Source organism: Ambystoma mexicanum, chromosome 12, assembly GCF_040938575.1.
Source record: "Ambystoma mexicanum isolate Mex_15411 chromosome 12, UKY_AmexF1_1, whole genome shotgun sequence".
In the NCBI taxonomy this organism is placed as follows: Eukaryota; Metazoa; Chordata; class Amphibia; order Caudata; family Ambystomatidae; genus Ambystoma; species Ambystoma mexicanum.
In genome coordinates this window covers 1,159,231,781-1,159,303,869 of record NC_090936.1, presented here as the reverse complement: position 1 = coordinate 1,159,303,869, position 72,089 = coordinate 1,159,231,781, and the positions used below count along the sequence as shown (strand labels likewise).

Below are 72,089 nucleotides of genomic sequence, written 5' to 3'. Positions count from 1 at the left end.
AAACAAAAGGCCAGGCAGAACATTCTAAACTGCCTTTCATTAAGAATTGTCCTTGGAGTAGTAGGTTCTGTTGTTTTTTGTGTCTTGGGTTTAGAACTGGAGTTATAGGAGAACCTTAAAATCTGTGTGCTACTCAAGAAGAAAGAGACTTGATTTAAAGCAGGAAGATTTGTGATCTTTTCTACAATCTAAAGTTAAGTGATGTACTGTTGAAAAAATTATATTTTCAGCCTAAAATAGATTTCAACAGCTTCTTTAAATAGTATTAGTTTAATATTCTCTTTCAAACTAATTACCTTATCTGATATGGCAGTTTCATTTTAGTTCTTTTGACTAGCGTGTGGTCTCTGAGGCAGAACAGTGTTTCTTTAAATATGCGCGTGCATTCGTTTTGAATGAAAAGAAGCAGTCTTCTAGAGTGGCTATGTTTTCTCTATGTTGTTTATTTGGTGTTACCTGACTAACGTTCCTTTCCTTCAGGAAGTCACATCCTGTTACGTCGCGCCTCTTGTAGAGCAGCAGGAGCACTGCGTTGTGTTGGGAGCTTCCGGCAGAACGAAGCTGCTTCAAATTCAATTCAGGTGACGTGATTCAGGAAGAGGTGAGCCGCGCAGCATCTGTTAGCGTGCCGGCTGCTTTATGTCAATTTCCTTGACTATCACGGCAGTTGCAGGTTTCCTGTAGCGAGATGACTGTTGATTAAATTCCATTCCTCTGACTAGCGTGGAGACATTTGGACTATATTTTTGTTATTCCTGATTAATTATATCTGAACTTTGGTTCCAACATAAGCCTTACTAAGCTGTAGGAACTAACTAGATTTAAAAAGGCAATTTAAATAGGATGTATTAAAACTTTGGTGACATGAAAAGAATGTGATAGTGCATCACAGAAAGAACCCTCAGTTTGGCAAGCAAACGACTTTGGCAAATCTATTCTTACCCATTGTACTCCTGAAATACCCTCTGTATATCTGCCATTCACTAGAATACCTGATTAGGAAGATCAACTCGCCCTTTCATAGGCCCCGACTTACAAAACATTTTTGTTCCCACTGGCGAAGAAGGCAATGTAAATCTGACCAAAACAAACAAAACCTTTAAAACACTTCCAAACAGCTCTCTGCCGAAAATCAGACAGCGATGAACTGTAGAACTCAATATCACACTCATGCCCGATCACGCCCAGGAGCGCAGTGTGGAGGAGACAGAACTGGGGCAATGTCTGTTCATCGGTCGGCTCTTTTTTTACCCGAATGCGCCGTGTGCCAGGAGCCTTCTCCTCGGGCCCCGTTGACAATTGCTGTAGTTTGGGCCATCCCCTCCTCGTGCAGTGTTAAGTTCAGTAGCCAAACCCCTTCTTCCACCGTGAAAACCGTGTGCACAGCGTCCCTCATTTTAAACTGGAGGCCAAAGGGGTATGTCCATTTGTACAGGATGTCCTGGCATTGTAACTCCTCAGTGATAGTCTTCAACAGTCTTCATTTAGCCAGAGTGGGCTGGGAGACATCCTGAAAGATTTGAATTGTGGAGTCTCGAAAATGAATTCAGTTTGCTCTTCTTGCCTCCCCCAAGATTGCTTTCTTGACCTTGTAATCGTGGAACTTCACCACAATGTCCCTGGGGTGGACAATTCTTGTCCTCTCTCCTTGGGCAGTTTCTATGCACTCTTTCTATGTTGATAGCCTCAGTGCACAACATGAGTTGTAAAAGGAGTTGTCGGACACCGTCCTCCATGTCATCCCCCTTGTGGCGGAACTTTATCCTAAGATTGTCCCATCTCGCTCTGTTCTCCAGGTCATCACATTTTGCCCTCAGGACCTCGCAGCTGTCCTGGAGGGTACATACCTTTCCCTGCACCTCCCTCAGTTCCATCTCAACGGTGGTCAGGGAGCACCCATTTGTGGTCCACCCTGTCTCAGAGAGCCACTATCTCCTTCCTAATTTCGGTAGTAGAATCCCACATCTCGTTGCAGTGTTTGGCTATCGCCAAATGTAGTCCTTAATATCCGCCAAAGTGAGTTGAGAAACTGGGTGAGGAAGTTGGGCATGAGAAGTGGTGCACAAGATGGAGATTGTGACCCCGTCATTATATATTCTGCCATAGCTTCAGAGTGTGGAGCCTGCTTTGCAGGTGGTTCCAAAAATGCCTGGATGCCGGAGCCTTTTGACTTTTTGGAAGACTTGGACATATTGCTTCAGCCGCCAATTTAGGTATTTTCACCTGGATGGGGCTATCAAGCAGTCTGCCGACCATCTGCTGCTGGCATCCCCAACTCATTCTGTGTGATATGGTGGACTTCGTGTACACAGGACTTTGAGAGTGATTTATGCAGTTGAGGTCTGCTTTCTCGCGTTTTGCGATGTGCGTGGGTTGCCTGTGTGGAATCCAAGTGTGGCTTGTGTGCCTCTACACTGGGTTAGCCAGGCAGATCCACACGGCGGGTGGGGCCCCTGCCACGTCACCACCCACTGAGGCAGCAGTCCCGGGGCCCAGACCTCAACAGCGGCAGCGCCGACAGTTGTGCTATGCCCTTTCTCCACCGGCCCCGTGAGCTAGGCCGGAGCTATACCCTCCACTGACCGCTCAGCCATGCAGCCAATTGTCAAAGTGTGGGGGCTGGTGGATGCTCCTGGTTGTTGCGGGGGTCTACTGCACTGCCCCGGGCTAGTCCACCTGTTGTAGCGCTGCTCCATCTGTCCCGCCTTAAGGCTGGTTGCAGTCTGTGTTGGTCGCCAACCCGGGCCGCCAACTTAATGACTCTCCTTAGCCCGCTTATCTTGCCACTATAGGTCCCTCTGCTCCCCCAGGGCGCCTCTGCGACTGCCGCTTCTCATGTCGGTGTAGGCATCAAATGGATGATGCTTCAGGTCACTGCCATAGATGTAGGTCAGGCTGATGGTTGGAGCGGGTGGGAGACAGGTTTCTTACCGCTCCGCTATCTTGGCCACGCCCTCTTCTCTCTAAGATCTTAAATGGCCTGTACCACTTTGAAAACATCTTATTTGGAGCTGTTGGAAGGAGTACTAAGACAGATTGACCTACGGAGAAGGACCTGACCACAGCGTGTTTATTATAGATTGCCTTTTGATGTTCTTGGGCTTAGCCTAACTGGTGTTATACAATTTCTCTTATTGCTGCTATAAGGGCTCTCAATTTTTGGGCGGTCTGGGAAATTGGTAAGATGGGTTCAGAACCAGATGCAGCATGGAAGCGGCAACAATACACATGGTCGACAACGCCCTCAACATCCCTGATGACAGCCAGCCCTGCTTCCTGGTTCTACTAGACCTCTCTGCCGCTTTCGACACGGTAGACCACCAGGTGCTCAAGTACAACCTACATCGGCGCATGGGGATCAGCAACCTTGCCCTACGCTGGTTCAAATCCTACCTCGCCAACCACCAGCAGTTTGTTCAGATGGACTCCTCTAGATCGCCAATGCTAGCCATCACATGTGGAGTTCTGAAGGGTTCCATCCTCTCCCCAATGATCTTCAATCTATATGTGGAGCTGCTGGGAGCCCTCCTACCCACACACAACATCCACATCAACCAATACGCTGATGACACACAGCTATACCTCAAGATCGACTTCATCAAGGACATCCACAGGCTCAAAAGCTGCCTCTCGCTGATCTAATCTTGGATGGCCAGTGCATTCATGAAGCTCAACACCTCCAAGACCAAATTCCTACTCCTCACCAACATCACTGAACACCCAGATATACAACCAGGCTATTGTCAGGATTAGTCAGGCGAGTACAAAGGCAGCGAATATGGCAAGGGAAATGTGCACTAAATCACACAGTGAATAGCTTCGAATTAAACTACGTGCACACAGGAACAACGACTCATGTATGCTAGAACCCAGGAGTGCAAATAGAGTGTGACAACAAAACCAATATATGAAAAGGGATGTGGGGTTAGCACCTGACCGCGAGGAAAGTCGGCAAGCGCCTTACCCCCAATTGCTGTTACAGGTACTGACAGCGCTAAACCCACGTGGAGGGCAAGCAATGACAGGATCTGTGAACTAACACTCTTGATGGTATTAAATAAGGGAACGAAAGAACTGTACTCACGAGGACGAGATAAACCTCTTGAATGTCAGCTAGCCCACGAATCCTGTTGAAGAAACTGGGACCCAGAAAGGCTAGAACAGCAATGGGAGGAAAACTAAATACCTAAGTTGGAATAGTGATTACAAATTAGTGAGGAAAACATAAGCATTCACACAGGAGCTAGCAACAACCGCACACCACACCTAAATATCAAATGGGAAATAAATGCAGTTGTGCAATGGAAAACATGGAATGGATCCCATTGGAAAATAAGGATCAGGAGCAGGGAAAAACGAAATAACCAATGCAAACTTCCCCCTACCCCTCCAAGGGAAAGACAGGATGCTAATCTAAGAGGAAGGCTAAGGCATACGGGTTTACAGCAGCAAAGGACAGAGTCAAAGAAATATAGAACACAGACAAACTGGGCTGCATCTAACAGGGAAAAACACTGAGAAATGCTGCCTGCAAACAGAGGAAGACAAAAAGGGAATCAAGGGAGCAGAATCAATTAGCACATGAATCCGAAATTCAGGGCGGAGGAACAAGAAAACAGGAACTAGGTACTAGGTACAAAGGCAAGGAACAAGGAACAAGGCACTAGTCACAACAGGAACACTGCAAACGATGACCAGCCCTGGACTGAAGTAAGACTGAGGCTTTTAAAGCTGCTTAACGAGCACACGCCTCAGGTGTGCTGATTGCTGCACCTGCAGCCACAGCTGTTACCTATCCTCCACCCAACCTTGTCCTGCAAGGGTGGAGGTGGAGCAGTGGGCCAGGCATTCTGGGAAGCATAGTCATTTGGTTAAAGAAGCATGCTGGCTGCCAAAAACCTGGAATGGATCCGGAAGGGAAGTAGCTTGGAAAATAGGGATTTAGCGCTCCCAATTCATCACAGCACTGTAGCATAAGGTTCGGAGGAAAGGTCCAGTAGGGAATAAACCCCAAATCATGCCCCCAAGTGGTGGGAACGGGAGCGAAGGGAGCGAGTCGTGACAGTATACCCCCTCCTACGGCCGTCTTCGGGTGCCCGCCACCCGCACGAGACATCTTCTTTCCATGATGGGAGTGCTTTTTCTTTGGAGGTGGCACTGATGGAAATGGTGGCCTGTGGGCAAAGGCAGATGGACTTCCATGATAGGAGCGCTTTGTCTTTGGAGGTGGTACTGATGGAAACGGTGGCTTCTGGTGAGGAAGAGACTCATGGTTCGAAGAAAGGCATGAAGGACTTGCAGGACCTGAAGCAGAGTTGGAAGGTCCAGGAAGCTCAGTCACTGGGAGTGGACCCTTATAAGACTTTGAGGAGGGAGGCAGGCTGGTGCAACATGCCTTAGACAATGGTAGAAGCCCTGTTAGCCTTTCTGCCGAGAGTGGACATGCGGGAGGTGAGGAAATTGCTGGCTTCAGGAAAGGTTTATGTTCAGCCATTAGAGAAGGTGGCGGCTGAGGTAGAGGTTCAGATTTTCTTCTGTCATCCATCTGGGAAAAGGCTTGTGGTTGAAAGTGACTAAGGTTTGATTGCACATGTTCTACGCCTTGGAGACCTGAAAGTCCAATGGGTTGTACAAGGCTGGTACTCCTGGTGACAGTCGTGTAACCACCTTGTTGCACGTGGGATACAACTACAGGGACATTTGGCATACTGATAGGAGTGATAGACGCAGTACTTGGTATTTCAGGCACACTCGCAGAAGGAGCAATAACAGACACATTTTGAACTGCAGCAGTCATTCCCTTCCTTTGGCTACTAGCACCCAACTGGTGCTTCTTGGCGGAATTCTGTTGCACAAGTCCTGTAGGTAATACGCCGGTCTGCACCACCCCCTGTGCACACCCAGGTGAGTGGTTCTGACTCACCACTTGGTCCAGCTTGATGACTCTGAAGCGGGAGCTGGCAAAAGTCTCAAACTCTGATGCTGCATTTTTAGGAGGCTCTGATGCTAAAGTGAAGCAGTTGGGAGAATCGTCTTGTGGAAAAGGCAGGCATTCTGGTGCTCCTCCTGAAGCAAAAGAAAGGCAAGCTAGACGTTCATCGACAGTAAATGGTTGGGATTCAGGAGGAATCGCTGGAGCAGAAGTAAATACAGCAGGATCTGATGGTGTAGACAGGTATACCTCTGATATTGGCAGCGAGGCTAAGCAGGATACAGGCGTCTCATGAACTGAAGGCAAATACTCAGCATACTCCGGGACTGAAGACATGCACTTTTGATGGACTACCGGAGGCTCTAAAGCTGAAGGATGATCTGCAGGATGAGTCACTGTAGCTGAAGACAGGCAGGCCAGGGGAAACCTTGAGGCTGAAGGCATGCAAGCTGAAGCAATCTCGGTTGCTGGATACAAACATGTCCAGGTCTTTGGGACTGGCTCTTGAGTAAATGGCAGACATGGCAGCGGTTCATTGGTTGAAGACACGTGTGCCAAAGATGACTGCAGGGCTGTGGTTTGGATCATAGAAGAGTCAATGGTTGTAGGAGGACAGACAGAAGTCTCAGAAGTTGACAGACACATTGGTGGCTCAGGAATGGAGGGCACCTTTAGGGCAGTAGACTCCTTGGCACCAGTAACCAAAGACTGAGCTGTACCCTTGCAGTCCCTTTCTTTAGTGGGTGACACAGAGTCTCTTTCTTTGTAGAAGTCAAAATCAACCAGTGGAATCACCATAGTAAAGTCTCTGTTAATCAGGATTTCGTCAATTGTCCATTCCTCTGTTTTAGCTTCTGAAAGAGGCAGATTAACAATCAACAGTTCAGGAATCGCCTGCAGGTTTTTTGGTTCTGTATACTGTGGAATGAGTCCATCAGAACATGAAATCTGTACTGTCTCTGACTGTTCGTATTGATCAAAATTGGCAGAAGGAAGAGTGAACCCAGAGGTAACATCGTTTTCCACATCAGCTTTAACATCTACTTCAGTCTCAGCAGCTGTATCAAGAGCAGGGCCTAAGCCTACTGTAGTGACTGAATCTGTGTATGCCACCATTGTGGATTGTGTTTGGAAATCAGAAGCTTGTATGTGTGCTAGCTCAGAATTATGACAAACTGCTACACAGGAAATTTTAGGTAAAGGAGTGGCTTGTAAATCTTCAGCTAACTGCAATCCCTGACAAACAGCAGAACAATTGTTAGAAACTGTGCCCAGATTAAGCGCTGTGCTAGACGAAAGACCTTCACTCCCAATAGATCTAACATATTGACAAATATCATGGTTTACCAAAGTCTCTGCACTCAGGGGCTGAACAGTGTTCACTTCCTCAACATCAACAGATAAAGTCTGAGGTGTATTCAGTAAAGAGTGCAAGGTTTTATTCTCCTCTTGTAAAGAAATGAATTCTTGTCTTAACTCCTCAAGCTTAGCTCTTAGCATGCCCTGCATTAACTGTACATCACTATCAGTAGGCACAGGGGGAAGCATAGTGGCATCAGGGCTGGATCCTGCACTAGCAATCTGGATGTGCACCGATTGTACATTGTCCTCTACTGCTCGCAGGTTCTGTGATTTATAGTTTCTCTTACCAACTTGGTCTGTGTTTCCCTTAAGCAAACTATTGACATTAGACCTCTTGGCATTAGGGACTACAGTATGTACCTGTGCAAAGGAGTATGCTTTAGACTGAGGGTAGAAAACAGAAGTTATGCAAGGAACCCCTCCATTCTTTATGTTTGTACCATGAAACTGTTCTATCTGAGGTGAAGCACAACTGGAATCATGGGGTTCAACAACAGAGGTACTCTTGTATAATAAGTCTAAGAGTGTGTTGTTTTCTGCGGCTAAGGCTTGCGCTGACATAGAATCGGGATCAAAACAAAAGATAGAACTAGGATCAGGCAATGTAGGATGTGCCATCCTATGGGAAAAATACTTTGCACGTAAATGCCCATTCGTGACAAGGAGTTCATTTAAGTCAGGACTAGTGATTTGATTGTCACAGGTAAATGTAGGGGAAGCTTTCTGTACAAACTTGTTAGAGGCCTTGCTGCCTTTCTTTCTTAAACTTGCCATATTCAATGGGAATTTTGGGCTGGTCATTCTGTCAGGATTAGTCAGGCGAGTACAAAGGCAGCGAATATGGCAAGGGAAATGTGCACTAAATCACACAGTGAATAGCTTCGAATTAAACTACGTGCACACAGGAACAACGACTCATGTATGCTAGAACCCAGGAGTGCAAATAGAGTGTGACAACAAAACCAATATATGAAAAGGGATGTGGGGTAAGCACCTGACCGCGAGGAAAGTCGGCAAGCGCCTTACCCCCAATTGCTGTTACAGGTACTGACAGCGCTAAACCCACGTGGAGGGCAAGCAATGACAGGATCTGTGAACTAACACTCTTGATGGTATTAAATAAGGGAACGAAAGAACTGTACTCACGAGGATGAGATAAACCTCTTGAATGTCAGCTAGCCCACGAATCCTGTTGAAGAAACTGGGACCCAGAAAGGCTAGAACAGCAATGGGAGGAAAACTAAATACCTAAGTTGGAATAGTGATTACAAATTAGTGAGGAAAACATAAGCATTCACACAGGAGCTAGCTACAACCGCACACCACACCTAAATATCAAATGGGAAATAAATGCAGTTGTGCAATGGAAAACATGGAATGGATCCCAATGGAAAATAAGGATCAGGAGCAGGGAAAAACGAAATAACCAATGCAAACTTCCCCCTACCCCTCCAAGGGAAAGACAGGATGCTAATCTAAGAGGAAGGCTAAGGCATACGGGTTTACAGCAGCAAAGGACAGAGTCAAAGAAATATAGAACACAGACAAACTGGGCTGCATCTAACAGGGGAAAACACTGAGAAATGCTGCCTGCAAACAGAGGAAGAGAAAAAGGGAATCAAGGGAGCAGAATCAATTAGCACATGAATCCGAAATTCAGGGCGGAGGAACAAGAAAACAGGAACTAGGTACTAGGTACAAAGGCAAGGAACAAGGAACAAGGCACTAGTCACAACAGGAACACTGCAAACGATGACCAGCCCTGGACTGAAGTAAGACTGAGGCTTTTAAAGCTGCTTAACGAGCACACGCCTCAGGTGTGCTGATTGCTGCACCTGCAGCCACAGCTGTTACCTATGGAGGTGGAGGGTGGAGGTGGAGCAGTGGACCAGGCATTCTGGGAAGCATAGTCATTTGGTTAAAGAAGCATGCTGGCTGCCAAAAACCTGGAATGGATCCGGAAGGGAAGTAGCTTGGAAAATAGGGATTTAGCGCTCCCAATTCATCACAGCACTGTAGCATAAGGTTCGGAGGAAAGGTCCAGTAGGGAATAAACCCCAAATCATGCCCCCAAGTGGTGGGAACGGGAGCGAAGGGAGCGAGTCGTGACAGCTATGAACCATGAACCCTGAGGGCGTCACACCCGAGCTCACCTCCTGTGCCAACTCCCTTGGGTTCCACATCGACAAACACTTCTCCTTCAAGATACACATAGCTAAGAAAATTCATACCGCTTGGTATGAGCTCTCCCTCATGCGGAAAGTCAAGCCCTTCCTCCCTCTGGACAGCTTTAGATCTAGGAGTGCAGTAAGGTAGCGGCTGCTGTTCCCTGGCCACATGGGGGAGAGGTCACCTCTGGGAAAGTAGTAATGACACCATCAGATTCATCACATCTGCCAACACGACTCTGGTAGAACACCTTCAAGAAGGAATGAGAAGCCCACTAGCACTTAGTAGAAGCTTAGAAGAGTGCTAGGCACAATGCAGATAAGATAAGGAAACCTAGACCCCTTATGTCTCTTGTGACCTGGTCTGGTTATCTACAAAACATACTCGCATCCCTGCCTGTTCCCACATGAAAACCCTTACATAGGTCCCCCACTCATAGAAAGAATCATACATCCTGTAGCCATGAGATTGCGATTACCTAAGACCTATAAAATACATCCAGTTTTTCATGTCTCTCTTCTTAAATCAGTGAAATATTCTAAGCGGTTTCTGTCCCGAGTAGTGTCGGTAGGACCAGAGAAAGAGTATGAGATATCCTGCATTCTTCACTCACGGCACTATTGGAACAGAATTGAGTATTTAGTGGTTTGGAAAGGATACTGTCCTGAAGACAGGTCCTGGTTCCCAGCCAGAGATCTCCATGCTCCCAGGCTCCTCCGATTGTGTAAACTTGTAGCAGGAAATGAGGAGAAGAAAAGTAATGCGGCAACATTCGCGGGCAGTTCATTTGGATACCAAATTGCGTACCCTTTTCAAACGATTTGCCTTCTACAACCCCTCATAGTGATACCATTGTTAGGATGAATCCCAGATATCTCATGTTCTGGGCAACCATAAACTTAGAATCTCCCAATTTCCAAATGTAATTAGTGACCCGAGGGTTGCCTCTTAAACACAGTATGATTGTTTTTTGAGGATTCGTTTTCAACCAAGTGTTCTTGCTATAAACAGAGAAAGCCGCCAATAAATGCTGTAAACCAACTTGAGTCCTGTCCAATAGGAGGTCGTCGTCAGCATAGCTAAGTCAGTGTACTTTCTCTCCAGCAATCTTTGGAGGAACAAAAGCAGTGGCCTCTAAATGTTCTCACATATCAGACAGGTAGAGGATGAATAGGCGTGGGGCTAAAGCGCACCGCTGACTTAGACCTCTGGCATATGGAATAGGCTTAGATAGGGAACCATTCCAGTCCAGACGCACTCGAAGCTCTGAACCAGAATGAAGATGCACAAGAATAGCTAAAAGGTTTGCAGGGAAGTTTCATTGCTTAAGTTTTCGCCAAAGCCTTGATCTGTCCACCGTATCAAAGGCTTGTGCGAGATCAACACAAGCAACCAATAGAGGATGTGCTCCTTTATTAGCAGATCTTCCAATAAAAGCATTGATTTAATAACCATTCCGCGCCCTTCCCATTCCCCTCCTGAACCCTGTCTGAAACCTTGACTGACGGTTTGTTTTAGCTATCCAGGCCTACATGTCTTTCAAAATGTATGCAGAAAAATCTTACTGTCAGCGTCCAGGAGGGCAATTGGATGGTAGCTTATTGGAGAAGTATGGTCACCCTTTTTGAAAACCGGTATAATAATAGAGGTGTGCCAAGTTGCAGGAACTGCACGGTTAGTTAGGATGCTGTTAAAAAGTAAAGCCATTTTCAATACTCTATTGCACAGCCCGTTAGGGCCTGGTACTCGTGAATTGTAGCAATTCCGGATAATTGCACAAATACTTTCTTGTGCCATCGAAACAGACCATGTAGATTCATATGTGATTTCCACACTTAAGGGTTTATTGCCTTCATAGGAAAGGGCGCAATCCATTGAGACTCAGAGACTGGATTACTAAGCGCCTCTACCTGGAAATTATTATTACCTTGTACCAACACCCAGGACTTGTAGTTTTACTAAATCTCACATGGGAAAGAAAAAACTACAAGTCCCAGAATCCAAAGGGGGGAAAAACGGGACTGGATGACCTTCTCACGTATAACTACAGGAAACTTGACATCTTTGGACTTGTCCTGGATTTATAATAGGGCAATCCATCACTATACGTCCCAGAATGCTAAATCATAGCTGATAAATAGCTGCATGTCATTCGTGGCACCTAGAGCCAACCTTAACTTTTAACTGCTTGAACTTGCAGCCTATACTTACAAGGGGAAAAACAAAAAACAAAACTGCAAGTTCCAGCATGCAATGGAAAAAACTGAACCTTTAAAAAGTTAAAATCAACATACATCCCAACATCGGAAGATTCTAGTGTTATGGGACTGCCTCGTGGGCACACAGGCCAGCCGGATCCAGGCTGCGGACACGTAACATACAGTTATAGTGCTGTGGTCACACAGCGGGAGACAGTTGCCGGGGGCACCCAGGCTTTCCAATGGAGCCAAGAGCACATGGCTGGACAGTGGCCTGGGGGCACCCAGGTCACACACACATACACACTGATCTGGGATCACCCAGATCAGTGGGGGCTGCAGTACCCCCCTGATCACACAGCGTCAACCTGCATGCCAGGGTTGCAGTACCGTGATCACTCGGTTTCAGTCTGCAGGCCCAGTAAATGAGATACGAGACAGAAGTGGCATTCATGGAGCCTGCCGTTGTTCAAACACACGTGCCAACTGAGGCGCCTTTTATTGGGAGGCTGTCATGACAGATTCATGACACACACTCTTAAAGGCAGTGGTGGAAATGGAAAAAAATTGGTGGGGGATCCCACAAGGTCCGGGGTGGAGGCGGAGTTTGGGGTGGGGCGGTGCCCGAGGAGGCAGGGTTTAGGGGGGCGTAGCTGGCAGTTGATCTCCAATCAAAGGAAATGTCCAAAATAATAGTTTAAACAGGGTATTTTTTTTCCATGCTGCTTCTTTTCCAAATTATATATCAATTCCACTTTAAACCACTTCCACAGCTTTGACCAGTGTTGCTGAGTAAATATTCTTTAAAATGCACAATTTGCATTCCATTATATTAAAAAAAACTCCCCTTTGGGTACTATTCAAACACAGTGTTTTCTGTTCGCCATAAGCAACGTTTTCTTTTACTTGAACCACACCCGGCACAGCTCCTGCAGCTCCCCTCTGAAAGCAGTTGGGTGGTAGTTTCAATGTTAATAGAGGTATTTATTTATTTACGCAATGTTTGTCGGATACCTGTATATTTATTTATTTATGCAATGTTTGCCGGATACAGGTATCCGACAAACATTGCATAAATAAATAAATGATCCGGGTCGTAGCTGAGGACTGTAACTTCCTGTTGTGACCCCCCCCCTTGCATGGGGTCACCAGAGGAAGTTTGTTTGCTTTTCCTGCAGCTGTGACCTGTATCAAAATAGTACACGCACACCTGCTGAGCAGCAAAGCTGCCTACAATGCAAGCCAACTACCCACACCCCACTGCACCTGCCCTCCCATCAGAATGCAGGCACGAAACCATTCAGTGTCTAATGACCCTCCATTAGCAGTTTTGTGAGCTACATTCTGATTGGAGGTGTTGGTCATGGGCAATGTGCTGCACCGCCACCCGCCCCCCACACAACATAAGGTCGCGGGCGCTTCCTTTTTTTTTGTTTTCTTTCCTCCAGCGCAGTGCATGGGTTTGGGGGGTTGACTCTGGCCGGATCCCAAGATCCGGCTATACATCTGGTGCAGGATCTCGGAATAACCAGCGCGGCTTAATGGGGACAACACCACAGCTAGTACAGAGTCCTAGTTGTAACTTGGCATTCTGGGAGTTGTAGTCCTACATTTCCCCATTATAAATGCAAGGCAACACGTCCCAGATTGATGAAAAGTTAAAACCAGGACTGGATCATCGTTTCCTGAGTAGAATTGGTAATGATGGCATATGTGAAATCTGAACTGGACCACCGTCTCCCGAATGGATGATATTGGCATGTATGGCCATGTCAAATAAAGCTGGGTGGTCTGTTATAAAAGAGCACCGGTCTTCCGAGGATTATTGTTAACCTCTTGTCATCCGGCCTGATTCCAAGATGTCTGCTGCTCGGGACACAGCTCGTCACCCTTGCGCAGTTCTGCGTTTGCAGACGTCTCTCGCTCGGCGACATGACGGCGGATCACGTGACACTGGTTCCCGGAGCGTGACGCGTATCCGTACACGGAAGTGACAGGGTCGAGGACAGTATTGTTTGCGTGTTGCTTTCCCGGTGTGGAAGTTCGAGGCTCTTTTACAGTTGAGAATCATGGGGGCAGCGGAGGGCATGGGCGAGCAGTACCCGCGCTCCTCGATCGAGGATGACTTCAACTACGGAACCAACGTGGCCACCGCCAGCGTCCACATCCGCATGGGTGAGGAGGGCTAGGAGAGGGGAGAGGGGAAAGTGGGGCGAAAGCACATAGTTGCCAGTGTCTCAGGGGGTCACTTGTGACACGTAGGGGCAGTTCTGGCCTTTTAGCCACCAACACTCGCATTATAATAAGTACTGTCCTTGCTTATTAAAATGTGAGTATTCTTGGCTGTATGGCTCTATGAAACATATGTCCTTGGCCTCTACAGGGTTGATCTGTCCATTAGAACTACAATGACTCCCACTGTGGAAACGAAATCGACACCGTTTGACTGTTGAGCTTCTGCGCAGGGCGCAGCAAGATGTTTTGGGGGGGCCGGGTGACAGTCCTGGAAGTGTGGCAGTGTTTTTTTCGATGGTGATGAATGTTTGGTGATGGTGGCGATTCAGTGGAAATCTGTTGGCGTTAATTGCTCTTTGTTTTAACCGTTTTACCAACAACAGATGCAAAGGGCATACTGATTTTTTTTCTTCATACTAACGTTATAGAAAGTCAAGATTATATTGAAGACACGGACACAAAGGATTATGCTTTCTCTCTTTACTTAGAACTCCAGTAGCATTGAAAACGATTATAAACCATATAAAAATGACACATTAAAAACTACATTCCCCTTTTTGTGTAGTCCATTTTTGATATGTCAACTAAACCACGTGACATGACATTTTCCCTTGTTTGTCTCCAACTTTAACTTCTGTGCCCCAACCAGTAGACCCTGCATGAATCCTCGGCCTTCTCCTCCCCTGTTCCTGTATTCTTCACCTCCATTCCTGTAGAGTAACCAAACAATAAACTGAGGCTAGCTGCAATAGGGTGGGTAATCGTTTTGCCACCACAAAGCTTCACAAGTTAAGTAACTCTTATGTCATATGCATAACATGTCACCAATTCTCTAACATATATGCATCACGTCACAAATTCTATATATCAAATCTGCATTACATGACTGTCCCAAATAATGATTGCTCGGGTGGGATAATCTTTTGCCTCTGTGTCTTTAATAGAATCTTCACTTTCTATAACGTTAGCATGGAAAATCAGTATTCTATGTTGAGGCTAGGATTATGCTTGTTCAAAGCTTGCTTACCACCAACGCAGACATCACCACTATTGGTCTAAAATAACATTGTTTCCCTAGACCAGTCTGCTGCATTTAAGATGTCTTCCAACCTATCCCCTGCGTTATGTGCCTTAGACGCCATAGCTCCTCTAATGGAATTCTCCCTGTAAGGTCCAATGTCAATGCCTGCCTGCAGCATACACCATCTGTCTAGGGTTGCCCCTGCTACGGCCTTGAATGGTTTCCTTGGTGAGATAAACAATTGTTGCTCTGCTCCTGTAGATCTAAGAGTATCCGTCATCTCTTTGTACTTTTTCAGGCACCGGACTGGACACAATTTAGGTTGATCCTGAAAAGCTGAGTAGGAAACTGTTCTGATACCTGTCTTCTCTTGTTAATGTGAAACGTGACCCCTGAAGGGCTAAAGGATTTCCTGTCTATTTCAAGTGCTCTTACATCTGACACTCTTTTGCAAGATATGATGCAGGGTAGTGTACTGAGCTTTGCCGATTGTTGCTTTTCTTGTCATGTACTCCATTCTCTACCTTATGGCTGGCAGATATGGCTGATTACATGTGTTTACTGTTCTGTATGCTTTGCCTTGTGGTGCCAAAGCCGCTAGGAAATTCACTATCTCCGGTACATCTGCTCTAGTGGGATGTATGTGCCATTCCACACACCAGCTACTCCACCTTGTCGAGGCCTTGCTGGTACCTGGTGCCCACGCTGCTTCGATGAATTTCTCAGCGTCTCCTGAAGTCCTGGCGTCTGCCAGGCTGCCCGGAAATTGTGCACGCAATCCGTCTCAATTCCCCTTCCTGGTTCAGTGGGTGACTCTTCCCCCACTGGATTCTGAATCAATTCCCTGAAATGGGGCAGCACTAGACGTTTGTCGATTGACAATTCGAGAAGGTCTGGGAACCACCCCTGACTCTTCCAGTCTGGCGGTATTAAAATGTATTGTCGCCTGCTGTCTCCTGACCTGTGCTACCGCTTCGGAATCGTTGCAAATGGGGGGGAAACACGTGTCCCTTGTCCGGTGCCCACTCTTGTAGAAATGCGTCCATTGCCTCCGCTGCTAGATCTGGCCTTCAGCTGAAGAATCGCTTCAGCTGAGTGTTCAGCCTGGAGGCAAACAGATTTGTCTTGCATGTTCCTCGCATTTCCATTAAGGACACAAATACTCTGTCTAGTTGCCAATCGCTGGTATCTCACAGGTGTCTGGAATTCCAGTATGCCACTTCGTTCTGCAGACCCGGGAGCTCTTCTGTAATGCTGATCTTGTTCTCAAGGTACATGTGTCAGAAATCTTTTGCCAGCTTCGCTAGCATCCTGGACTTCATCCTGCCTAGCCTGTTTATGTATCGTACTACAGAGACGTTGTCCACCTTTAGTAGTACGCAACAGTTCACCTTGTCCTGGGTCCAGCATATCACTGCCAAAGACCGCGCCATCAACTCCAGACAATGATGTAGAACTCCAGTTCCTTCCCTGACCACCTGCCTTCTATTGTCATCTCTCTGCAACGAGCCGCCCAGCCCCAACGGCTGGCATCTGACTCTATGATGAGGTCTGGGGATGAGCCAAATATCGCTCTCCCGTTCCTGGCCTCCATGTGTCTGAACCACCACCACCATAGTTCTGTCCTCACCTCTGAAGATATCAGTACTCTCTGTTCGTTTGATAACCCTTTTCTCAGGTGTTGGCTCTTCAGTTGTTGAAGAGCTCTGTAGTGTAGTGGCCCTGGGATGATCGCTTGAATGGATTAGAAAGCCCAGCTCCTGAAATGGGTGGATTGTCGTCCCTGACTGTTCTACCAGTCTCCTCTTGTCTTGTCCCATCAGACAAATTTGTCTAGGTATACTATCAGTCTGATGCCTTTCTCTCTGTGGTGACTCACTACCGTCTGCATTAACTTTGTAAAGCCCCATGGCGCTGATGCCAGACCTAATGGGAGGCATGTGAATTCCCACTTGTGGCCTCCCCACCAGAATTGTAGGAGCCTCTGATGTTCTTTCGCTATTGGGATCTTCAAGTAGGCATCTTTGAGGTCTATCCTGACTAGCCAATCCTCCCTCTGCAAAACGTCTCAAGAGATGGATACCCTCCATCTTTAAATGCCTTTATACTATGAATGCGTTCAAATTTCTCAAGTTTCACTGGTCTCTGCTTCCTTTTGCCCTTGACCAAGAACCCATTGCTCGCAAACCCGTTCGAGTTGGACACTAGAGCAATGGCACCCTTCTTTTCTAGTTCTACTATGTCCTTGCTTAATAACTTTTCGTCTTCTTCGCTGAACCTTATGGGCTTTGGGTATCCTGTTTGTACTGGTTCCTGCCAGAATTGTAGGTGGAAACCCTGTACTGTTTGTTCGACCCATGAATCTCCTGATAATTCTCTCTACTGTTCTACGAACTGTGCTGTTCTAACCCCCTACCCCCCAAACCCCTATCGCTGGGGTCCCTATTTCTACTGGCTGATTGTGTAAGGCTGTACCCAGTCTCTCCTGTGGTTGCCTGTTGGCCTCTGCTATTACCTCTCCAGCCTCTGCCTCTACCCCTTCCTCTTGACTGAAAGAAGGGGTTGGGTCTGCGCTCTTCTTGATTTCTCCAGTCATTTCTGGTATTGTAGTTGGGCCTGTACGAGGAGAACCAGCTGGCTGAGTGGCCCCTTCCTCTGCCGGCCCTACCAAAAAACTTATGTCCAAAGACTTTTTAATGCCTGTGCCTGGTCTATTGCGGCATAGATATTTTCAAATTTCGCCATCTCCTTAATAAACAGTTTTCCTTTACTCCTGGATGTAGATTCTGCTGTAGCAAGTTAGCTCATTTTGGTGTCTATTTTGACGAGGATGGGCCTCCATCGTTCCGTTGTCAGGACGTTGTTAGCATTGCCTAACAGGCAAATTGCCCTGTGCGTACATCCAGCTAGTATTTACGGGTCTGGCGGTTTTGCCTCTTCTGCCATCTGCCAGACTTGTGTTATCGGGCATAGGGCACCACGGAGCTTATCCTGGCAAGATCTCCAGGATCTGTCTTTCCCCTTCTTGATGTCCCTTCCATAGTGACCCATGAAGGATGGCATCTTCTCATCAATCTCTGGCACTTGTGTCCTAAGACATTCCACCCTTATTTTGCTCCTGGCCTCTTTAGACAGGGTGTTATGAATTCTCTTCTGTATATAATTGGCAATCTCGGCGGGGAGCTCCTACTCTGCCGACCTGGGATGGATGCGAGAATTGGGTCGAATACCTTGCCCAGCTCTTCCTCCTCCCTCTTTTCCTTTTCTTGGCAGCCTTACGCTTGTCGGGAGGGGTCGGGATGATATGTTGCGCTCTACTGAGCTGTCCTCAGTCGTTTCGTCCAACTCGTCCTCTGAATAGGACTCAACATCTGTGTATCCCTTGCCTCTCCTCACCCATGACCTCACTCTTTTCTCACCAATGCTCCTCTTGCATGTTGTGCCTGGGGGTGGGGAGGGTCGGCTGCTGCGGACCCTTCAGGCTCTTTCTTCCCCCTTGCCCTCTTGTTAGCTCTATAGGGCTTTCTCCACTCAGGGCCTCCATCCCTTGGTCGAAAGTAATAAGGTACTCCACGATGCTCCTACCGTGGGATAGTCCCCCCCCCCCCCCCCACCCCCCTGTCCTCCAAACCTGCTCCCAGTACACGTTGTACTGCCTTGCCTTTGTTGGACGCTGTCCACTGCCTGCTAGTATGGGATTCTTCGCTGGAGCTGTGTATTTTTCTTCTGATGGGTTTTTGCATGGTTCTTTGGCCTGTACCTGTCTCAAATCTGCAGTTTGTGTGGGTCTGGGTTACTTTACTGCATCAGTTTATCCTGGGTCTGTGCCTGTAATCTAGCACTTATCAGCATGACAGCTGCTGCCTGCTTTGCCTGTCGGTTAATCCCACCTTACCCGATTTATTTTCAGTCTGACTCACCGTGTCAGCATATGGTAGGCTCATGCCCTGTTGCGCGATCTCAAATTATATTTGATAGCCTCTGTGAAATCGGACAAATGATTATGCTTCCTTGCCCCCTTCAACGGTCCGAAATGTGATCACTGAGCGCTGGAACCTTAATTGGTCCCGCCGCGCTCAGGATCGCTTCCATGACTGTAGTGCCCCCTCTCACCACCCAGGGACATTGCGCTCGGTAGAACTGTAGCCCTGTTGTGATCCTTGCTCGCAGAGTTATAAATGCTTTCCTATGCATGCGGATATGCTCTGCCAAGCCCCTACATGCCACCCTTGTGCTGTTAAACCTAGTTTCAGCTATCTAAGCAGTTTCTCTGTTATTTAATACCATCAATCTCGTAAATAAATGTGAACGCTTAACTGGCTCCCCGAGCAGCAAAGAAAGAGAAAGGACAGAGGAATGTAGAGGAAGATAAGGGACAAAGTGCGACGAGATTGGTTAAAAAAGTGTCACGTGGTTTAGTTGACGTATCAAAAATGGACTTCACACAAAAAGATTATCTGGGGAATGTAGTTTTTAATGTGTAATTTTTATATGGTTTGTAATTGTTTTCAATGCTGCCCGAGTTCTAAGTAAAGGGAGAAAGCATAATCCTTCGCCTCTGATCTTGACATAGAATTGGGAAATAAAAGGTACATTTAATAATCAAATTAGCAATTGCAAAGCGACTGCAAGGTAGCGGAGATAACATACTATATCTTAACTCATCACACGCACTATAAATAAACACACAGCCCTCAACCCCTAGAGAAATGCACGTTTTTGCTGTGTTTTCGCTATGCCCCGCCCTGGTCTTGAAATGCTATGTGCTTCTTCGTTGGACATTTACCCTTTGTTAATTCATGCGCACCATGTCATGCTTTAGGCTGCAGGACTGGGTCTGTGCCCGTAATCTAGCACTTATCAGTATATTTACCGTAATGCCATGTTTTTCTGTGATTTGGGTCTGAAATCTAAATGCATGGTAGCTTGAGCCTGTGCTTTTCTTTTCTGCATTTGGTATCGAACCATTAGATATCCTGGCAGTAGCACCATTGGGGAAACAATATTTTTTTTTTCTCCCACTGTCCACCATGTTATTCACCTATTGTATTTAACTATAGCAGTCCTAGAATATGTTGAAATTGCTGATTTGTAGGAGATGTCACAAATGATTCCGCTGTCTAATTGTAGCTGGTTAGGTCATGGTTATGTGATGTAATTACATCGTTTAAATAAAAACACAGGAGTGGCATTAATTTTCCGAAAGGGCACCATAGCTCCCAGTAGAACTGGAAATGTGATCTGATTTCGCAGACTCTGACATAAGATTTGTGTGCTTTCCTGTATTAGCCTTGGGATTTATTCAGTGTATCCCTCCCCAATGCGCTTTCTTTCTTGTCTAGCACAATGCTTTCTGCCCGGCCCCAGTATGCTGTCGTTACCTCTGATCCCCAATGCGGTGTTGCACATTTTTTCTCCCCAATGCCTTCTCGCTCCCCACGCTTTGTTCTAACACAGTTGCTTAGCATGCTCTTTATTTCCGGCTTTATTTTAAATTCACAGTGCCTAAACGATACTCTACCCAGATCACGTAAACAGTGCGCCTTTATGTAATCAGTGGGTTTTACTTTCGCTATAATGGTGAAACGAGAAGACATTTTCTGCTTTACACTCTGGCCAGTGTACAAGCAAGGAACGTAAATTCAGTAAATTAAAAACATGAATTGCCCTCTTTGGAAGGGGCCCTGTGTTGCCTTTCAGTCTGCTAATGGGGCCCTTCAAAACATTTTCCTGTACTTCTAAACACGTTTTGCTTATTTGCAAATAGAAACGATGTGCATTTTTTCAGCCCTGCTTCATCTAGTTTCAAAACTGAGATATTTGTTAAGACATTCTAACAAGCCCTTTTAGCTACCAACAATGGCACTTTGTTTTTTCCTTCTTTCAAGATCACCAGAAGCAAATAAAAAATGATCTTTCAGTCTCTTGACTTCACATGTTGTGCAACAAAAGGATTTAAAAGAATGTTCATTTGGAAAGCCTCTGTGTGTAATCCACTGTGCAAACTGGTCTAATGCTGTAAACAGTCACTTAAGGGAACCCCCCCAACCCCCAAAGTACCCTCTTACATTGCATATATGGCTGCCACAGGCATACCCATTAGGATATCAACACCAACGAACCACAACTAAGCGTTCCTCTTTAACCTTAGTACACTCTCCCACAACAGTAGCTAACCTGATCCATAGACGGATCTTTGGCCTATGGATAATAGTTCCTCTGACTCCCATAGAAAGATTCGCACTCGGGAACTGTATGCCCCCGACCTGCACCAATCAACACCACAGGTTGCGCGTCTGCCCTTTTCACTGTCACACTAATAACTACCTCCTGTGTTTTTTTTTTTTTTAAAAATGTTATATATAATTTTCTTACAAGGTCCTGCACAGTGAGGCCACTTTCGAAGGGAGATATAAAAGAGCACTTGCATTACGTTAAGTTCAGGAGTGTATCTCCCATGTTCCTGTAGGAATGTTTCCTTTTAGTATTTTGGTGCATTCCCCGAACTTGGTTGTTGGTTGGCGAAATTATAGGAAGAGGAGGTGACGGACCTAAATCTGCAGTTTCTTCTGAACGTTCCTTGTATGGGCAACGTAATTTTCTTTTCCTCTTAAGCCTGCCAGTAAAATCTTCACTGGCGACTTTTCTTGTTCGTCTGGTTGATATGACTGCCATGTTGACAGATGTGGTAGGGTTTTGTTTGTCATGTGGGAGTGGGTACTTGTCTTGGGTATAGGGGCTGTAGGAGTATAGGGGCTGTATACGTAACAGTATGTGCCTTCCAATATTCTTGCTTTGGGTTTCAGTTTATTTAACTGCCGGTCTTTCTAATGGTGGTTATTGCTAGATTTTTTTTTTCTGCCAAATATAACTTGCTTTATTATAAATTGCATAGTATACATGCATGTTCGTATAGGGCCTGATTGCTCCTTTACCATTTAGAGAAATCTGAAAACTGCTTGCTTCCTGGATATGAATAGTTAATGCACCGTGTAAAGGAACACTCTGATAAGCTCTGAGTTGGTTGCCCTTAAGTTAATGTGTATCTTGTGCTGCTGTCTGCCTGCAAAGTGATTGTTGCCTGAAGTCATTTGGCAGAGAACTTCCACTGCAGAGCCAGACTAAGAACTAGCAGCAATCCGCCGAACAATATTGGAGGGTGGTAGACTACTTGGCCACAGCTTTAATCCATAAAAACGTGACTTGATGCCTAATGGTTGGTGGCGCTTTGCAAGCTGGTTGGCAAGCTTGAGGTCACGTTTTTTATGGGTTGTACTTTGACCTTGTTTCAGAAGGTCGGATGCGCATTTGTGGTTTGGTTTTAGTGTGTGGATATTACTTTGTCCAAGGAACAGTCTACATCTTCTGTTCGCATTGAGTGTCAAGTTGTATTTATTCATGCAAAACTGCTGCTTTATCTGATACCATATATTGAGAGATCACTATAGTTATAAATTACTGTTACTCGTCAAACCACAAATGCCCCTTGCCCCGCTGTTGCTCATGCTTAGCCAAGCGGCGTGCAACCTGATTATTGTAGACTGATTGTGTATTGCCCGAAAATAATCGAGTACCTTTGTATATTTACACCTTGTCTTCATACCAATGGCTAGTTGTACACATCGCAATCCAGCACACAAATTCACAATTTTCTGTGCGAAATTAGGTGGATTTTTATGGTTTGGCATGGATACTGGTATTCACTAGGGGTGTTCCTGCACAAAATTAATTGGGTATTTGCTTGCTTTTGTTCTCATTGTCCAGGTGTAGTCCAAACTACACAAACGCATACCTTTTGCACACAACAAACATCCCAGACACTGGACCTACCCTATGGACATAACAAACCAGTGAATACAACCATAAAAACACCAGCTAAACTACACACAAAACATACACCAATATAACTTTCTCCTGCATACAACAAACCACAACACTGGACCCTCCCCTTACGGATACAACAAGCCAGTGCGCACGATTATATCACCAGCCAAATTGCACCTGATGCACACACCCAACATAAACGCCAGTACAAAACCGAGGCACTGAATCTTACCATTACGGATACAAGAAGTCAGATTGCACGGTATAAGTCAACATAACATCTTAAGTCTATTCACAAGTTCCTATCGAAATTAACACGGGTTAATCTGGTGCACCAAATTAACACGGATTAAACCCTACCAGTCTTTACTTGTGATGGATGGTATGCACAAGATGTGGCTTGTCTCGTTAGTACAAACGTGCCCATAAACCTAGTTGGGTAAGATTTCTGCGGCCGAGCCTGGACCTCTCTTCCCATGATCAAAGATGCAATGTCTCTATTTGAGGTATAATTCATGTTCTTGCTCCAGTTAACGCAAACGTTGTCAAGATCTGAAAAGATCTTTCAGATCCCTCCAAGAGATCCCTGACGCACCAGTTGGCCTGGAGGGGTTAGGGGCGGGGGGTCAAACGTAGCTCTTTGTAGCAGTGCGTTTGTCAAGCTAGCCTGGCTCTTGTAGGCTAGAAAATAACAGGGTCTATTAAGGCTTATAAAGCCAGGGTAGCAACTGCCTTCCCAAACAATAAGGGCGTACTGATACACAAAAGACGGTTCACTGGTGAAAAATATTCGTCTGCTAGCAGGTCAAGGCAAGACTAGAGGGGTGGTTGTGGTAATTAGGAGGTGGTCCTAATCATTGGACACACGATGGAAAGCTGATCTGGCCCTCTGGTGGGCTACAAGCAGGAGCTAAATGGCTTCTGGCAATGTCTGACCCTTGCAGTGCCCAAATTCCGATAGCCTCCCAGTGAAAGAGCCTTCTATTTTTAGGATGCAGTGGAACCATTTGACAGTGCTCTGCCATACAGATAAGGGGTGTTCCAGCCACATTAACTCCCCTGAAAACGGGCATAAGCTCCCAACCAAAAACATGGCGTTAAAATACTTCCAACAAAACATAGGGAAAAGGCACACTGGAATCTACCCCTCCTTACACCCACAGCTCCATGGATCTGTTTTATAAGCATTGTAGTTACAAAGGAATGTATGGAATACCTGGGGCCTGAAAGGGTGTCTCCACCCTGCTTTCAGATATGATCTAGGTGGGCAAGTTGTCATCTGTCTTGGAATCATAAAGGCCCAAAGGAAAAATGTCTTCTTGTAGATCCATCTCTGGGGCCACTTTGCTATAAAAATGATGCCAGCGAGAGAACATTTTTAAGTAAGAAGGAATTAAATTGACATGGTATGTCAAGCAGTATGTCTTTTGGGCTGTGAACAAATACCTTTATTTTATTGATAGATTCCCATGATGGCTAGAAAAACACTGTTCGTCTAGCTTATGTTTTGTTTCATGTCCAGTAAGCGATTCTGATGTGAAGGCTTTGTACACGTGAATTGGAATCGCTTCTTTTCTGATAGTAAGGTGGATAGACCATGATCAAATTGGTGTTGTACCCAACATTTCCCTGAGCATATGAGGTTCAGCTTAAATACTTCAAGGCGATGAGTAATCTTTGGCCTTTTGCTGCCTGGGCCCAGGAAATGTTTCATACATTTAGGAAAGTCATGATTTGGCTTCCTGGGACAAAACATTCTTATCAGTTTTAGGGAGCCACACAAGGCAGGTCATTCTGATTCCCTAGCTAGCTGGGCGGTAAAGCGGATTATGCTAATGGATTATTGAACAAGCTATCCTAGACCCTCAAGTCTTCATCGCTTGCCCCACCACAGGATGGCTGCTAAGGTCGTCAGTTTGGAAGCCAGATTGAAGGATGATCTGAAGACATCAGACTAAGAGTAATAGTAGAACAACTTCAAAAATCGCTAGGAACTGCTAATCTCCTCATGCTTCTGTCCTTTATTCCATCCCTGAACAAAAAACGGACATGGAAAAATATCCCTCTGTTATTTTGGTGTCCAATCGCAGCCCCACCTCTTCTCCTATTAAGTCCCTTCCTGTTTTTTGCCTCAAACACAAACTTTATTCCTTTTATAGTTTTCTCTGAAATCATCTCAACTTGGCAACAACCGCATATTGAACCAACTTCTGCATCTGTCCTCTGGTACGAAGCTTTCTTTCCATCTGCAGCACAAAGGAGCCCCAAATGAAAAGATTGGTTAGGAACCCCCGTTAACAAGTTCCATGCAACTGCACTTACTAATGGTTTAAGCGAGCGACTTACTCTTTGCTTGCTAGGCTGTGCATCCTACTACTAAGCTGCTATTCTCCTTTTCTGTTTCTCTCTCGAGGGGCCTTTTCTGATTGAATTCAAAAGATTTACTAGCTCAGTTTGATCAATTGCAAGAGTGTGGTCATTTTCTGCCTCCATCACTAATAGAATCTTGATATTCCTATGGAACATCTGCATTCTGTATTAAAACTGGATGCTCGTATTATTCTAGTTTCAATCTAATTCATCATCAATGAAGGCACTGAGCTGATCCATTTGAAATAAGCTTTTAAACTCTTCTCTTGATCCGTCTGCTGCCTTCGTATCGTCCTTGAATCTGTCTCCGAAACTGAAGACCTCAGTGGCCATCACGCCTGTGGTGAGGTAAGTAATGAAGAGTCGGGTCTATAACAGCTTGTTCCATAGTCCACTTTACCGCCCAGCTAGCTAGGGTAGCTGAATTACCTGCCTTGTGTTGCCCACTAATTTTAATAAGACTGCTTGTCCTTAGCTTCCAAATCTAGACTTTACTAAATGGTATTGTGGAACATCTTTATTATTCATGATTAACTGATGTTCATCCTTGTGTTTGTCCACAATTAAAATAAATAACTGGTAATGGCCTTATTCCTGGTTTGTAATAATATGGATGATTAATTGCTCATTATTTATTGTGTGAGTTTAGGGCATAAGGTAGCCTCATATCTGGTCTGTCGGCCATCAGCTGGTGGTTGGGGTGTCTCCTAGAGATTGTAATGCATCAATACATGTGCAGGCATAGAGAATTCTATTTGAAGAAGATGAACGTTTTAGGTTATGTTCTTTTGCATTCGTATAGTGCCTCCTGCATAGTTATGGCGTAAAAACGCTTTGCCTGTCGGAGGCAAAGGAAGAGAATAATAGAACGTGCAGTAGTGGTAAGGAGGAGCAAAGTCGGATAGTTGGTTGGGATGAGGTCTGAGACCTGGAATCACTAGCTATGGGCAATAATAATCATAGACTACGTGATACGTGATCTGCCTTATTTGAAGCATAATATAAAGTCAAGAGATAGGAAAGTGTAAAAAGGATGCTAGAAAATGATTATTAATAGCAGTAGATCAAGGCCCCCTGATAGTCTACACACTTGAATGAGAGCAAAACCATGGTTGTTTACCCCCTCCCCCCCGCCCTCCTCGTATCTTGCGACTGATCATTTTTGTGGATTTTGCCTGTGCCTACCTGTGTTATGAACAGCATGCTCACTGTGGATGTTGGATCTTATTTCTGGCAGTAGACAATTGAACGTTTGTTGGACAGTGCAGTCTGCTGGGAGTTTACACTCATGTGAAAGAGACAGGACTTTTATTGGTCCGCCTGGAAGACTGCTTAATAAGCCAATCCAAAATGCCTGCCTCCATCGTGACCCACACTTGCATTTACTGTGTTTTTACTAGTTGGCAAGCGGCATCGTCCTGTCTTTGAATGAGTGTGTAGATCTCTCCAATGAAACCACCTCATGCAGTGTTTTTCTGGTCATTCGTTAGTAGTCACTGCATTGAGATGGAGGAATGCAAATGTGTCCGTTACGTAAAGTTAAATATCAACTGAAGATTTCCAGTCTTTTGTTTTTTTATTTATTTTTTGTTTTTTTTAATGTATTTTTAAGAATGGATGCGCATATCCAAATTGGTCTCAGTTTGCATTGCATCGCATCTAGGTGTCTTGGCGCTGCTTTTATTTGGGACCAGAATGCTTTATTGTAGGTATCTCGAATGAACAATAAAAATAAGTTGTCCTCTTAGGTTGAGCTTGTCATTTTGGCTCAGGGAACACACTTAACAACATATCAGGAATTTTGAGAGGTGTTTTCAGGAGCCGAGTGTATGTATCCACATCATATTGCATGTTCTCCCTCCCTAACGCCCCAAAACACCAGTTTAGGGACTCTTTTATTTTATTTATTTTTCCATTTGTAAAGCGCCTCAGCCTGGGGGCATCAGGGCACTGTTGCACATCCAGTTACATGCAAGCAATAGAGCACACAAACATATGACGGAGTGTTACCAGGACCAAGGATCACCGCCCTCCCTACTGCCAGGCGTACTTAGCTGGCTTAAGTTCAAATCTTGGCCCAGGTTCTGCTCGACAGACTGCATCTTAGGTGAATAGCCATGTTTTTAGGGCTTTGCAGAACGGCCAGTAAGAGGTTTTCTGCTTAGTGCAGGTGGGAGGGTGTTGCAGTTGATCGTTGCCACAGTCGGGATGCTAGAGCCTTCTCCTCTGGCTCTTTTTTTGCTCTAGGTAGGGTAAGACGGTGAGCGTGAATGGTTCCAACTGCTCTGTTGGGTTTGGCTTTCACAATCTTTTGCGACCGGTATTGAGGCGCAGTGTTAGAGAGACATCTGTGTGTGATTGATAGGATTTTAAAGATGATCCGTTCACGAATTGGGAGCCAGTGCACTTTTTTCTTCACAGCAGAAACCTGGTCTCTCTTCGGGATGTTGAGCGCGGCACATAGGGCATTGTTCTGGAAGTTCTGTAATTCGTTTGTTCTGTTTGGACGTTCCTGCAAAAAGGGCATTGCAATAATCCAGTCTTGCCCCATTGATTGCTAGGACAATGGTTCGCCAGCTATATAGTGTCAGGAAGCGTTGATAAGCTTGGCTGTATATGCTGCTGACGAGGCGATTGTATTCACTTGTTTGGTAAGGGAGACTGAGTTATCTAGATGCACACCCAGTGTTTTTACTGATGCTGAGATAGGGATCTGGATCCCGTCAATGGTGAAGGAAGTGAATTGGGGGGGGTCAAGATTTTTTTAGTAGGGCTGGAGATCCCACCAGTAGGATCTCTGTCTTATCATTTAACCACAAGTAGTTTTCTGCCATCCAAGCTTGGATGGTGCTGTAGATGTTAACGGTTAGGGAGTCTTCCTCATAACTACCTGAAGGTGGGGGGTGGGAGGATTTGGGTGTCATCAGCATAGTTAGTGTAGGATATGCCAATGTCATCCAGGAGGTCGAGGAGGGGATTGGTGAAAATGTTGTAGAGGGAAGGGGTAGATGCAAGAGCCTTGTGGGACACCGCAAGGAGTAGGTATGGGCGGTGCGCTGGCTAGATCAGAGAACCCGCTCGTGGATCTTCCCTCCAGGAAGGATGTTACCCACAATGTCACTTTGAGCAAAAAGTTGGCCGTGTCTGTGAGGCGGTGGCATAGGGATTTGTGATTCACCAGGTCAAAGGCGACCAAGAGGCCTAGTAGAAGGAGGAGCGCAGGTTTTCCATCATCTTTGAAGACATCTAGCTGACTTTTTAAGTTGAGGAACGCTGAATCCGTGCCAAGACCCGGCCTGAAACCCGATTGGCGCAGCCCAAGGATGTGGTTGACTTGTCCAAGGTGTTTAAATCCACCAGCACATACTTCTTCCTGCACAAAAAATGGTTGTCCTCCTATAACCATATTCTCATTTGGTTTAGCCAAAGCTATTTATTCAGGGTAGAGAAGAATATACAAAGCTATGCAAGCCCCATTGGGCCTCACCATGTCTCCTCCATGTCAGTCTCTACATCACACTGCATAGAGACCTAGTTGCTAAATGCAACGCGCATGCAGGGAGGAACTAATTTCAAATTGCGAAACTACCAGCTGAGCATAAACAGTTTTCCCCTGCATGCACCACTATGCACACAAGGCTGAACGTCACAGCTGTATCATAATTTAAGAATACATTCATAAACCAACCCTGCCACCAAGCCATTGATGGTTGCTTTCTTCCAATTCCTTTTTTGAAACACGGAAACCTGAATACCTGGTGCTCTATGCCAACCTAGATAGAATTGCACGACTAAATCTAAATCTTAACATTAATTTCCTTGCAGCATCTACCAACATCATGAACTTCCAACTACTGCTCAGAAAAAGAATCCCTCACCCGACAGTACAGGCACATCTCCAGATGTCCCTGTGGCTACACCCTCCTTCCTGGTTTTCCCGAATTGAGGCTTGCAAAATGCTTGCTCTTGTGAAATTGAAAAACAAAATGCTAGTTGCTTCATACTGAGGGATCTACTACACAGGCTTCAAAACATCTCTGTATCATAGACTAATGTCTTCTGTTCATTCTCCGACAAACTGTGCTTAAACCCACAATACAGTAAAGTGCTTCCAATTGCAACTAAAAAAGTGTGTGCCTGGTCCTTCTAGGATATCATCGCAGTGCATGTCAGAAGCATTGCTCCGATCCTGTTTTTGCCATTGATGGAAAACCTTCCCATTCAATTGCTTTTTTTAATACTTGTGATAACTCTGATCCTGACTAACACCAGCGATGGAAAGAGCTGCACAACTACTCCTTGCTCACTATGAATTACTTTAATGAATATTAAATATCTTGCATCTAGATAGAATGTGTTAAGATGGCCAAAAAAAGGAAAAAAAACTGCTAACCCAATTTTAAAACCTCAACTTTCCGCATACACTTCTGATACAGAAACTCGCACAACCACTTCTCTCCACAGCAATCCGCCCGTACTTCACCACATTGCAACAACAGAATAAACCCATAACCCAGCCCAACAGCACATGGGAATTTGCACCGACTCGAAAACCACACTTAAGCTCAGCGAACGGTGCCAATCGAACTGAAGCTGCCAACAGGACATCACAACTCTCACTTCTATTCCTACTAACCCCCACCACCCTCTCCCCCCCCTAAAACCCCCCCCCCTTTTGTTTTTTCAACACAGTCCTTTTCAGATCCGCCAGAGCACTTGGGGACCACTCCGGTGGTGACCGTGCACGATACAAAAAATCTTTAACATGAAAAAATCTGTACTGTAGAAAATTGTAAAGCTTTCTTCCAAGCTAGAAACATGAGGTTAAAGGACATCCTCTCATTTTTATGATATGTACTTTAGAGTCTGTTCTCGTGTTTTGGTGACCTACAACTATCTCTTGGTGCACTTTTTAGAATTTGAAAGTACATCGCACATATATCTTTTTCAACCTGAGATTTGTTTTCTGAACGTGTGCCCTGTTCATAGTCTAGAATTGTGATGCAGAAATGATTCTCATGCAGATGTATATATTCTCTGAAAATGAAATGTTCTGTTTCCTTTCCCACAGATTTTCTCCGGAAAGTCTACAGCATCCTAACAGTTCAGGTTCTTCTTACCACTGTGACTGCTGCTGTTTTTCTTTACTTTGAATCTATTCGGACATTTGTACATGACAGGTAGGCTATAACCATAAGGGTGTAAGCAATCTTCCTCTGTGAACTGTTTTCTAGTTTGTTTTGCTCTAAAACGCAAACCTATTTTGTTTCAATGGTCAGTGTCGCGCGTAGGAAGAAAGGCCCTGCCTGTGAATGTCTGTAGCATTTCTAGCAGATTTTGCTATATGTTGGTGACTAGCAGCAAATATTCCCCAGCATGTGCTAAGTGTCCTTGATTGAGTTGTGTTGGCTATTTTTACACACCTGCAGAAGTGTGTTGTTTCTAGTTGTCTCACTTACACTTTGCATGTAGCTTTCCAGTACCGGGCTAATTTGGTGGGGTTTTGGGGGAGTTAGGGGAGGAGAGGTATGCGCTGCTTCTTGGTGCTTTTTTAAAACATTTCTTTGAAAAAATGTAACTTTTTTGTCTACCTGCCAAAATACATTGTTTGAAATAGCCACACTGTGTCAAATTGGGCTTTAATCTTTGTGTTGCAGTAGTTGCACTGCAGGACTCTTGGTACAAAATTAATTCAGATTTGTCCAGTTGCACAATTGCATCACATGCTGTAAAAATCGAATGGCGTTCTAGTTTGTTGGGGGCGGTCGCCTTGTGACTCGCCAATGAATAACTTACAAAAGTACTTGATAAAGGAGTGTACACAGGCAAAATGTAACGCAGGTTTATTCAGAGCCCCGACACAGCTCGGACAGCAATAATCAAACAGATCGCAGAACAGAACTGTGTGAAAAGGTGCTGTCAAAGAAACGCCCCCTCCCCCCCCCAAAGCTCAAAATTTTATAACAACCGAGCTAATTAACATTAGTAACTTTGCAACATGAAAAATGATTGGTGCTTTCACGTTATGTTCTGTAATTGGGTCCAGAAACCTTCCCACACCGCCCTTAATTATAATTTGTGACTTCACAATACAACTGCCACTAGTGACAGTTCATTGAAACATTTGAGGTGACCAGCAGAGCTTTATTCATCTGTCCCATTCGTCTCATCTAAGTTCTCATGAGAAACCCTTTCTTCCATGGCACTGTCAAGAGCCTCGAACCACGGACATACTGCTATGCAAATGTTTCATATTAAGAACTCTTTGACCTTCTTCCCAGGTGTTTCTTTTTAATTTTTTTTTACTCCATCTAAAATTCTTGTTTTACAAAATGATTTTGTATTCTAAAATGGTTATGCTCTCCTTGCCTGTCGGTGGGTCCCATGAGTTCCAATCTGAGACCTCGGGAAAAAATAACTATTGTTTGCTCCTTACCATACTAGCCTGGGATCGTGGGACCGGCGATGAGTTACCGGCCACTACAGATTTATTGCAGATTAATAAAAAGCAACGCACGTTTTCTGCAAAGTCATGCTATAAGGCCTGCATGCTATAAGGCCTATTTTACAGCATTTCAGCCTACCCCTAAATTTGGTTATACTTGCCTGTACCCCTGCATTTCATTTATATGTAAGTTACTTTTATTTTGGGCTTGACCTGTATAACGATTAAAAGGAGCCCCCCCTCCCTTTTTATAGTGCTACTCTCGCAATTGGTAAGTGTGTACTTTTTTCACTTTGTTGAACTTGCATTTTTATTATATTAGCTTGCAAGTATGTCAAACCTTATTTTATTTTTAATCTGCCCTGTCGATGACATTTATATTTCTTTTGTAAAGGCATCTTTAAGACAGTAAATATCCTTTTATTGGCCTAAACATTTGCAGGGCAATGAAACGTGTTGTGCCTTAAACCTGTTGCTTGATTTTATTTTTGGATGCCAATTAACTTTCACAATACTGTTTTACAATTTGACATTAGTAGCACACACTTAATTGTACTTCAGACAATACTTTTTCCACAGGTTGTCTTGGTTCCTATAACGCTTGGGGTCTCAGTGTTCCTGAGAATTTGCTGGCGGAAACACCTTTCTGACATGTGAACCATCGTACCTTAACTTATAGTTTTCCCCCTTGAAGTGTTATTTGCACCTCTGAGCTGATAGACATTGGCTTTCCTGTCTAAATGGGTTTGTGTGCTGTAGAATTTTAAGATTCTTGATATGCTTCAGCCATTTGTTAAGGTGGGAAAGTCCTTTAAATCAGAGTTTCTTCTCTTCTAACGCAACGTTCATCCCAATTTTAATGACAAAATGCAAGCAGTTGTTGGTGGTTCAAATGACGGTTTATGATCTCCATTTTAGTCCAGAATGCATGACTGCATTCGGACAGTCCCTTTCTCCCACACACCCCTGCACCCACCAAGGCATTCTGTATCTGCATGGTCCCTCCCCCTCTCCTGTTTGGGTCGCATAGCAAATTGCCCCACAGGCATTCTATCCTGCCTGCTCCCTTCATTGAAATGTGCAGGGGTGGGATGGAGGGGCGGAGGAGCCTGCATGCATGACCATCGCCTCATACTTCTGGTGATTCCGGTAACAGCACATCTTTTGTTTATAGGTGCTTATAGTTTCAACTTGGCCTATAATCTCTGAGCCGGCAACAATCTTAAATGTTAAACTGGGGACCTTCCTGTAATTTGTAAGGACATTATGGAATTACTGTGAAAAAAACACAGAGCATCAGGGGCACAGAGGGGGGGTCAGAGGTGCGTGTCCTAAGTCCTGAGTGGGAGGCATTGTTTAAATTTTACCAGGCTCTTTTTCATTAGAGAGTTACTGGTTAATGGAAAACTTGTTTCTTCACTTCTTTTATTTATAACTTTGAACCTCTTTTCTTTCTTGCAGCCCTGCTCTGCTGTTGATTTCTGCCATAGGATCATTTGGTACGATAATTGCACTGACCGTGTACAGGCATCAGCATCCAGTGAATTTGTACCTTCTTTTAGCATTTGTAAGTACTCAAAAAGAAGTGTTTACTCTGTATTAAAAAGCTAGTTTCTCCCATTAATGGCTGCATTGTTAATGATGTGCTTCTCCAGCATGGGGTCTGGCATGGATTCACATGCTCATTAATATTCCCATTATCAGGCAGGGGATCATCTGTAAAATAAAAAACACTTTCACTTGAAAACTATTTCTCCTTTAAATCAATCGCTGTTCTCTGGCTCATACTGCCCCCATCCAATGACAGTCCTCTCACTAAGCCCCTCCTCTGGCAAACATCTTCAGATCTTTTTATCTCACGCTTCAGTAGTGGGAGTCAGCAAGTTTGTTCTCTGAACTATTTGTATGTTCGTCTTTTTGACGGAAAAAGTTATATTTTTGTTTAAAAGAAGCCTGTGTGCTCTTTCCTTAATCTGCCGACAGCACGGACCTGTTTCCGGTGAAGTTCTGCGCCCCTCAAGGCCGAAGATCCATCGAAGATTCTACACGGCCTCTTGGGCCTACTTCGTGCCCTCTGACCCTGACGGAGGAGGAGGGAAGGTCCCTCTTCAGGCCCTACACCAAATGTGGGCTATGGAGGCCCCGAACCAGCCTTCCTAGGTCGTCTCCCAGACCATGGAGGTATTGTCCACGTACGACTAAGATCAAGAGTCCTTGCATGCGGTCCACAAGGACGTTGGGTTGAAGAGGAAGACTATGGCGCAGGGCCTAGTTTTCCTGTTTTACCTTCTCAGCCGAGGGACATTTCCTTGGATATTCTGTCGACTCGACACACCCTGGTGTCAGAGATCCAGATGAAGATGCCTCCGGTTCCGGTACCTGTGGTCCCTGATCAGCCTCCAGCGAAGAGGAAGCATCATCAGATGCCCCCATTTCAGCCTCCTCCACAACGCTGGGTCCCTTCTCCCCCAGCAGACCCAGTCATGGGTACATGGACGGATATGTCCATGACGACGGATGATGACGAAGACATTGTCACAGCGGGTAGTGAATCTCCACATTTGGATGCCCCACATGTGTATCCACCGGACGAGGTGAGATCCTTCCACTCCATGCTCGTGCCCGAGGAAACCAAGAAAGATGGCTTCTTGTATCAAAGGAGCAAGGCCAAGAGGAAGACTATCATGGCGGTGCCTTTCCTGGACGATGTTTGGGAGGAGGGCCTGGCCCTCATGAAGAACCCTTGCATGACTCCAGCCAAACCGGATAGGCTGGAGAAGAAATATAGGGCACCGGACTCTGCACCCAAGTTCTGAGGTCGCAGCCATCGCCGGACTCTGTGTCAGCAGCTGCGAGGAAAAGGTTGGTTAACCCGTCCTCGACTTTGGTCCCTCTGGACTGCGAGGGGGTGGGTCGGGGGGTGGGGAGGATGGACACCATGGGGAAGAAGGTCATTTGCACTGCGGCATCAATTATCAAGACGCCCAACGCACTGGCGAACCTGGCCAGGCACAACTGAGAATTGTGGTACAAGCTGGGACTGATCCTGGAGTTCCTCCCCGTCGATAAGATTGTCATTGCTGTCTTCCAGAAGGGGAAGTGGCGTCGGATCACTCCATCACAGTGGCTTTGGAATGTAACCGACACAGGGTTCCGGCAAATGGGGAAGTTTGTCTGCCTTCAGCGGCAATGTTGGATGAAAGCCACGAATTTCCATTAGGAGGTCAAAGCAAAGGTGCTGGACATGCCCTTTAATGGAGAGAATCTGTTTGGGAAGGCTGTCGACGAGTCCCTCCAGACCATCAACGCGGATACGGAGACGGCACGTTCCCTGGGCACTCTCCAGAGGCACTGCTCATAATCTCTTTCTGCTCCTCCAGAGGAAAATTGAGCAGGTCTTCAAAAGGATTCTCCTCATCGTACCGACAGCCTTTCAGGTCCTCAAACTCAAGAAGCCTACAGAGGCTGTTCCCAGGCCTACAGTGGCAGAGGACAGCGTCACCCGGAGGGCAGGACACCGGCGCTGAAGCAAGCCTGAACCGACCGGGTCGTCTGTCCCCCACTCATCCACCCTGGTGGGAGGCCGGCTGACGAGGTTCGTCAGCAAGTGGACAAAGATCACCACCAACAGATGGGTGCTGAACGCCTGAGGACACACCCTGGAGATCTAACACAGGTGTCCGCGGATCCCTCCAGTTACCCGTCTGCACATCCCTCAGCTTCTGGATGAGGTACGGCCCATGCTGAAAAAAGGGGCGATATAGCTGGTTCTCCAACGACTGCAGGGCTCAGTCTATTCCAGATACTTTCTAGTCAGAAAGAAGACTGGGGGATGTAGGCCCATTCTAGACCTGCGATGTCTGAACAAATACCTAAACTGCCAAAGGTTCAGGATGGTCACGTTGCAACACATGCTCGGCCAACTGGAAAAATTGAGACTTCTTGACGTTGTTGGACCTGGAGGACGCCTATTTCCACGTCCCCATTCACAAGAAACGCCAGATGTTTCTACGTTTCGTAGTGCAGGGACAGCACTACAGTTCGAAGCAATACCCTTCGGCTTGAAGTCGGTCCACAGAGTGTTCACGAAATGCCTGGTACCAGTGGCAGCCCATCTGTGTCTTCAGGGCATACATGTATATCTGTACCTGGACGACTGGCTGATTTGTGCCCACTCACGGGAGCTGGCCGTCAGGGGGGGGGGGGGGGAGATGGGGGAGTTTGGGGGTTGGGGGGGACACAGAGATGACCGTCCGGCTACTGATGGATCTGGGATTCTCTTGTCAACTATACAAAGTCCTGCTTAATGTCATCGCAGGAAGTGCTGTTCCTAGGCGCCAGACTCCATACAATGTCTTGCATGGCGTCGAGGTGCAACGGCTGTTGTCGCCGAAGACGGCCACAGTGCAGGCCATCAGTTGTTACTGGGCATGATGTCGTCCTGCATCTACTTCGTCCGTCTCTGCAGGTTGCGACCCCTGGATACAGTTGTACAGAAGCTTCACAGACAAGATCTCTCTCAACGAAGAGTCCGTTGGGCGATGGGATGGTGGGTTTTCCGCTCCAACATTGGCCAAGGCACAGGGTTTCAAAATTCCCCCCCATCCCCCACATACCAGGAGACTGTCACCACTGACGTCTCCCTGGAGGCTTGTGGAGCACACAGGACGCCTGCACGCCGAGGCCTGTGGCTGCTGGAGGAGAAGGATCTTCTTATCAACATCCGGGAGCTATGGGCTGTGTTCTGGGCCCTGAAAGTCATTCCTCCCGTATCTGAAAGGAACGCGGACAACACCACCCCCATGTTTTACATCAGGAAGCAGGGGGGTACTCTATTCCCGACGCTCTACCAAGGAATTGCAGGACTTGTGGCGCTGGGCCGTCAGACATGGGATGTTTCTCATCTCGCTCCACCTGGCGGGAGTCGAGAACACCATTGCAGACTCCCTCAGCAGGGAAATGAGCTCCTGCCACGAGTGGGCGCTTTGCCAATATCAGGTGGACCCCCTATTCGTCAAATGGGGCCGACGCCAGATCGAGCTGTTTGCGACGGCGGCAATCTCCAAATGCCAGAAGTTTGCCATGCAGATTCCTCCAGCTGAGAAGCCTCATGGACACATTCTCCTTCCTGTGGGAAGGGCTGTTTCTGTATGAGTTTTCTCCGTTCCCTCTCCTGCTACGAGTCATCAACACACTCTGTGTCAATGCAAGATGATACTCATCGCCCCAGTGTGGCTGAGGCACATTTGGTATCCGGACCTTCTCAGCCTGTCATCTTTTCCTCCAGTCAAGCTGCCAGTGGTTCTGGATTTTCTCACCAGAGAAGAGGGCGCAATACTTCATCCCGACCCAGGATCGCTGAACCTGAGGACTTTGCTCCTGCAGCCCTAGAGTTTGGATTGTATGAGTTACCAGCAGACAGCAGGGAGTTCCTCGCCAAGGCCAAGATATTGTCGACCTTGAAGGGCTATGGTCACAAGTGGAAGCGTTTCGCTATGTGGTGCCGGTCACAGAAGATTACCCTTCTGAGGGTCACAGCGCCACAGATCCTTCCATACTTGTTAGCCTTTGCCAAGGCCGGACTGGTGCATTTCTCCATCAAGGTACATCCGGCGGCTATCTCCCGCTATAGCGGGTCACCAGGAAGATCTTGACTTTGGTCCAACCGACTCGTAAAGGAGTTTCTCAAAGGACTTTTCAGATCTTTCCTGCCGGTGAAGGCTCCTGACGTGGTGAGAACTCAATGTGATTCTGACGAGGCTCGTGTGGGGGTCTGGGCCTTGGAGCCTTTGCATCAGGCCCCACTCAGGTTTCTCTTGTGGAAAGCAACTTTCCTTGTGGCCATCACCTCTGCTAGAAGGGTAGGTGAGCTCCTGGCCCTTCTTGCAAGCAACCATACCTGTCTTTCCACAAATTGAGGGTGGTGCTGTGTACGCACCCCTCTTTCATGCCGAAGATTCAGTCGGAATTCCACCTCAACACGCCTTTTGTGTTGCCTGTATGTTTCCCGAAACCTTTGTTGCCAAAAAGGGCCTTGCACTCGCTGGATGTTGCTCATGCCCTGAAGTTCTAAGTGACACGCAAGAAAGTTTTTGGAAGACTTCACAACTGTTTGTCAACTTTGGTCTTGTGAACCATTGGAAGGCCTTGTCCAAGGCTTCCATTTCAAGGTGGCTTTCCGGCTGCATCACGCACTGTCATTGTTTGGTGAATTGACCGCAGTCCGGCTGTCCAAGAGCCCACTCCAGCAGAGCGATCGCTGCGATGACTGCGTTCCTGTCTGGTGTGCCCCTGCTGGACATCTGCAGGGCTGCTACGTGGAGGTCCACGCACATCGTCGCGAAGGATTCCAGGGAGGAGTGCAGAGTCGGCCAAGCAGTGCTACGAAACCTCTTCTGGTGAGGCCTTTTTGTTCCTCTTCAATTTTGGCTTTCCTCTAGGATATACTGACTGGGCGAGATGAACAGTTAGTTCTGATTAAAATAATCAATTTAATTTACTGTCTGTCCAAAACTGGCAAACACTGCTTATCCCTGGTTGACAGAATATGACCCTACTCTAGCAAAGGTTTCCCAAATAACAGTTTTCTTTTCCAATGTGTTCCTATTCCTGGGTGTTGGTGGTTATTTTGATGCCAAAACACGTTCTTCTGCACCAAAAACTGGGATTTACAAAATTGCCTTTAGCCAATTGGGACCAAGCATATCCCATCTCTGTAGCAAGTTTGTTTGCAAAATAACTCCATGCAGTCCAATCAGAATAACCGAATAAGAGAACATGTGTGTTCTAGTCTACCATTCGAAGTAGATTGGTCTGAATTCTTACAAACGTGATTTGAGAAAATGTATTTGTGCATACAGTTTAAAATGTACGATTTTTAATAGCAGCACAAAAATGATTTTTGCACCAGCTCATGATCGTTCATTAACACTGTGGAGCTACTGGGCAGCTTGAGTGTTGTGAGAACAATAAAATGCCATTTTGGTCCCTTCCGCCAGTCCCCGTGCTGATGACGTTTCTGTAAATGAGATGTGCTTTGCAGTTTCAGGAATTTTAAGCATAAGATGTACATGTGGACATTTGTGTAATTGCTGCAATGCCTGAATAAGCTTCTCCATTTTATTTTGCAGACCGTGCTAGAGGCCGTAACCGTTGGAATCGCAGGTGACTTATTTTCCTTAAGCCACTGCTTAACATGGCTTGCTTACTTAACTGTCTCGCAGTTTCACTCTCTTGCAATCCATGCCTTTTCCCCAAAGTTGGACTTTGAAAAAGGTCCTTAGAAATGTCGTTTTTGGCCTTCCTGAAACCCTTCCCTCTGTGATAGTATATTTGATATAGTGTGTGTGTGTGTGTGTTCTAAAACTATGGCACCACAGGAAGGGTTTGGGGGTTTATATTTGTATACATGTATTATTGGCTGCATGCTCTGGAAATACCTGTGTGAAGCGCTGCCTCTGTGGGCTCCAGAAATACCTCCAGGAAAGCTCGTTTCAGGATGGTGGTGGTGTCTACAAAGAAACCGGGATTTACAAAAACCAAGCTGGGCTTCAACTCTTCAGCTGTGAGATCCCTGCTGTTCAAAGGGGATGGTCTCAAATCATGTCGGCTCTTTAAGGAAGTATGTCTGACTCGGTGAGTAACACGAGTGCCATGAATTTCTAAGCCTGGAACACATCCGGATGAATACCTCAGGAGCTGCTTAGCTGATTCCTTAAAGAGAAGGAAGGGCTACGTCACAAGATCAAAAGCAACTTTTTACACCTTACCTTTGTTACTGTAATCCGCATGGAATGCCTGTTTAGGTCTGGTAATTTGTGCTATTAATCGCAATAAAATCTTTTAATCCCAAAATGATTTTCAGTGGATGTTAAGTGCTGCTGGAATTATTTTTGGGCCAGGTTTAAAAATGGCATTTGTTGTGTACATGTAACACAATGTGTGTCAACTAAGCTGCTAAGCGGCCATACCTAAATGTTTTTATCGCATTTAACATTCACTGTGGTTACCACTTTGCAGAAATGGGTGCTACAGTTGAGCGGTTAAGGCAATAACTTGCCACTGCCTAGTCTGTGAGTTCCGGCTATCTGTTCAGAGATCTGAAAATCGTTCCTTCAGACTTGTGGGAGGCAAATTAGTTTATTGGCTTACATTAATTTGGTGAGTTTTCAATGTAGGACTACGAATTATGGACTTTCAACCTGTGATCCACCAGCCTAGATGTCAAGGACCACAGAATGAAAATCATGGATGACCACCAGGTGTCGCTGATGGCACTGAACCGGTCTGCCTCTTTTCTGAGGTTTCCAGGGTAAAAGGCTGTAAAAGCATGATGGTTTGGCTCACAGCAATCAGTTTACCAGAATGGAGAGGTTGGAGACTGCTCCTACCCATGCTACGTGGAGTTCAAGGGTCCTGTGTTCGCCATAGTTTTTATTTGTGATGCTGATCCATTATGTGTTGGTTGCAGCACATGCCCCGTTTCATAACTGGCGTCTATTGCTACCAGAGTCTAAACCACCTATCTCGGTGCCCTCTGGATGACCTAGGTATGCTCCACAGCTCGATGACTGTGAGTAGGCCAATAAATCAAACTCTGCGCCAAGTAGCACATTTTGTTTGAAATCTGCACCGCATCCTCTCTGTGGTAGCGGAAATAACAGCTTCAATGCTTTTTTTTTTTACCTCATTGGACGGCATCTGAGAGATCTACCAAGAGGCCTTCGGCACACCCAGCAAGGGAGCCACTTCTGAGCACGCCCACTTGGCTTGGAGAAGCTCAACATAGCAGAAGGCATGCAATACAAAGCTTTCAGCATGCACTAATGGACTAACTTCATGACTTTGGAGCAGCATTTGGTTGAGCTGCAAAGGTGTGATATCATTTGCATTTTGTATATTTTCTCTTTCAAATTAGGCCCATCGATCTTTTAGCCAAGCAACATTTGTTTTTATTGAGAGTGCTTCGAATCACATGGCCCGCAACCTTTCAAAAGGGTTGTGAGGCAGAAGCATGGAAAATATTGGAGGCTAAAGCTGAAAGGGAAAGACTTGTTTGTACAATGCGCCGACTGTGTGGCGGCCATGATGGAAAAGGAGGGTAAAACCATTCACTTATTCTATTTAACAAATCTTTATTTCGAAAAAGGAAAATATTAAGAGCCAGTTTACCAATACAACCACTTTCCTTTCTTTGAAAAAGGTGGGCTTTGGGGTGGTTTAAAAACATAAACATTACATAGTTTCACATTTAAGAATTGGAAAAGTTCAGACCGCATTGAATGCGTCGGTTGCTATCGGGGAGGTCAATGGCACAATCGTAAGGGAATGTGAAGCTACTGCATCCTAGTTGAACAGGATGGAATGCACACGCCAGCATCGGTCAGTCGTCCGAGTCCAAATTATCTGGAGGAGAAGAGAGCAAAAAACAAAGGTTTGGGAGTGGGGACCCTCCTGTCTGCCACCATTGCTACCAGGGGTCACTTTTTTTTTTTTTAACTAAATTCCTTCAAAGGCATTTGGCAATCCTCCCATTTGTGATTTCTTTTCAGCCGGGGTTGTGTATGCAAGCTCTAGAGGGCTGCTATTGTAACTAGGTTAACCTTCAAGCAAGTTGCCGACCTTCCTTCAACGCTCTTCTTTGGTTTCTTTTGCAGTGACTTTCTATGAAGTAGCAGTCGTTCTCCAGGCTTTTATCCTTACCAGTGCTGTGTTTCTTGGCCTCACCGTATATACCCTCCAGTCCAAGCGAGACTTCAGCAAGCTAGGAGCCGGGTAGGTTGCATCAACATCCACCACTTATGCACAGTTCGCTTTGTTTTTAATGTGTTTTCTTCTCTTTCTAAATGGATACCTTGAGACTTGTTTTTTTTTAATTTTTTTTTTTTAAAATGGATCAATTTCATTTTACTAGGATGACATTGTTTGAGTTCAAATTAACTATAAAATCCCTATTTCACTATTTTTGCGAAATATTAGCAAACTATTTCAGAGGATTGTATAATTTGATCCTGGGAGGTAGATGCGAAAGGGTGCTTCTGTTTTTTTGGATATGTGTTCTTTAAAGAGTTCAATCCAGTTTGGTAGCTATTTTAGTTGTACAAGATTATGGATCTGTAAGGGAACCGAAATGCGCACTGCAAATCCTGTCTCATCATGATGTATTGAGGGCTGTGCCTTCCTTTTAAGGTTCATCTCAAAGACCAATATTAATTACAGATTGGTTGCCAGTTACAAACCTAATTTGAATTCTAGAGTAGAATTTAAGTAGACATTGTAGGAAGTACGGAGTCGTGATGCTACGCAGAACATTGACATAGCACACATTGGAACATCGCATGCAGGATATTTCCAAAAACTCGCCAGAAATCTATAGAAAAACTGTGTATTCCAGATTCCAATGCAGCATTGGCGCTAGGATCTGGAAACTAATGTTTGCAGCTGTAGCAATTATTTCTATAATAAGACTGGTCACAGCAATACTGTATTTACCATCATAGTGTGCCTGTTTGTTTGTGCTCTTCCATTCCTAGCTACTGCAATCTTCTGATTCTCACTATTTTCCAGCCGTGTGCGTCTTCGCCACACATGTACTGGCAGCTTTTCCCCTCTTGAGCCACACTTGGTTCTCCTTTCTTACTGTAACCCCCTCTTCTGCTTGTACTGCCTTCTGCTGCCTGATGTAGGCCCTTAATGCAGTTTACCTACTTGTTCCCGCACCTTTTAACTGTTCTACATACATTTTACGTCTTACCTTTTCCCTTCCTGCACTCCCCTTCCTCCCAGTCTCCTTTTTTTATGTTTCAGCACTTGCACGTTCTAAATAGTCTCACGACCTAATCAGAATGTTTGTCTTCCTCTCTTCTCCCCACTTCCCGAACTTCCCCTCCACTCTGCTCTCATACCAAAGCACTTGCATGTTTCAAGACCTTTTTAAGAACGTTTGATTTGTTTTATGCCTCTTTTCCCATCCCTTGTCTTGATGCGCCTTGAAACACATTTGCTGTATAGTGTGCATTACAAATAACCAATAAATAAAAAATGCTAGAACTTTTAGTATTGCGTTGAAGGCAGTCAAAATGTATACATGTTTGATCTTGCCTTTCAACTTATTATACATGATTCCTGCAAGCCACTGAACCACTTGCCCTCTTCTTGTCTCTCAAGCCTTTTATACCCCCTACTTTTAGTACCGACCTCTGTTCAGCCCTTTGCATCAGGTGTGTTTATAGAATTACTTCTACTGTTTTAGCTTAGAAACTTAACTCCAAGGGGCTAAAGTTGTCCTATTACTTCCGTGTCTTGGGCTGTAGATTCATGGGTCTGTGTGTTTCTGCTGACCTACAAATGAACAAGATGAGGCCTCACTCCCCCATTTCTTTTCCTCAGCCCAACCCCTGTTTTTTCACCTTTTCCTCCCACGCACTCCTCAACACTGTTCCCTGATGCCCCCCCTTGCTTTCATTTTTTGTGAAGGTTAATACTTTGCACTTTCATGCACTTTTGCCTTGAATTGAATTTTATTAGGTCATCATGACAAATGTAACACCCTGCAATTCACATGATGTATACATCCAAAAATGGGATGTTACAACACTAAAATGAAGACGCAGCCATATCTGCAAACCGTAGGCATCTGAAGCTTCTCTGACTTGGCCAGTAAAAGTTGGCTGAGCTGGTCGTGCAAACCACTTTCACCTGCCTGCTTAGCCAAACAATAGATTGATCACATAGTGGGAAAGCGGTCGTACTACCTACAGAAAAGTCTTCCAATCTGCCATATTACACCTGTATAAAGAAATATGCATCCTCCATTCTGGGCACATTATCATAGTCTGTTACTTGCCAGGAGTAGTCTTAAATTAGAGCTGTTTGGTGCCTTTTGTACCGTTACCTTTTTACATGTAGGACTTGGTAATCTTTTAAAAGGGATTTGTGGCTAGACTATTCTATTTTTCTTGCTTAATGTTTACTTTAATATCTTTTAGAAAGGCAACCCTAATAAGAGCTCTCTTTACAGACTTTTTGCTGCCTTGTGGATTTTGATCATCGCCAGTTTCTTGAGGGTAAGGTTTACTTTGGTCATTGTAAAGCTCTCACTGGAATAATTGCCTGCTAAATGTTCCTTGAATCTGATGTTTATTGATCCGTGTTTATTGATCCGGTAGAAAACCATGTTTTGTTAATCATTTAAGATGCACAGCAAAAACTGTTATCCGGCACCATTTCTGTATTTTGTGTATATTTGTGCATAGTGAGAGGGACTGATACAGTGGTATATATGGATGAGGCATTACTATGTGTGTGTGTGCACCTAACAATGGTGCAAGTGTAGCAGTGCGTAGGAATCTTTCTGCATCTTTCCTCCATTGACTTCAATAGGGCATCCATTTCTTAGTGAATTTACGACTCCATTGGAATTTTGGAGCCAGGTGAGGAGATACATACACTGTTCTGCTAATTTCATTTGATGGGCACTGGGTAGCCCTTCAGTCTTTTACTGCAGGACGTGCTTCTCCCATTTCTTTTTAACTTTAGTATTTTCTACTTGGGCTATGTGGCCCCAATCCACATTCCAGATTTTGTATGTCTGTTGCTGGGCAGAGTTGGGGTACCTAGCTTTCTGAGTGGCCAGCCTCTACCTGTTCGAAAGTTGCAGATACTTAACAGTGAATTTGGGATATAAAAAGGGGTATTGGAACCCCATAGGAACCAAGTCTGGAGACCCCACAAACAGTACTGCAGCTGTGGACCAGGATTGGCCAGGAAATCCACTTTCGACCACCATCTTGCAACAAAGGGCGACCCTCACAGAGGGCCTTAGATTGGTAGGTTCAAACCGTCTGCCCCCCTCTTCCTGCTACACTGTCTTGCCCCTTCTAGCTCTAGAAAGCATTGGTGGAATCATCCAATTTGTCTGCGCTATCTGGAGAGAGGACACTGCTTGAACAACGTAGAGCCTGGAGGCTTAATACCTAGCAGTCGTTGGTCGTAAGCCTTGAACCTTTGCTGCCTGCTGCTCCATCAGGAAGTGTCTTGTCTGGGAGACTGTCTTTTACTGCTTTGTGAATCTGTGTCTTTCCCTGTCCTGGGTCACCATAAAAAGTGAACGTGCCTGAAGTGTCCTGCAGGCCCTCCACTCTTGTGGGAGTCCATGTAGTTATCCTTCCTCATCGCCTGGCCGGCCCAGCTCTAAATCTTGGGAGAACAGAACTGCTGCTAGCCAAACCTCAACCTGACACTGAAAGCGACATCTGCGCCTTTTACCCCTGGACCTCCTGCAATTGGACCAAGGAAAGGCATGAGTAGTTGTCTGAATGGCTCCTACAATACCTGGGGGTGTTTAACTTCAGATTGGTGCATGGTGAACAAGATTGCATACCAATAAGGTGCACCCTGATTTAGTGGGCGTAAGATCCTTTTACCTTGCAGCGCTCCAACCTGAGCTTAGACGGTGAGTCCTAGTCGAGGGTTTACTCCTAGGGAACTGCCACACCTTTATACTTCTTTGAAAACTTGCCCATTGGCTTTGTCTTTGGGGACTCTGAAACCCCCATAATCCCTTCACATGTACTTGCCTGTAATCTGGTTCCAGTGGAAAACTGGTATTTTGAACTACTTTGTTAGTGAAGGAACTTTGAAACTTTAGGGTAATAACCTTTTTTAAAATAAATGTATGAATTGTTTAACAATTTTCCCTTCCTTCTGCTTTAACAGTATGGCGTTTTGATTTAACTGCACAGTGTTAATACTAAATATCGGGGCATAATCCCTTTGGGTTACCTAACTGTGTCGTGTGTGTCCCATTATTACCTAGTTTTGGAACTTAACTTTTTAATGCAGGTGTTAAAAAATGGTGTCTTTTTTTTTTTTTTATACATCTGTGTGGACATCCTAGTACTTGTCAACATGATCTCGGTGGAAATACACTAAACAGCGAACACAACATTGGTGTTCTTAACAAAACACCCTACAGATTACCTAGTATGTGTATCGCTACATGAGAAACCATTGAGTTTTTGTTGTATCCTGGCTTCCGAGATGTATGGTGTGCATGGTGTCAGAGTAAGAATTTTGGTCTGTCACTGGAATGTTTGTGGATTATTGACAATTCAGCCCAGGCAATTGGAGTCATTTAGCCTGGGAGTTGGGTGCCTGTTGGTCTGGCACACAAGTCTGGCTCCTGTTCTTATCAGCCTTTGATGTAACTTTGGGATGCCTGTCAAAGAACTTACACTATATTCATGTTAGACTGGATTTCTACGCTCTAGCCTGGCGGACAGATGTGTAGGTCATCTTAGTTAGTGAACAGGGCACAACTGTGGGAGCCGTAGTCAAACCAGTCATGGTAGCATGGAGAGTGGTCAAGGCTAAGTCTCAGGAAGGGTGAGACTGCTAAAGGGTCCACAAGGTAAGTAATCAAGGCTAAGGCTTAAACAGGTAGTTATAAAAGAAAATACTATATTTATTTGTGGCCAAGCAAACACTATACAAATAGACAAGTAATACTATCACACAACACTAATCAAATACATATATACAGCCCCCTGTTGCTAGTGCAATGACATCGCAATACCCCCACTCCACAATACTAAAAGTTAAAGGTAGTGGTTATAATTTGCAATGGCAGTCCACAATAATTACTTCTAAGTCCAACCCTAGATTGACTGGGGCCTTGTGCCCAAAATTCAGTTTTCATAATTTTGGGAGCTGGGAACAAGTGAGGAGGAGGAGGGTCTTGTGGATGGGAAATTCCACAAGTGAAAGGCAGGCGGCCACAGAATCATCCAACGGCGAGCAAGCAGCACAGCAAACAGTCCTTTGCAGTGCTTTGCGCTGCTGCAAGAACCGAGTGCCAGGGGTCGAGAAACCCGGAGTTGAGCGCCAACGTCGAGTCTCCTAAGGATCCTCCAGAAGCAGGACGACAGAACTTGTGTCCCCTCACGAGAGTGCAGGGCCCAAGGAGTAGGAAGCCCAACTGGTATCAGATCCGGGATGGTGCTGTTTGCTAAGCCGCTGAACTGAAAAGAGCCTGTAGCTGCCGATGACCTCCCAAAACCTGCAGCAGGAGCCCTCCAAATGTCCTCCATCTTGTCCCCAAGACTGAGGCTCAGTAACACAGGGTCTGTACTGCTGTAGCAAGAAGGAATCCAGCTGGGCAACTCTTCTTCAAACCAGAGGTACGGTCTAGACTTGGGGTACTTACCTCAGTGTTTTAGCTTTTCTCAGTTGGGAATTGCAGTGGCTTTCCTTTTTTAAAGTTGATTCAAACTCTCTTTTCACAGGGTTCACAGCTTGTGACCCTACAAGTGATTTTCTAACTCTCTATCTTTGTGCAAGTCTTTGATTCTAAGAAGTGCCTCCGCTCCATAGACCGTTTCAAATTGACTTTGGCTGTCCTGGCTCCCTGCATACTCTTCTAGCCCATTGTTTGTCCCTCATAGGTGGGAACTTGTTTTAGACTGTTACTGCTAGGAAAGGCTTGTCTTGATTTCATTGAAAGAGTTAGTTGTCCTCACATATACTGAAAACATGTTTAACCTTTTCCTTCCTTAAACCTTTCATTTCTGCAACCTCAATTGCCATTACTGTTCTTGTGATTGAAGTCCCTTCAGGATGTAGGAATTGTTTAAGAAGCCTATCCAAAGATTATCCACTAACTTGCTCTGATTCCGAAAAGTAATTTTAAAGTGTATTTACATGGTTACATGAATTGCATTTTTAAAGAACGCTTATTTAAAAATTGATGTTAACCGAAACCTTGAGTGTAAGTGTTACTTGGCTACTTGTATTTATGGATTTCATTTGTACGGCTCTACGGCTCACGTTTACACCTCTTGTGATAGGCCCGGCTGCTCAGTCACACTACCAACTTGTGTAGTACAGACCTATACCAAGCAGATAAGTGTTGTGTAGTCTCACACAGTGTGACTGCACCAATTCTTCACTGACACTCACCACTCCTGTTCTGCCTGTACATTAAAGAGATCATTATAGAACTGCTGATGAGATGTCAAGTCGTTAGGTTTGATTCCCCTGAAATTTGGCTGTGATGTGTAACCGGCATTGTTTTTTGCTGACAATACTGTTTTGTTAGCTACATCTCCTATGGGGTTTAGGCTCTCTTTAGAGTGTTTTTATCAACCAATGCAGAGCACTAGGGCTGAATTTAAATAAAAGCAAGACAAAGGTTCTGGTTTTCAGTCCAAGGCGATCCAGGTCCAATCTCTGAAAGTTGATGTCTTATATCGTGAACAGGTCTGCTACAACGACTACCTCCGCGTCCAATTCACCGACACTGGGACATGGCTTGCACAGTTGGACAAAGCGCAGGTTATTTTGGGGGGAAAAAGTGGTGGGAAGCAGAGTTTTTCTCTGACCATGGTGAAAGGGCTGTTCCAAGCACCCCCACGCCCCCTCCCCTGAGATTAGCATCTATAGAGCGCAGTCGACTTGCACGCTGAGCTATGGGGGCATGTCAACTGTCAGAAACTGGGGGCCATTGAGACTCGGGGCCTCATTACAAGTTTGGTGTAAGCCTGCCTGTAATATAGGCAGGCTCCCTCAACTTATGAAAAAATCCAGCCCCTGCAAGTGGGCAATTACCGGGTCATGCCGAGTTTTGCGGACCCGGTAATTGCTCATTCGTGGATACCAGTAATAAGGGACTCCCCATCCCCATTCGGCCCCATATGGCTAAATGGGAATGGGGAGGTTGGTAGCACCGGTACCGTTAATAACAGTACCGGTGCTACCATCCTGTTCTGCTCGCGGGTGCCGGTACGGCCACCAGGTCAGACCTGGTGGCTGCAAGGGCACCCACGAGCAGAACTTGTAGTATGGCGGTACGGTAGCAACAGTGCCGGTAGCGATACCGGCGCCATTGTTGCCTTACCGCCATGCTTGTAATGAGGCCATCAGATTTTAAAAATGCTCTTGAGGCTTCCGCAACGATCCCCTTTGCAGATGAAATGTGGCCTTGAGCCCATAGTCTTACGAGAGGGTTGGAAACTTTTTTTTTTTCCACTGGATTCGGTTATGGGTGGTGCCGGAGCTTGTAAAGTTTCCTAAAGCCTACCTTAATTTACTAAATTACCCTGGGGGCTCTGTATTCGCCTGTGTGATTTATCTAAAGAGGCAGTTGGAGGCAAAGGTTTTGGCAGCATGTCGGCGAGTCTCGCAAATTCACCACCCAGCATTAAGGAAAAGGTGAAATCTGCTGTTAAACCTGTATGAGACCTGTACCTCATTAAAAATTGCCTAAAGTTAAAAAACGGGGCTTGATTATTTACACCTGAAAGTGGCACAAGGTACAGGTATTTGGACTTGATTTAGCCAGCTTAGTCATGTTGTACTACTTTTTTATTTTTTTATTTTTTTCTAAATGGAGTTTAGAACATGCACTTGTGAAATGTACCTCTCAGTGGAAACAGGGAGTTCAGAATGATACCGGCTTTGTGGTGCACATAGCAAGTGTGTGTGACCCATTTCTTGTTTTTTGCGATGCTTACAAAGATGTGAGTGTACTTACTGCCACTCAAAAAAAGCTGGTGTTACCCACGTTTGGGGATGTTGCAAAATGTATTCTTCGCGCCTAGTTACATAGGAATGTTTCAATTACGCATTTGCAGGTTGATTTGCTTGGGGATTTTTTCCTATTCTATTTTCTTTTAAATCTTCATGTGTTGGTCTTTATGATATAAATTGGATACTCTACAATGTACATTTTTTGTGTGCTGATGGCATAATGACGAATGACGGCTGCATGTTGAGGGGGCTTCACCCTATATTTGGCAAGGCCATTAAACTAATATAGGTGTCTCCGCTTTAGCTGTTGGCTCCCAAATTACCTGCAGGACTGAAGTATAAAAGGTGACGAGAGTTAAAGCTGGGGGTGGGAGTTTGGAGGTAAGGTTGCAGTATGGAGTAGAGGCAGGAGAAGGGCAAGGAAAGCATTGGAGAAGGGGCAGAGGGCCATGACCAGGAGAGCAGCTGAGAGGAGGAGACCGGTGTTGGAAGAGGTATTAAGACTGTGGTGTAGGGGGCAGTGAGGTACAGTTATCAACATTGGCCAAGCCCACAAGGCCAACGTATCTGTGCTGGGAGAGTGGGGAGCTTTGTTGACCTGTGCCCAAAGACTGCAAGTGGCAAAGTTTAATCCAAGCAAATGAGTAGTGGACAGCTGAATTAGTTGCAGGCTAGCTGGGAGTTATACTCTGAATACCAGTGATAAAAGCATTCAGAAAAGGGAACCGGAAACTAGTCTGACAAGTGACTAATGCTGCTAAGGTTTTTGGGAGCCATAATCTGATGATTGAGGCGAGAGAGCCATGACCTGCCAGAGAGGGTAGAGACTGACCGACGCTCAGATGGAGACACAGAGAACCAAGTCTTGCGACCCCCCTCCCCCTGGGGGCTCTGCCTCGGTGGCCTCGCAAGACAGGCCTGATGTCAAAGGGACCGGAGTCTGCAGCCAGTGTAACATCCAAAAGCATAGTCCTTGGCTGGGGTGTTCAACTATCAGAAAGCTGTGTGGCCACAGATGCCCCCCTCCACCCCTGGGCCAATGTGCAATTGCAACCCGCGGAGATTACCCCAGGATGCCTGCAACCCAGAGAAACTCGGAGGCTTTTTGTAATCTTTGGCTTTTGACCTGAACCCTGACCACACAAACTTGTAAAGTAGGATTTAGGACTGTGGTCCTATGCAGAAGCTAGCTTTCTTCCCTGCGAGCGTTCCTCTAGATTGCTTTGGTTGTCACAGAATCCATGATGGAGAATTGATACCAGAAGAAAGAAGCTGCACCACACTGCCGAGTACACTTTGTAATGTTGGGGGCGGGCGGGGGGGGGGTGTGTATATATATATATGTATATGTGTATATATATATATATATATATATGTGTATATGTTCCAGGCTATGGCTTTACTACACAATTTAAAAAGCCTGTTTGGAAAACCTTTACCCTGTCATGTTGTTGTTACTAGCACGTCGGTGGGGCTTGCTGCACTAGTGCATACTAGTGCATGTTTCATATAAGTAACTGGACAATTACTAGCCCTTTCATAACTATTACATGTGAGAATTGTGGTATCTTATGCCTTAAGTGTGATTTTAAAATTCTAGCAATATTGGGGGGGTGGCGGCATCCCCTCCCCACTCCCCTTTCTTCCACCTCCTAGGATGCCCAGTTATGTGTGGTAAAAGCAGTGAAATAAATTCCTGTTTTTAAAGAATATTCAGTTCCTTATGCAAAAAAGCACTTCAAACACGTTCTAGGACTGGGTTATTTTACTAATCCAACTCTAGTCCTAGAGTTTGTCAGGAACAGTGCAGGATGATGGTCGGAGAGCACATAGAAATTTGGTTTCCAAAATTAACCCACCAATTTCACTGGATATCGGAGTAAGCTCTGAAGCCCTTCAAGGTATACTTGTGATGGTTCCTTTTCTTTTACCTTTGTAACGTTACATCCATGTGGAATGTCTGTATTACTGTGATACTGTGTGCATTCACTGAATGATCAGCGTGTGTGACGGCAGTTTATATTTTGCCTGCATTGCTTACTTGCATATTCTGTGGTCTAAAGCTTGTCTCAAAGCAGTAAGAACTGCGATTAGGTTAACATAGCAGCATTTGACATTTAGTTGCCTTTAAGTATTCTAGCGAGAGTGCTGTGGATTTAGTCCACGTGACACGCGTTACTATTCAGTAGTTCTTTGGAACTACCTTAGCCAGCTTCCCCGGTCCTCTAAATTCCGCCGGCAGTGCATCTGTGCTGGCGCGTTTGCAGAGGCCGGTTATCGTCTTTTTGCGTCCGGCTTGCTCCCGGCTGCTCTGTTCTCTCCCTCGCAGCAGGTAGGCACACTGCCCTGGCAGTTTACCTTTAAGTGTGCCCATTCTTCATTTGCTGTTGTTACAATGTGTCTTATGCCAAAAGGGGTCCTAATAGATATTTGGCTGCCGCCCTCTCAAATCCTACGAGGCCTCTGCCACTTAAAAATGGCCTGCCCGACCACCCATTGGTGGTGTCTCTTCTCAATACACGCTCCCTCATGTCTCACACACAGTCCAGCTATGATCTGCTGGCTATCGCTGTGTCTTGGCTCAATTACGCCATTTGAAACGAGGCTACTTTGGCGGTCCCCCTGTTTATTTGCTCCGGCAGGCTGACTGTAAAGATGCCAAGGGTGGGGGGTGTTGCCTTACATTTTTAAGAATACACTTCAATCTCACCTATCGCCTCGTATTTCTCAGGTTGAGTGCGAATTGTTGGTGGTCAAATTAAAAATTCATGACAATACCCCTCACACTATCATTGTTGTTTATCGCCCACCTAAAACACCCCAATTTTTTGAAGAACTGCTGATGCACTTACTCACGGCTGTGGCGGTAATGCACCAGTTGTTTTGCTGGGTGACTTTAACCTCTGGGCCAGTGTGCCAACTGATAAAGCCGCCCAGTCATTATTAGCTGCACGTTCTACTATTGGCTAACCCCAACAAGTTATGGAGCCCACACATTGGGGCGGGGGGGGCATATTCTTGATTGGATATTACTACAACAGGTGTCAGCTTCCACTCCATCCATTGCTTTGTGCCCCTGGTTGGACCATTCTTTGCTTACTCTCTCCGTCAATCTACCTGCTTCGCCCCCTAGAGTGGACTCCATTCCTAGACCATTTATTAGGGTCAAAAGTCTCAAACGTACGCATCAGACTCTGGCTGGCACTGAGAGGCAGGCTCAGCGACATACAGAACTGACAGTGTGCCTGTCCTTTCAGCTCACATAAAAGCCACCATTGATTCTCTTATGGATGATCTTGCTCCCATTACCACCAGGCTCGTCAAGTCCGGAACCTTGTCCCATCATTGGTTCAACGACGACATCCTCGCTCTTGGGCACCGCGGGAGAGCAGCTGAGCGCGCCTGGCGTAAGCAGCTTTCACCAGCCCTGCTTGCTGTTTACAAACTGCCAGTAAAAAAAGTTCAAGGCTGCCGTCACTCTAGCCAAATCCACGTATTACAACAATAGAATTTCACAAGCTAAATCAAGTTCCAAGGAACTCTTGCAATACTCATATTAAGACCAGCTTTCTCCAAGATTCTGCATGGTGCCAAACCATCCATGACGCTTTTACAGCTAAAATTGCCTCTCATCTGGAGTCCAGCGTCTCTTATGATACTCCTGTTCCTACACCTTCTCCTGTTATCCTCATTTAGCATGGTCCCCACAGATCAACAAACTACCCCCAAGCTTATGTTTTCCTTCACTTCCTGCATGGTGGCGGAAGTGACTAAGATCATTCTTGAAATGAAACGGACCACCTGCAAGAGCGATGCCTGTCCCTCCAGGTGGTTGGTTGCCTCAACACCATCGGCCCTTGGGTTACCGAGCTTATCAACCAATCCTTCCTGGAGGGTCGGGTGCCAATTGATCTGAAAGCAGCATGGATTACACTGCTTCTTAAAGATAATCTTGACCCCTTTAGCCCAAGCACTACCGCCTAACTATTACTAACATGCCCTTTCTTCTGACGGTGATGAATCTGACTTGAGTCCAATCTGTCAGCCATTATCGATCGTGGTCATCCAGCACTTCTCATGTTACTCTCTTTCGGCCGCTTTTGATCTGGTCGACCACGAGTTGCTGGCATCTAGGCTGCATCACTAGTGGGCTGTTCTAGTCTTTCTACACAGTGGTTGGTCTCCTTTCTGGGTCCTCGCAATGCTCGAGTTGCCATTCATGATGCCTGCTCTTCCTCTACTTTACTTGCGTGGGGTTTTCCGCAGGGCTCTTCGCTTTCACTCTTTAACATGTACATTCTCCCTCTCCTCAAGATGCTAGACGACCTGGGTGTCCGTAATACTAATTATGCCGATGACACCCAGGTCATCCTTTAACTTTCAGGCATTTAAACTCCGGATTCTGAGGCCATCAGTGCCATCATTGATTCGTGGATGGTGGCGAATGCCATGGCCCGCAACACTGGTGAGACCGAGATTATTATCACTGTCTCCAATCACATGCTCAAAAATATCAGCCCGGAGTATGCCACCTTTTCCATTTCCAATGTCACCCTTCCTGTGGCTAAGCACGTCAAAACGCTTCACATTATGCTCGACTCTGAGCTTACTATGAGTCAACATGTAGCCAAGACCTCTGCCTCTTGTGGCTGGATTAACAAACAGCTGGGTTACCTGCGTCCGTTTATCTGTAAAAAAAAAAAAAATGTCCATCCTAGCCTCCACCTTTAATCGACTTGAGGCTTGACCATTGCAATAGTCTTTTGGCAAGCACTGCTCGGTCCATTCTTGCCGCCCTTCAGGTCACACAATGCTGCGGTTGGAGCAGTGCTAGGCATCCTCAGGCGGCAGTCTTTCACTGAAGCCAGATGAAACCTGCACTGGCTGCCTGTGAAGCACGGTTTCCTTTTAAGATCTTGACTCTCACCTTCAAGGGCTTCACCCTTGCACCGCCTGTCTATCCAAGCGCATTGAGCGTTATGTGCCATCACGATCTTGGGTCACTTGACCAGGCTAAACTCAGCCAACCCAGATTTTGCTTGGCCAAATATGGGAAGACAATGTTCGATGTCTTGGCTCCCGCCACCTAGAACTCCATACCATTGGATCTGAAAATGATTGCGTCTCTTGCCGACTTCAAAAAGAAGTTGAAAACTTTTCTCTTCAGGGTTCCCTAGATTTAGTTCACACTTTTTTGATGCTGTTTCACTGTTCTGTTTGCTGTCTTCTGTCTGTCATATTTGTGCGCCTTGAGGCCCTCAGGCGTTCTTGCGTGTTAAGAAGAATTAAAATAAATAGTCTTCATCCTGCATGGGCCTGCCTAGATGTTCGAGTTCATTGGTCCGTAGCCTGGAAAGGCTCCTTCACCTGACTTCACCCAGATACTTTATGGAGGTCCCATGAGCTTGCACTCCGCTTCCAGGGTGTGCACTGAGGCATTGTTTATTTATTTGGTATTGCGCGCCAAACCCATTAGGTAGCACAGTAAAGGTCAAGACAACTTAAGCTTAGTTACATAATGTGTACAAAAGAGCATAAAATATACACGACAATTTGAGAATAAGCAGGTACTTAGGAGGTAGGCTAACAGTCATTAGTTCGTAGCCATTTAATTACATTGAGTCTGAATTTAGGAGATGGTTGTTCCATTCTGAGGTCATGCGGTAGTGCATTCCAAGTTTGTGCTGCAATAACTGGGAAGCTAGATCCTCCAACTGTGACGCGTTTGAACCTAGGCGTTCATTGGCTGTTCTAGTTGGCTGTGTGGATGATCTTCTATTTATCCTTTCAGCAAGGTAGGGTGGGGCCTGGTTGTTTAAGCTTTTGGAGGTAAGGGAGACTGTTTTTAGATGTATCCTGTCAGATATTTTTAGCCAGTGAACCGCTCTTCTAGCGCCAGAGATGTGTTCTCTCCTGGGGGTATTCAGGGCTGCTCTTAGGGCGTTATTTTGTATTCTTTGTATTTTATCAATGATATTTTTGTTGGCAGCATTCTTCTCAAAATCCTAGATTGCCCCTGAGGGCTTTCACCGTCATTCTAAGACACTGGTGCAAATATGGTTCCACACCACTCGCAAGTGTGGTGGGCACAGTTTGCCTTCTGAGTTGGAGGCTCCTGCTCACAAACACCAGTAAGTCCAGGAAACTATGGTTCATCTTTAAGAATGTTCTAAAGCATGGTCTCCACTGCAGGTGTAGGACAGGTTTCCTAAAACTGCAATAAGGAGGGCATTTGACTGAGGGGAAGAAGCAAGCCTCAGTCATTGTGTAGGGCATTCAACCTAGGAGACCGCTTTGAATATGGATTCTCCATATCAGCCCCAAAGAGATGTTTGGGTTTATCATCTGCGCTCCCATCATAATGTCAATGCCATTGTACTCGTTGGCCACACCTGACACTTCTTGCCACCTCCTCCCCAAAACCCTCTGGTGGGTACCAAATAACATATGACACTGATGGACATCTTTGCCATTTTGGTTTTGGGGCCTTTGCCGGTTACCTCGCTGGAGGCAATTATTGGAAGGATTTATGGCTAAATTGATAACCTCTGGGTGGATGAGGGATTAAATCAAGACTCTATTCATGGAGATCTTGTTTAACCCCCATATACGGGTGATTTTGCAATCTCTATTGATTGCAACACAAGGCCTTTAGAGACGCATCTGTCTCCACCTCTACCGGTCTTAGTGATCCAACCCCATAGCTTTATTTCTTAGCTGTCGCAATTGGGCATATATGGACACACCCTGATCTTCCAGTGCAGTACAATGATGAGACTGTATACAAAGCTAAACCTTTCCTTTATATCCTTGATAAGCAAGACTTCAATCTATACCTCTCACAGGAGGCTCACAATAAGGTCTTGATGGGAAGGAGCTCTTCAGGGTGGAGACTTTTATGTACAGCCACACATAACTCCATCAGATTGCATGGGTGCGCTACAAGATCCCAAAATAAATTAAACACGTTCTGGCCATTGATGCAGGTTTCAGGCACTTTTCTCCACTCCCCCCCCCCCCCCCCCCCCCACCACCTATCGTCATTGTGTGAGCGAAAACAGGGCCGATGATGGAATTCCAGACCTTGTGGGATTTCAATGCCAGTGAAGGGGCCTTTTCTGCTGAGACTGGGACAAAGCTTCTATTTTCTCTTCTTTGCAGTGATGAGACTGGAAAACTGCAGACCATTCTGACTAAAGCTCCAGCAGTTACAAACTGTGCATTCCGAAAGAGCATGTCAAGATGCAGTAAATGGTCGCATCTTTTCAGGAAGCTGAATCACTGCATGCCACACATCTGACAAACCGTGATTGGCATGGAACGTTCCTATTTGTCCCTGTACAGATTGCTGCTTGGGTTGCAGGCCAGGAGAAACCTTTCCAATGTAAAGTCTTCATTTTGGGCTTTGCGCAGACCATGTGTCTTTACGGAGATAATGGCTCATCATCTTCATCTACAGGAGATGTTTACCACTCCTTTTGTTTAGGGCGTTGACACAGGAGCATGCCGCAGTCTTGCTCTTGTCTGTTGTGACCAGACCTTTCCAATTGTATCTCTCAACCAAACCACTGAATTGATCGTTGATGCCCCATGCAGAAAATGCTCTTAATCTGTGCAGTCTTGAACATGGTGAGGGCCAGAGCCTTTCCTCCGCAGGAACTGCTTGAGGCTCTCAGGAAGATCGACTTCTGCTGCTTGGCTCTTAGGGCTGTTACCTTTTATAGCTTGAGGACATTATGTCACGTTGTAGCCTGTCATTGTGGTCCTGTATACATTACTGCACAGGAGATGGACATGGTGGTCCATCAATCACGAGAGGTTTCCATCAGAAGTGGTGGAGGATCTTCAGTTGTGTCTGACGTATACCAACCGGATGGCCAGTGTTCACACACATCTCCTGCATGCGCACCTCCAGCTCCTGCACACGAACCTGCTCCACCTACACCCCCCCTGCACGTCCCTGAAAGCTGCACTGGAAGGCCATGGGCTCCATCTTGAAGAGATCCATCAGTTAATCTTTTTTTGGCGCATTAGAACACCAACTGCAGCTGTTATGTATTGTGGATAGCTAAATGCCCTTGCTCTCTGGGAGATACCTTTTTCTTGACTTTGTCCTTCACTTCTCCAAAATGTCATGCAAACTCTGGTGGGCACAGGGTGCAGGTTGCTTCTACCCAACTGACTGAAAAAGGTATATGAATCAGTCCTCCTATATAAGTCGGTTGCACAGCCCCTTCCTGCCTACTCAGAAACTGGACCTGCTACCAAACTAGCAAGGACTGGTATTGCACCACTCTCTGCAACCAGAGTTTATCTGAACGGTGTCTTCTGAATTCATTTTTGAATACCTGAAGTTATTGGTCGGCTATATTAATGCCTCTTAAGTGTTCAGGTAGTAGCCAACAAGAATTCCGTACAGGAGCAGGTGGGTTACTTTCACTGGTCAATGGAAAATCAATGGCATCTTGTCAAGGTCCAGTCTTGAATCTTCCTGCAGGAGTGATGCTGGCCCACCAGACCCCCAAAGTGTGCCCGCGCAACAATCTCTCAAAAGATAGAATTACTAAGCTGTCAAACCCAAGGGGAAAGGGGAATGGAGAACAAAACAAAAGCAGATCTTCACTGGTTTTCTATGTAGATCTCTCGACTACTGGTTTACCATCTGGAACTGGATTACTGAATAGATGGTTCTTCAGTGTCGTGTCTGTGAAAATCTAAACACAAATACTATACTATTAATATTACTCTTCACTGAAATTAAACTACTGCTTTTATGTTTTCAATTAAAGAAATGTATATACCTGCAGCCTATGCTTGATAGCAGATAGGCTTTATTATTATAGCTAGGTATTTATGCTGAATCTTTAAGTATATCTTCTCTGAATTCTTCTTTTTCTCAAACTTATAGTCACATGGATCTTAGTTTATTGTGAAGCATTAAATTGTCCAAAAATCATTCAAAAAATATTTTAGAATTTGTGAATCAAAAATGTTCTTGTTAGATTCTTTATGCAGGCGATTCACAATAAATAGTTAATTTATCTTTTCTTCTTTAGTAAGGTTCAATTAGCTGAAGAACAGGTGTTGATGGGGATACACGCTGCTATTGCCATCCGGAAGTAGCGTACTCATACCTTCTACTCAAATGAAGAAACGCGAGTCTTTGAATGAAGATGTGCTCTCATTAAGAATCGAAGCGAAATCACGACGCAGAGGGACTGCGCAAACAAATTAGGAACCGCGCAAACAAATTAGGAACCGCGCACTCTGACGAGGAACTGCGCACTCCAATGTGGAACCGTGCTCCCAGATGAATCTGAATCCGTGCTACAAAATACTGAAGACTCGACGCCACAGAAACCTTCACTCTCGGTCACTCAGTAAATACTTCCACGAAACGATGCACAAGATAAATGTGAAAATGTCACAACCAGGAAGTAAAAGGTACACCCGATAGGACGCACGATACACGCCAACAGGTCCTTTACTCAAAAATAAATCTATGACGAAATTACCGCGCACCCGAGGAATTCAAATATAGATTTCGTTAAGTTAATATTGTTAAATGCAAACAAACTATGTGAAATCACAGGTTAAAACTGCTAACAAAATATACTATTTCTGAAATACTATTCCAGCTATAACTTCAATAAAGATAAAATGTAAATGCAGCCGCAATTGCAAAGAAACAAACGTTTTACTTTTACCAGCCGGTAAACAACACGAGCAAAAGAGCACATGAAAGTTCATAGCTTTGTAGAATTAACAGTTTCAAAATTCTTTTCAAAGTAACGTCTTGACTCGAAATCTGTAGATTACTTATATTATATTGATGACAAATAAGTGTTTTCCACTTATTGACTTAGCTTGCTTCATCTGTATTGATGATTATTCTTTAAACGCTGGATGAATTCTACTTGAAGTATCTTTATCTTCTCAGTAGTTTGTTCTTCTCACAAAAGTTTCTATAGATTACTAAAGTTAATTTTCTACAGAGCTAAAATAATTGCAACCTTCCTCTAAGGGAACTGGAATGAATGGCAGTTTAGAATTCTGGTGAATGTTCCAAACTACCTCACAATACTTCTCCAATCATTGTTGAAGAAATGAACCTCCATCTTGACTTGGGGAAATAGGCACTTCCTGAATGATTTATCATTAAGGAAACTTATATTGATATTAACAAGTGTAAATCAGAACCATGACCCAAACATCACTCAACCAATTCTCTTACATAAATATCTGATGATGAAGACTAAAAAATAAATGTTTACTTTACTCTTCTTAATGAGTTTTCTAGTGCAATGTCTCTTTGAACATCTGTAAATGTGCCATGGGATCCTGACACATCTCTCCTCCATGTCCATTACTAAATATGTGCTGTTTTTCTTTCTGACTCATCTTGTGGCCACACGCAAACAGGTTGAGACCCGTAGGTCATACCTGACCACCGTTTATGTATATGGAAAATCTGAGGTGTTTTGTTTGCTCAATCCAGTGATCAAGCATCACCTCTGAGGTCCATTGCTGCTGTACACTGTGGCGAGACATTTCTACCCTAGATGGGATCTGATTATCTTGGTAGTGTTGTGATGTCTTAAGGGAAGCAGGGAGCTTTCAATGCTTTCCCTATATGATGATGTCTCAACCCTGTGTGATGTCATGGAATGTTCTGGTTGCATCTTACGGATATTGTTCTAAGCGGGTCAGTTGGAGGAAAGTGTTGAAGGAGAGGAGCCTCTGAGTGTTGGGGGTCTTCTTCCCTTATATGTAACCTAAATAAATACTGTTACATGTCTTACCTGACTGCGCCAGCCTCTTCATAACAATGGCGACGAGGATGGGATGGTTGAGGTCCCGCAGACAGGTCAAAGGAGACCCCCAGCATCTGCCAGCGTCGAGTCGCGGCCTGCAGCAGGCGATCGCATCGCCCCGACGTCTGCTCCGCCCGTGCCTCCCATAAGCAGCCTGGAGGACGGAGTTTGGAAGTGCTCCGTGAGGTAGAAGCCGCTGCCGGGAGAAGTGTCGGCGCCGCCAGAGAAGTAAACGACTGGCAGTGGGCTGCTCCGCCTCCTCTTTGCGTTGAGCGGCCCACCACACACAACGGCGGATGCTGAGGCCCCATTCCGGCGTCCCTGAAGAAACGACCGAAGCTGCCGTGGGAGAGGTTCAAGGAGGGCTGCACCGCTTTCTAGCAGCGCGCCGAGCAGCCGTCGAGTGATCACGGCCTCAGGGAAGGTCGCTCCGCTTCCGAAGCGTCGAGTGACCACCGTGTCCCTGCAACGTTTGTGCAAGTAAGTGCCTTCAACTCCGGTTAGCGCTCCTGCTGATCCCGGCCCACACTCACACTCGCCAGCGTAGGGAAGACGCCGGACTTCGCTACCATATGTCCCTAGCAGATGACAAAGAGAAAAATGATCTCTTACTACGTTGAGTTCCAAAGGTGAACTGTCACGGCGGATACACGACTTGTTGAACTGGTGCAACAAACCTTGCAAGGATCGAGCTAGGAGAAGTATATTTTCGTACAGAAGCATGGCAGCATTACCTGGCATATCTGGCCCGCCCATTTTCATGGCCACTCCAGGTGCGGCGAAGATTGCTTGGCCCCAGTGGCGAAAAGGATTTATGCACTATATGAGGGCAGCTGGCGGAACAGCATATTCTAGTGAAAGAAAAGTGGCATTGCTATTGCACTTCCTAGGTTATGAGGGACAGAGGATTTTCGAGACACTTCCTCAGATGGTAGGTGATGGAAGTGGAGATGACTTGAATGAATTTGAATCAGCTCTGCTCAAATTAGATAAACATTTCAACCCCAAGAGAAGTACAATTTTGGAGCGGTATAACTTCCGCATGCGGATCTAGGCTCACGGGGAATCTGTCGAAGACTATGTCACCGCTCTCCGTCACCTTGCACTGACGTGCAAATTTCAAGGAAGTTTTGATGAGCATATCCGCGATCAATTCATGATGCATTGCCACTCGAATAAAATACGTGAGGAACTTTGGCTGAAGGACGAGCCAAATTTGGATGAAGTATTGGACTTGGCCAACCGTGTAGAGCACTCGCTGGCATGTGTTGCCAAGCTCTCCAAGACTGAAGGAAGTGATCCTAAGGAAAACAGGCAGGAGGTGCTGAATGTAGGTGAAGGAAAGAACAAAAGGAAAGGAAGAAACAAGCAGAAGGAGAGGAACAACGCAGAAGAGAAAAGAAACCAAGTGTCGGCACAGAGAAGCGAAAAGAGAGAGGAAAAAAGGGGCGAGAGATTGTGTTATCGATGTGCCAGTGCGACGCACTTTGCATCCTCTGTAGTGTGCCCAGGGCGAAAGGCGGTATGCAATAAATGCAAAAGGAGAGGACATATTTCCACGTGTTGCAAGAACTATCAATTTGGCCAAACGGGGCAAAGGAAGATCCTGTTTGTGGAGGATGAGGATGATGGAGAATCGTCAGAAGAAGACACTGCGTTGGCATTGACAAATGTTATTGTGAACACAGTTAATGTTGTAGCCAGTGGTGGAAACACTGATGATTGTGAGCGTCCCTATGCCGTGGTGGCAGTGAATGGGTGTAAGGTATCAATGATGGCAGATTCAGGATCAAAAGTTACGTTAGTGTCCAGGAGTGTTTTTGAAGACGAGATGAAGGGGAAGGTGTCAGCGTTGTCTGAACCTGACATAAATCCGGGAGGCTACAACCAAGATAAGATTGATTTACTAGGATATGTGTGGAGTAGATTTGAGGTTAAAGGTCGCGGTTGTGATGGGAAAGTGTATGTAACAAAAAAAGGGACAATCCTTATTGGGATGGAGAGAGCAGAAGAATTTAGGAATCAGACTAGACCCCAACCACCCCAAGCAAGTTTTGCAAGTGTCAGAGGCTTCCACGATATCCTGCAAGTACCCGAGAGAGTTTGGTAAAGTGTTTGATGAGACCTTGGGAAGAATAAAGGGCTTTCAACATCAAATATTGCTAAAAAGCGGGAGTGTGCCCACTGTAGCCAAACTCAGACCAGTGCCTTTTGCCTTGCGAGATAGTGTTAAACAAGAATTGCAGAAATTGTTAAGGACAGGAGTGATCGAGAGAGCTGGGGGTGTTGAATGGGTTTCCCCAGTCGTAGTAGTGAAGAAAAGTTCAGGGGACATAAGATTGTGTGTGGATATGCGTGAGTTGAATAAGTGCGTGTTAGTGGACAGGCACCCGCTACCCAACATGGGTGAGTTGCTGACCATGGTCGGTGGGGGGAAGTATTTCTCCAAACTAGATATGACGTCGGCCTATCATCAGGTGGAGTTAGAGGAGACATGCAGAAAAGTTACAGCGTTTGTGACGCATGAGGGAGTGTTCCAGTTTAGGAGGATGCCTTTTGGGTTGGCATCTGCCTCCTCTGTGTTTCAGAAAATAATGGATCGCCTTTTGAGAGGAGTGAAGGGCGTGTTCTGTTTTCAAGATGATGTCTTGGTGAGTGGAGTGACTTTGGAGGAGCATGATGGGAATCTATACAAAGTGTTAAAGATATTTAAGGATAGGGGTATTACGCTGAGAGAAGAGAAGTGCAAATTTGCCGTGACAAATGTGGACTATTTGGGACATGAAGTATCGGGGGACGGGATTAGACCCAAAGAGGAGATGGTAAATGCCATAAGGAGAGTGGAGAGACCTTGCAATAAGAGTGAATTGAGGTCTTTTCTCGGAATGACGGAATTTTATCAAAAATTTGTGGTAAATTACGCTGACAAAGTGCAAGAGATGAGAAAAGTTCTGAGGAAAGGTGTTGATTTTGTGTGGAATAGTCAGTGTGACTTGGAATTTAATAGAATAAAGGAAGATATAAACTTAGCCCGTCCTCTAGGATGTTTTGACACGAGAAGACTGTCTATCATTACTGTAGATGCTAGTGAGTATGGACTCGGGGCGGTATTATCTCAGAAGCAGGAAGATGGGTCTGAAGAGGTGATAGCACATGCATCGAGAGGTCTCAAGGGAGCAGAGATGAGATATTTGGTTATTGAAAAGGAGGCATTGGCGTGCTTCTGGGCTGTAGAACGATTCAGGAATTTTGTGTGGGGAGTAGAATTTGTAATCCGCACAGATCACAAACCTCTTAAGGCTATATTCGAAAGCAAGGGCCTAGATAAAGTTTCCCGTAGAGTGGCAGGTTGGGTCACCAGGATGCAGACACATGGTTTTAAGATGGAGGTCATTCCAGGAAAGGATAACATATTCACGGATAATTTGTCGAGGGTGAGAGTTGCTGATTCTGACGTTGGGGACAGTGAAGAAATGGATTTAGTATTTATCAATACCGACGGTATTGTGTCCAAACAGGAGTGGTTGGAGGAGGTGAAGAAAGATGAGACCATGAGCAAGGTAATTCCTTATGTGGTGTCAACGGCATGGCTGAATAAAGTGAATCTGGCAGAGGGGGTGAAGCCGTTTTGGGAAGTGAAGGATGAGTTGTCTGTCATGGATGGGATTTTATTCAGGTGGGGAAGAGCGGTAGTCCCGATAGGGTTGAGGAAAAAGGTGATAGAGTTAGCGCATTGTGGTCACATAGGCGTTACAAAAACCAAAGGGGTGTTGAGACAAGAATATTGGTGGCCTGGCTTTGATAGAGAGATTGAAAATTACTTAGCTAATTGTCAATTTTGCATCAAGAGTGGCAAGGGAGTTGTGGCCAAGAAGCAACCGTTAGTGGATGTGGACCTCCCGTCAAGGATATGGAGTGAGATAGCTATGGATATTCTAGGTCCTGTGGAGTTAGGTTATGGTCGAGGAAAATTCATTGTTCTGGTCGTAGACCTGTTTTCTAGATGGGTGCATTTTAAGATTGTGAGAAATATCACTGGAGAGAGTATGATAAAGACATTGCAGGAGATTTTTGCCAATGAAGGCCTACCGGAAAGTATATTGACGGACAATGGTCCCCAGTTCATATGTGGTAACTTTACCAGTTATTTAAGGAGGTGTGGAGTTGACCACAAAAGAACTTCATAGTACCATCCCGAATCCAACGGGGTAGTTGAAAGAATGAATAGGTGTGTGATGGAGAGTATTCGGATGGGTGAGGAGTGTGGTCAGGATAAGATAGCCATGATACAGAGTAGGATATGGGCTTTGAGGATGGCACCTCATGCGACAACAGGTCTGTGCCCGTTCGAGCTTATGAGGGGCAGGAAGCCATATTCCATGGCATGTCCGCCATGGCTTGGTAGGAGTAGAGAAATGGATCTGGTCGTTGATGAAGTAAGAAAGTCACTGGTGAAGAAGAAATCCGAATGGGTCATGCGCGAAAATCGCAAGAGAGGGAAGAAAGAATTGCGCGTGGAGTGTGGAGATTGGGTCAGGATAAGGAAGGGAGTCGTCAAGAGGAAAGGAGAATCTCTGTATTCGGATCCTGTCAGGGTCGTGGCAGTCATGAAAGGGGCTGTACGTGTGACCGGAGGGCAAGTGTGGAATAAGGATAGAATTGCCACTGTGAGGAGAGCCCATGTATAGATGAGTGGAACGTCATGGGACTGTTGCTGCTGTGTCTTGTTGTTAGTTGGTGTGTTTCGTTTGTTTGGGAATGGTGCGTGTGATTTTTCATTTGAATTAAAGGTTTAAGCTCATAGGAGAAGTTAAAAAAAAAAAGGGGGAGATGTGTTGTGATGTCTTAAGGGAAGCAGGGAGCTTTCAATGCTTTCCCTATATGATGATGTCTCAACCCTGTGTGATGTCATGGAATGTTCTGGTTGCATCTTACGGATATTGTTCTAAGTGGGTCAGTTGGAGGAAAGTGTTGAAGGAGAGGAGCCTCTGAGTGTTGGGGGTCTTCTTCCCTTATATGTAACCTAAATAAATACTGTTACATGTTTTACCTGACTGCGCCAGCCTCTTCATAACAGGTACCACCTCCAATGCACAAACTATTAGAGAGCATGGCCATGAACGATCTCAAATTACTCAACTAGATGACAGCGTTCTTAGACTTCATCACATCTTCAAGATCTGCAAGTGCGCGTCAAGACTCATCAGCCATGAAGTTGTGCACTGTTTTGTAAGGACAAAGTGGTTCTGAGGGCCTATCCTTCAGTTTTGTGTAGAAATAGTTTGAGATCAACAAATTTATTTTGTTCTAAAATCATCCTCCTAAACCAGAACATCTCTGAAATACTCTATAGAGTTCAGCACCTCCATGTTTTGTATTGCTTTTTGTCCTTTTGGTGTACTCTCCTGGAAAACGGACTTCAATCACCTTTTGCCTTTTGGGTAGTGTGGTGAATCCTATGGATCCCTCACTGAAACCCTGGCTGAAGTTTCCTCCCAGGTGGCTGGGGAAATGCAGACGCTTCCTGATCCTGACCTTTGGGGTGGTAACTGCGGGAGGAACACCTTGGAGGAGACAAGGCCCAGGGTGGTAAGGAGATCTTGTTGGATGAGACACAGTATTTGTCCTTTGAAAGGGAAAACCTTTCAAGGTTACCAAAACGGGTAATTACTTATTGTCATTATGATGTATTTGAACCACCTATGCGATTTGTGGCTTTGGACACACATTCCATAAAACCTGAACAAGCCTCAACTACAGAAAGACCCTTCAAGATATTTCAGGATAAGAATTCTCCTTACTCCCAAAGGTATCATGTAAAAGGATCTAGAAATATTGCCTTTAAGTAAAATGGCTTTGTCTGTAACAACACATTTTGAAAGTCCATCTTTAAAAGATTGTAAGGGAAATAAATCTACCATTAAAATCGAGAAAAGAACTAACTTTGTTGAGGACTTAAGTCCAATAATCCCATGAATACTGGGACGAGGAATAGGCATGCTGTAGCAGCAGTAGGGCAATTAAGCCTAACAGCCCATGCCTGAAGGAACCATGGGGGCATAAACGGCCCCCCTCAGGTGCAGGCAGTTGGAAGGAGCTGGAACTGTGAATGGAGTATGTGCAGTAGTAGCAGAGACAGAAAGTAGGCAGTGTTGACAAACCAAGCAGAAGTGGGAGAATCAGAGTGACTCCAAAACCTTGATACAGCAGATTTCACCTGCTTGTTCTGAGAGGATACTGCGACCCCGCCCCACCCCCCAAATCTGAGGTGCAGAGACTGCACAGCAGAAGGCATGCAGGAAGACTGCCTTTCCTCCATGTGAGCCTGATTGCAGTGGTTGCAGCCCAGGAAAGAGGTGAGGAGCTGTGGATGAGTCGCAGGTCTTGGAAGCGAGAGGGGCTCCTTAATCGAGTGTCCGGACCAGAGACCCCCTTCAGCAAGGAAGGGTGTGGGTCCCTGTGAAGCCAGAAGCAGTAGAAGTTGTGCTCCTCGAGCAACCCGCAGAACAAGGATCACAGGAAGCTGGTGAGTAGAATCTGGTGTTCTGATTCTTTGCGTGAGCACTGCCGGCAACAGTATCCAGTCTAATCTTCACTCGCGTAGAAGCAGAAGAAAGCTGAAGTTGTTAGTTGCATTCCTAACAAGGGAACAATGGAAAATGGCACTCGCGTGTGATTAGAAATCTTTGTCGCATGAAAGCAAGTGCTGCTGAAAGCCATTATTAAGTCCTTTAAACTTTATGAAGAAGCTGTTGCATGTCTCACATTAAGCAGAATGAACGTTGAGGAAACCCATTGTTGGAACTTGAACCTGTGTAGAGGTGGTCGCTTGTGCCTGATTTTGTTTTCCAATTGAAGTGAACTTAACTCTTTATTCAAACAACCATTGTTCATAAAAGAAGTTGAGTGCTTACACATTGTATCTGCAGTTGGAGAAGGCGCAAGCATTACTCATGCCCAGAGTATTCCCTTATTGAGATTGAAAGCAGCCTTTCTCAAAGCTAGAAAAAGATTTAACAATTACTGCGAGCGCAATAGAAGCTCACTCTTGCCTAAGATACAAGTGTGCAAGCATTACCTGAAACCAAGAGTGGCACCAAAGCTGCTGGGTAATTGGTTAACAGTTGGCAGAGAGGCGAAGGGAAACCTTGCAGTTTATGCAGATTACATGAAGTTGACACAACATATATTGCCACAGACAGTTGGAGAAGGAGAGAAGTGGTTCCTAAAGGCAATCTTGGGTTGTTGTGGTATGCAGACAGGAAATCAAAGAGGCTGCCCCTCTGTTTAGAGGGAGTGCCTTGTCTACTTGAAGTGCCTGAAAGTGAATTTCTACCTGAAAACTGCTCTAAGTGAAAGATACTAAAATTGTCATGGTTGTAGACTGAGACAAGCGAGGCAAAGAGAAGAGGCTGCTCCTTGTGGAGAGGGATGTTCAGAGGAAGAGTGCCTTGCCTATTTGAAGAGGTTGAAGTACCTTAAAGGGAATTTTGTCAAAACCTGTCTTGAATCACAAAGTACTGAAACTATGGTGGTATATTTGATTGTCAGTAGTTGCAAGACTTGAGTAGTACAAATGAAGTGGAATGCTATCCTCGTGGTAAACTGTAGTAGACGTTAAAGTAGAAGCAGTAGCACTGCAAAGTCATCCTGACAAACATACCTATTGTGAATCCTAATCTTGGTGTTTCACTAGTTCTTATCAACTGTCGAGCCTTCTTGGATAATTGGAGGTGGGGGCAAAGCATGGTGGGTGCGAATAACATTGATGCTATTCTAAGGAAGTGGAAATTCTCTATTTCACCAAGAAGAACTTTTTGTCGTCCATGGCACTTTGGTTAACAGAACTTTACCTTAACATTGAGACTTCAAGAACTGCATTGAAACTTTGCTACCTATATGTATATCCTTACTTCTTTTGATGAACATTGAAGCTGAATATACCTTGAATCCTGTGGAAGCAAATTCACCCAGTTTACTAAAAGGTTAGCAAACTGTGAATATCATTGTTGATAATTGAATTGCCCTATATTTTCTTTTGTATTTTGAGGTTTAGTTTGAGGGCCAGATATCCTGATTTAGTGTTTTCCTTTTGTTTTGTCAGGCGGGGAATTCCTCCTCAGAGAAGGTATAGGGAGGCATTTGACGACATTTTTTACTTAAATAAAATGGCATGATATGGCATTTATAATGCTCCTATACACAAGTGTTTCAAGGCACCACGAGGCAAGGGAACAGAGGGGAGACCGACAACGATCCTACTAGGCCAGGTGTCATTCAGATCGCGCATGTGAAGCAGGAGGGGGGGAAGTGCAGTACATGGGCGGGTGGGGGGGGGGATAATAATTACACAATAGGTAAACATACGGCCAGCTGGTGGCTACTGCAAGGATAAGTGCAGACATCAGGTGGTAGTGGGACTGTTGGGGATACAGAAAACAGTACGGGGGTTGCCAGGAAAACAGTGCAGGGGTGCAACTGGCGGGGGGAGGGGACCCTGGGTCTGAGATCAGAGGGTGGCCTGGTAACCAGTGCAGGTTCAGTTTCAGCCAGGAAGTCAGCAGGGGATGAGAAAAAGCAGAAGCGAAGAGGTTTTGAGGTGCTTCCGGAACCGGAGATGAGTCTCCTCTGGGAGGCTGTTCCAGAGGGAGACCCCAGCCAAAGAAAGGGATCTACCACCAACTCGTTGCTTAGAGAAGTGACTGACCCTGAGAGAGTTGGAGGCGGATGAGTAAAGCGCTTGAGAAGGGAGCTATTTAGGAAGTGAGAGTTGAAGGTGTTAAGGACCAAGGCCCCAGAAGGCTTTGTGGACAACGCAGAGGGTTTTGTACTTAATCCTCGCAACCACTGGGAGCCAGTGCAGAGATTTCAGTCCTGGAGAGATACGATCCCCGGGCTTGAGGCCAAGGACAAGTCTTGCAGTCCTGTTCTGGATTAATTGCAGAGGGCGGCGAGTAGAAGCAGGCAGATTTAGAAACAGGCTGTTGCGATAATCAAGTTTGGAGAGAACCAGGGCTCGAGAGACAGTGAGCTTTTGGGGGAAGCGGAGGAACTACAGAATACCTCTGAAGAAATGCAGTAGGAAACAAGACTTTTTGGAGACATCGGAGATATGGGCAGAGAAGGAAAGCGTGGAGGTGCAGTAGGGAATGAGACTTTTTGGGGACATCGAGACTTTTTGGGGACATCGGAGATATGGGCAGAGAAGGAAAGCGTGGAGGTGCAGTGGGAATGAGACGTTTTGGAGACATCAGCGATGTGGGCAGAGAAGGAAAGTGTGGAGTCGAAAATGGCCCCGAGGTTTTTAGCTTCACAGGTATGAAGAGGGCCAAGAGAGGCCGGCCATAGAGTAACAGGAAAGGAGGGAGCGGGTGTGCCAATGAGGAGAATCTCAGTCTTATTGGCATTAAGGCAGAGATCATTGGCGGCACACCACTCCTGGATATCAGGCAGTCTGAGATGAGAGAGGGCGAAGAGGTGGCTGAATGTAGCCTGAAAATGAGCTGAGTGTCATCTGCATAGCACTGAACAATCCTCAAACAGTTGTCCGCCTTGCATGGCTGACCCCTCACAGTAGTCTCTTGCATATTGGATGCCCAATGAATAAAAGTTCATGCACTGTACAGAAGAAGCTCCCGCTTCTGGACAAGATCCATGTTCGTGGCCAAAGGCCACTTCAGTGGCGTTCAGGTGACTTATGCCTCTAAATGTAATCTGCAAAGCATATTGCTGGGTGTCTCCTCCGGATTAGGATCTTTTTGGTCGAGTGTTCAAGAACCTTTTTGGCTGAATTTAGCTTCTGCCATCCTTCTAATCCATCTCTGAAGTCTGAAGGAAGGCACAGGCTGCACCAGTAGGTATTAGTTCCTCTGTAGTGACTCCTGTACTGGCAGTCTACTTCCTTCCTACAGGTGCTTGCACGCAACCCCCACCCCTTTTTATTCAGTGATGGAATTTGTAAAAAGAGTGGTACTGAGGTGTGGAATAAAGTGTGTGCATATAGTACTGGGTGGTTTGGGGGTGGGGGCAGCTAGTAGCTTGTGTGCAGAGGCTATTGCTCCTTTTCTTTGCCAATGAATGTGCCATTCTTTGCATGTAGTTAATAAAAGGAGGGCCACACTAACAAGTACAAGTTACTCACTGAGAGCTGATTGTACTGGCTGTCAATTTTACAGTGCGAACTGCATATCAAAATAACAGTCCTGATTTACGTTCAGCTTTTTGGGTCTGTTCAGAATACCAAGCACTCGCCATTCTCGAATGCTAGAAGTGCATGCCTCTTTATATGCTTTTCAATTCAAAGAAGAATGTAAATTACAGTATTGACCTGCTTGTCTCTCTTCCTTTTGACTGCAGCTGTTCTTCTATAGTGAGACGGTGGAAATCGTGTTTGCGGCTGGGGGGGCCCTTCTGTTCTGTGGTTTCATAATCTACGACACCCACGTGCTGATGCACAAGCTCTCCCCAGAAGAGTACATCTTGGCTTCCATCAACCTCTACCTGGATATCATCAACCTCTTCCTGCACTTGCTTCGCCTACTTGAAGCCATCAACAAGAAATGATTTTAAGCAGCATTACAAAAGGAAAACTCATTATTAAATGGGGAAACCCTTTCCTTACCAGAACAATATTGTCTTTCAGAAGTATTGGGTGGTGCGTGTTTTTATTTTAACTGGACTCCATCTTTGAAAATGGATTCCCATCTAATGCACTTTCAACAGTAATCTAGGAAATCTGTGCGTCAGGCTGAACACCCACTTAAAGCTGAAGGGAAGCTTGAGTGATAAACCAGAAGTAGTAATTATTTACATTCTCTTTGACCCCTGACTCGTTATTTTAGAATCTGGATTGTCCTAGCATTACTTTATGCTATTACGTAAGGATTTGCTTGGATTAGCGAAATGACCTGGCATGGCAAGATTCTTTGACTCTAACATTCCGTGCTGATGTTTTAGACATTTTAGTATTTGTTGATTTGATGACTTTGTTGTAAGATAAAAAAAATCCATTTACTGTTTCCTTTGGTGTTATTCCTGCAGTAAATATTGTATTTTTTCTTTTATTTAATGAGTATATAGTAATTTAAATTGAATGCTAGTTTTCTTCAGGATCAAGTTAACTACGACAAAAGAAAATTGAGAATAGTTTAATTCTTTGCTACAAAACGAGTATTGTAAGTGGTGTGATGCATTTTGTTGGAAAACATACATGAAAACAAAGTTTTGGTTGTGATTCAGAAATGATATGTGGCCACATGTTGTTGTGACTAGCAGCATGCTTCAGTATTTTCAATAAATTACTTGGACTTCTTTCCGTGTCCTCAGAATTTTATCTTTCAAAATTGTTTGGAAATCCTCCCACCGTTCCTCCCATCAATCCACTATGCATCAGCCTATTTGGTGAAAATCGGACAATTCCAATAGATTTGGGAGCAAGTCAGTGGTGGGGAAATCCAGAGAGATTCTGGAGAAGGGTTATACGGTTGTCAAATTGTTCGCTTACTTGTAGGTCAAGGTGTGTCTTAAAGGCATGGTCTAGTAAAAAAGTTTATTTAAAAAATAGATAGGCAACATAAAAAAAATACTAGCATTCTCTTTTTTAAAACTTCCTATGTAAAATTTTGAGCTATTCAAGCTCAAAATAAGCAAAAGCAAGCACATGGGCGCATCCATTTTGTGAAATGGATGCCCTCCTGTGCTGGCCTTTGCTTATGCGGCACTAATGAAGGAAAAGCCAGCCAGCTGTAGTAAACAAAAGCTACCGCTGGGTGGCTTTCCCTTCATTAGTGCTGTACGCGGAGGACGGGGACCGGAGACCAGAGCAGGAAAGCTGCAGCTGAATCTCGGTAAGTGCTATTTATAAAAAAAAAAAAAAAAGCACTAGCTGGGGTTTTTTTTCTAAGTTTTCCGGGCTAGAGCTCGGAAAACTTAGAAATAAAACAGCAACTTTAAAAACGTTGTATTTATGTTTGCGGTCGCTTTTGAAGCGACCGCAAACATAAATACAACGTTATTGTGTTGGAAAACGCTGCGGTTTTTCTTTCCGAGTTTCTCGGGCTCCTCCGGCTCGGAGGAGCCTGAGAAACTCGGAAAGAAAAACTGCGGCGTTTTCCAACACAACCGTGTCGTGTTTCTGCCTGAATCTGCTTTCCCATTTGGGGCTCACGGGCTCCCCAGATGGGAAAGCAGATTC

At 45.4% G+C, this 72,089-nt stretch overlaps 1 protein-coding gene across 2 annotated transcripts; it reads left to right on the top strand.

Annotated features, from left to right (window-relative positions):
* The first annotated feature begins 13,490 nt into the window (after positions 1-13,490).
* On the top strand, positions 13,491-71,207 carry TMBIM4 (transmembrane BAX inhibitor motif containing 4). Of its 2 annotated transcripts, none has more exons than XM_069629758.1 (7): positions 13,491-13,836; positions 30,183-30,291; positions 33,018-33,123; positions 38,687-38,720; positions 41,213-41,330; positions 43,576-43,621; positions 70,253-71,207. In XM_069629758.1, the coding sequence occupies exons 1-7, from the start codon at positions 13,731-13,733 to the stop codon at positions 70,457-70,459; spliced, it is 726 nt and encodes a 241-aa protein (XP_069485859.1). In that variant the 5' UTR covers positions 13,491-13,730; the 3' UTR covers positions 70,460-71,207. The 2 variants fall into 2 exon arrangements, with proteins under 2 accessions (XP_069485859.1, XP_069485860.1); XM_069629759.1 differs by lacking the exon at positions 70,253-71,207 and adding an exon at positions 58,139-59,370 and having other exon boundaries at positions 13,618-13,836.
* Positions 71,208-72,089: the final 882 nt, after the last annotated feature.

Bases quoted from the DNA above. Each gene is read 5' to 3' on its own strand.
- TMBIM4 (XM_069629758.1), top strand. From the start codon at position 13,731: ATGGGGGCAGCGGAGGGCATGGGCGAGCAGTACCCGCGCTCCTCGATC. The intron at 33,124-38,686 runs GTAAGTACTCAA...TTTATTTTGCAG, and splicing joins TGTACCTTCTTTTAGCATTT to ACCGTGCTAGAGGCCGTAAC. The intron at 43,622-70,252 runs GTAAGGTTTACT...TTTTGACTGCAG, and splicing joins TCATCGCCAGTTTCTTGAGG to CTGTTCTTCTATAGTGAGAC.